The sequence below is a fragment of the Quercus suber genome, unplaced genomic scaffold (assembly GCF_002906115.3).
Source record: "Quercus suber isolate HL8 unplaced genomic scaffold, Cork oak 2.0 scaffold_10, whole genome shotgun sequence".
Taxonomy (NCBI): Eukaryota; Viridiplantae; Streptophyta; class Magnoliopsida; order Fagales; family Fagaceae; genus Quercus; species Quercus suber.
Genome location: NW_027069476.1, coordinates 456133 through 517080, shown reverse-complemented (window position 1 = coordinate 517080; position 60948 = coordinate 456133). Strand labels below are relative to the sequence as shown.

The window sequence follows — 60948 nt, the reverse complement described above, 5'->3', positions numbered from 1 at the left end:
AATTCACAGCTAATTTCAACCAATAATCCTGCGCACGGGACCAAATTATATCATACAAATGCAATTTCAACCTTGAAAAAGATTGAGCAACCAATTGAAAGACTAGGGATGATAGCTGACCCCGTGAAGATATGTCTATGTGCATCAAGAATTTAAAGTTAGAAGTGACAATGAAATTTGTACACGAGAGAGGCACGGGATGTGAATGAGAGGGAGAGTTTTCTTTGCTCTGTAACCTCAAATTTATACAATCAAAATCAAGTGAATCCGTGAGTCTAATAAAGTATGATTGACATTTTTTAGCTATAGACAAGACTCGTCTATGAATGAAGGCAGTGACTTATTACCATTTTTGGTTGTTATGGGCAGCAATTGCTATATATTTTGCGTGCTCAAGAGATTTCGACTTCTATGCTCTACATGGCTAACAACTGTTGCTCCATTGAAACAGAGCCTAAGACCCTGAATGAAGGACAACTTAACCGTGCCAGGGTAAATAACCTTACTTTCTCTCATTTGTTATTGAACCATTTATTGCATCTTAGTTTTTTATGCTTAGAAAGGGTAGTTATATGCATTACCTTAGCAATTGATTGCATGAGTAATTCTCATTTGGAATGCTGCTTTATTCACTTCATACTTATAGGAAGATGATTTGTTTTAAGTTGAGCTTAATGACTTCATTACCTTAGTCTAAAAGATAACCATTGATCAAATGGTGGGAAGAAGTCTATGAAAATTATTCAATATTTCAAGAGTGATGTTCTCTCATTTTACATGAATGGTAAATCCTACCATAAATTTAAACGTGTAGCTTCTCTCCAGTAGTTTTGAGCATTGAAAGGGGCATGCTATTGACAAGTGTCTTAAAATGAACACGTGTCAGTCTCGTGTCCTGTTTTAGGCTCATGTCCACAAGAGAGAAGCCTTACCTTAAATTTAATTAGTGAGATTTACCACTATGCAAGAGTGAATTACAAAATAATTAGTCAGAGTCTACATCCCTCGACCTAATTATAAGCTAAGAGGGGAAAAAAGTCACATCTATCCATGGCTTTATTGCATTAGAAAACCTAATGGCACAAGTGAGAAAAATGAGAATATACGCTAGAAAATTCTTAAGATTATTTGTTTCATCAAACAATCATCTTGTTTTCACGCTAGTCTTTTTTAAGTCTTAACATTTTCTGACGCAGGAAGTGGCTGCAGATGTTGTTCAAAAGATGGAACCAAATGAAGCGTCAACTATATTCAATGAGGCATGTGCTTCAATAACATACATATCTGAAATTTGAATAAACTACTTTACAATAAGAATTCTAATTTTCTGACCATACTAACATGCTGCTTCTAAAAATTCTATGCAGATACTAAGCCCTCAAATAAAGGATCAAGAGCGAGAAAAGGAGGAAAAAGAAATTCACGAGCCTGTTGAGAAGGGTGACATTATTGAAAGACCTTGCCAATGCTTGTGCACTACTGCCATTGTAGAATCCCCAGATCCAACGAGTCTTAAGGAGCCCCTCTCAGCTCCATTTTGAAACCATCTTATTGATGAGATGGTCTTGTAGTAATATGTGGTCTCTAGTTGTCATAATTCTTATGTATAAATTATAATCATATTATTGTGAGATGAAGTGGTTATAATTTGCAATAAAACTGTATCTTTGTGGGGTGTGAGAATTTTTCTAGGAGATCTACGTTGGGCACCTTACCAATGAATAAACCGGACCTCTAAGGGAGCTTGGATATCCCCGGGCAATGAATACTGATATAAAGGTGCTGCAACCAAATACTTTTTTTTTTTTTTTTAGGTTGCGTTTTGGCCTTCTATGAAAAATATATTTTTTTTTTTACTATTTAGCTTATTTTTGTTACTATTCATGTGTTCCATTCTACTTTTTGATATTATTCATGTGCTTCACTGTACTATTTCAACTAATTTTTAACTTTATCTATATTACCTTTAACAAAAGTCTTTTAGTTTTAACTAAATAAACTGTCCCTAAAAAGATACTAAGTGACGTGCTTGGATTTTGTGAAGGCAAGACCCTTTGAATCCGTCAGGGTCCAATAAGAGCACATCTTACTCACACATCAACTAAAAGCAACAATCCCTTACCGCATGTTAAATATATTATGGCTCAAGAGGGTCAGTATTCTTGCAAATACGATCACTTAATAGTTAATAGCAAGCATACTAGTTTATGTTAATTTAGTGCTCTATAGTATATAAACTTCGGAAAAGTTAACGGATCCCCAAAGAAACTTGTTTATAAAACAATTTTAGAAACTTTTGAAAAGAAAAAACAATTAATTTTTTTAATGGCTTTTTATTGCAAGCCTGTTTTTTGCATGTTATCCAACGCTAAATTACCTCGAAAGTAGGAACAAGCAGCACCAACGGTAATGATGCACCCAAAAAAAAAAAAAAAAAAAAAAATCAAATGTCAATAAATCCAACTTTGCCTTTCAACGGTAATGATGCACCCAAAAAAAAAAAAAAAAAAAAAAATCAAATGTCAATAAATCCAACTTTGCCTTGTTCTTCTTTTATTTTTAATTTTTTGACTTCCCCATAAAACAAAGTAAGATAATATATAAACTTATAAAGGTCCAGTTATCAGGTGTCTTTAGGGCATTTAATAATAACACATTTTAAGAAAGTTTTGATATCATTTTTATGGAAAATATAAAAACTGTAAAAAAAAAAAGAATTTGCTTTTATATTTTCTTATAAAAAACTTTTGAAAATATTTCATTAACTAATAGGTCCATGAGGTCATGAAACTTTACTATATTATACTTTAGCCCACAACTTCACATATTTAATATCTTGCCCACATATTATCACAAAATTACAATTTAGACTCATAATTTAACATAATTAAAAATTTATCCACATTCTTTCATGAAATTACACATTACATATTAAAAATTTTACTCTCATTATTTCACAAAATTTCACTTTAGACCTACAATTTTCACATTTTCAAAATTTTATCCTCATACTTTCACAAAATTACTCATTAGGCCCCTACAACTTCACATATTTACAATTTTACCACATTTTTAATGAAATTACTCTTTAAAGCTTAAGGTTTCATATATTTACAATTTTGCTTGCATATTGTCATTAATGTCACATATTTACAGTCTTGCCAGCACATTTTTTATAATTACACTTTTGGCCTCATGTAGATTCATAATTACACTTAGCCCCCTCCAATTTGACATATACACTTTGATTCTTCCAAAAATTACCAGATTGTCGTAGACCTCACCCAAATGACTATAATACCCCTACGACCATTAGCATTCGATGATGCAAAAAAAAAAAAATATGGCAGTTCATTTTACATCCAAATGACTATAATACCCCTAATACCCAAATAACCTCACCCACCAGCATTCGATGATGCAAAAAAAAAAAAAAACTTATTTTGCATCCTTAAACATGACTTTATCTATTTTACCCACTCATTTTACATACAACCCAATAAAATAATGAAAAGTATTCTTATCTTTCTCTTTCCTCCCATTATTTTTTTCTCTTCATACATAACCCCAAGACTAAATATATATATATATATATATTTTTTTTTACAACTTATGCATATATGCAACTTTACTATTCATAGGTGGCAAATTTTTTTAGGTATACAATAAAAAAAAAAAAAAAAAAAAAAAAAAAAAACTATTTTACATCCTCAAACACTATTTATCTATTTTACTAACTTATTTTACAACTCACCCTATATCTAGTTTTTATTTTTACATATAACCCAATAAAATAATATAAACTACCTAATAAAATAATAAAAAGTATTATTCTCTCTTTCTTTCCTCCACTCACTTTTTCTCTTCATACAACCACATTGAAATAATATATATATTTTTACAACCTATGAACAGTAAGGTTGCATATGTGCAAGTGCTTTAACAATTTTCTCTTTTTAAGGTGTTGTTATAAATTAAGGCTACAATTTGACTTATTAAATCAAGCCTGTTTGGTATAACAATTTCATTCCTAGTAAGTTTCTAGTAATATTGTTCAAGAGGTGTTTAAGCCACTCGTTAAGAAGGATTAAACCTACATTGAAAAATAGTAAAGAGTTTAAGGTTGAAAGCAGTTAGACTCCCTATAAAAGTAGCTCGACTACATTATTAAATTCTACCTTAACAAGTGTCATTCGATACACCTTAACATGATCTTATTTCTAATTAGTTTTTGTTAAGGCGCCTCATAGTAATTTGCTTTCTCTCATGGTACTTTAGTCTTAAGTTCTTGTGATTTTTAGGTGTAAGTTTATTGGTAATTTTTTTTTTTTTTTGAAAGGTATTGGTAATTTTATTATTGAAAGTAAAAACTTTTAATTGTATCTTTATAATTGTAAAGGCAAAGTAGCGTGCGTGAGTAAGTGATGGCAAAGCAGCTGACCAAAACAGAGTAGGAAGAGGGTGTTTTGGTCATTTCAGCCAAAACTCTTTCCAAGATCAAATTTGAATTTGGAAATAGGTTTTAGGGTTTCAAAATCAAAAAAGTTCTTTTCTTTCATTTTTTAAAAAACACATCGTTTTTGTTTTTGGTTCCATTTGGTATTACAACTACAAGCTCTGAGCTGAGCTCTGCTTCTATAACTTTTGGGAGGGAAAATTAGCTCAGCAAAAAAAGAAAGAAAGAAAAAACCCTAATCTCTCCCTCGCCAGGTACGCTCTCTATCTATCTATCTATCTATCTATAGTTTTTGTTTGGTTGCAGAGAAAAAACGAAGGAAAAGAAGAGAAAATTGAGTTTTGATTTTGTTGGGTCACGATTTTTGAGTTTTCTGAAGTTCCACTGTTTAGCTTAGTGAAGAAATTGGTTTTGGAGAAAAAAAGCTGTGAGAGTGTTAACTTAGGTACTCAATAGTTCGTAGGTTCTAGATGGTTCTCTTGCTTTTCTTCTTCTTTTTCTCGCAAACCAAACGATAGGGGATTGCTTTGAAGGTTTGTTTATTTATTTGTGTGATTGGTTTGTATTTTTTTTGCTGTGGTTGCTGAGAGAATTAGGAAAAATGTATGTAACTTGTAATTTGGATGATTAGATTTTATGTAAATTGCTGCTTAGGGTTTTTGGTTGATTTGAATACTGAATGAATTTTAGCTTCCTAAGCTGGATTAACTTTACTGCTTCTTCACCTTTTTAAAAAAAAAAAAAAAGCGTGTAGTCCTTGTTCAGTTGATTATATATTGTGTTGCTGAGAAATATAAATGGCTGACCCTAAATAATCTATTGAGGATCTATAGCTGACCCCAAAATTTCGAGACTCAAGCTTGGTTGTTGTTGTTGTTGTACGTTGCTGAGAAAGAAATGAAAAGGAATGCTAATTTAAATCATTGAATGAAGTAGTATTCATTTGTGAGCTCAGGAATAAATGGATTTTTTGTTTTGGTTTTTTGGGTTGTACTGTGCCCTGTGGAATGACCATACTCTAACTTGAGACTAGAACCTTTAAGTTGGTCTACTTGTTATTTTCATAGAAACTAAATGGAGGGGTAATTAGTTTTGTGCTGGTTTGCAGAGGCTGCATTTCATTCTAAAAATACTGTAAGATGAGCACCACAGTACAGAGAACTCCCAGATCTGGGAGGCAGTCGTTGTTTTTTCAGGATTTGGCATCTCCAGTTTCTGCCCGGAGAGGGAAGTTTTCAAGTCCAGGTCAGGCAGCAGCTGTGTCTGCTCTGTGGCGTGAGAATTTTGCAGGGTCGGATCTTCCACCTCCTCCTGTTTTCACATTGGAAGACCGGTCAGATTTTTCTCCTGAATCTGGGATTCCAGATTACCCGTTATCTCCAGAAGCCAAATCAGACCCTAGAACTCCTGTCCAGAGTTCTGGTCGGGACATCTCAACTCCAGGGAAAAACAAATCAGAGGCAAGCACTTCTTATGCCCTGATGGGCGCACAGCAAAACCAACAGGGTTCAGCGGGTTTGAATTGGTGGTCACCTGCAAAGAGTGGCAGTGAGCAAGAAGATAAAGGTAAGAGTTCGCCTGTTGAGGGTGTGGTTCAGCCTGGTGCTTTGATCACACTTCCACCCCCAAGGGAAGTTGCAAGACCGGAGGTACAGAGGAATTGCTTGCCCACAGGTGACCTCAATGAGGAAGAATGGGTTACTGTCTATGGGTATTGTTTTATCCTTTCTTTTGTTTCATACCTGTCTGTTACTTTTAATCTCTTTGCATCTTTTATGTTATTCAAAGCTCTGCAAACATTTCATATCAAGCCAAATCTTTAGAAAATGATGCTTTCCAGAAAGATAGTCTACAAATTGTCATTGTAGCCAACAACATAATTTACGCTGGTTGCCTCAATAATTAAAAGGTTGATGGAGTTGGGGCCTTGAAAATAATTTTATATTTGAGTCTGACATGCTAGAAATACTTTTTAGTTATATGGGTTACATACAATTTCTGTCTTAAAAAAGAACCATACAGATTGGTTACTAGTCCATATATATTTTTAACAGAGCACCATTACATGAAATTTCCATTAATCTATGGAACACATTTTTGTATGCTAAACCTTTTGTATAATTCATCTTTTATTGGTAAGTTTACACACGCAACCCACAAGCTTCCACTTCACCCTTTATTATAGGAGGAGGAGGGTGCTGTCTGAGCTAGAGCTCAATAGCTTTACAATTTATCTCTTCAAGAGTTAAAAACACATATTTAGCTCATTGGGTCTTACAACACATCATTCTCATGGTTAAAGTAAGCGAAAATACCATTTTGGCGTCATTGTTTGGTAGCAGTCAATTTGGTTCCTGTTATTTTCATCTTGCAGTCAATTTGGTCCCTACCATCAGCTCACTAACGGAAATTGATTGCAAGTAGAAAATAACAAGGACCAAATTGACAAGTACCAAATTGATAGTGATCCCAAAATGTAAGGACAAAAATTGTGTTTTTGCCTTAAAGTAATAACTACAATGATATGAAGTGATAATATAGTGATCTTATAGTATTCTTGTTTGGTACATTTGCTTTGTACTTCCTTTATGTTTAACAATATAAAAGAACAAGGACTTTAATGTTACTGGTTGTCCAGTGGGAAAATGAACACTTCCGTCGTGGATTTGTTGAAAACAAAACATGAGTTACTTTTTTATCAAATACAACAGACTAAATCGCCCACTTGATTTGATTCAATGATTTATAATACTAAAAATGTTGTTGATTGGTCTCTGGTTGAATTTTGTCCTGATTCTCTAATATTTTCACAATTCCTACAAGCTAGTTATTGGTATGCCTATAAAGTTGCAGAAATTTGTAGAGAGCATCTTTAAATGAAATAGCTATGCAATTATATTTATGTTCTTAGAGCTGGTTCCAGCTATAGACTTTGTTAAAATCCCTCACCTTAAAGTCATGGTGTTAATTATATTTAAAATGGAATTGAGATAAAGGATCCAAACTCTATGAAGTTAAGGATGAAGTAAAAGAAAATCAAGCACAGGGGGATTTATATTATGTAGCTTGAAGTTGAATAGAGTGGCTTAGGGGAATAGGCCATAGGGGTTCTTGGAATTTTAATCATGGTAGATCCAAAGAGAAAACTGTAATGAATGAGGGAAGAGAATGAGAAGAAGTAGGTGTGGTAACAAAATAAGGCTAGAAAAGAAAAAAAAAGGATATAACATTATTAATTGGATGTTGATCAATGAAAATTGGATTGGAATTGACCCTTTAGTGTGTGTTTTGATGAACTCATTGCATTGGCTTATGTTACTAAAAAATAAGTTGGATAAAAGTCCAAAGGCACCTAGAAAAAGTGAGGCTTTAAAAAGTTATACATAAGCTGGTACTGAAAATAGATTGGATTTTAAGTTAAAGCAAGTAGGCACAGTAGACTATATTGAGGGAGACGCCAGGGGTTCAGTAGAAATTGACAAGAACAAAATGAATAAGTCATCTAGGCAATATTGATATATATTAATTTATAGCTGGTTATATGGGAGAATTGAAGCATCTTTAAGGCTTCTACTTTGTTTCTACATGATAGACAAGAGACTCAAGTTTGAGCATGCCTTAAGGTTGTTTTCCGTCTCTCAAATGTGAAGTTCTACTGTTTGAAGCTTCTAGGTCTGCATCTGAGCGTCGTACTTGAGGCCTAAGCCCTTTAAAGCAATGTTTGTGATATTTCCTTAGTTATCAATTCTTTAATTATATAAAATGTGCTCATATAAACATTTATTTATTTTTTATTAGTCTTATATAAACACTAATTACATTGTTGGCCTATAATACTGTTCTTTTTTACTTCCAGGTTTTCCCCATCTGATACAAACTTAGTTTTGAGGGAGTTTGAAAAGTGTGGTGTGATTTTGAAACATGTTCCAGGTCCAAGAGAAGCTAACTGGATGCACATTCTATACCAGGTTCTCTTTAACTGTTGTTTCAAGTTTGATAAATTTGGTTTTCTTTCATATGACATCAACAATCTCTTCTTTCTGCCTTTTCGTTGGGCCTTTGATGTTACTATCACTTTGTCAAGTGAAAAGCACATTTTTCAAGTTTCGTAATAAGAATTTTATGACAAATGGGAAAATAAAATAACTCAGAAGGTGATAGAAATAATAATAATAATAAATTTTGATGAGGAGTAATAATTATAAAATGGCTGGCTGAGCATAACTAATTTTAGTAATTGTTTTCTGTTGACCCTAACCTTACAAAGGTGTCACCTGTTGTAAACTTTTCCTTTGCTTTGATTTGCTAAATGTGGAAAAACTGCTATCCATTCTTGTTGTGTTCAAAGCTGGCTTCTTGTTGGCTGGATGCTCCAGTTGCACGTGCGACAAGTGTATAATATTGATCCGTCCATTTTATATGCTCTTAACTCTAAGGTAGAAAATAGAAACTCTTGACCTGATCTAGCACTCAATGGCATGCAATCTTAAGCAGGATCATGTATGTTATGTTGATGTGATGATAAAACATGGTTTCGTAGATTCATGATTTGCATATAAACTATTTCTTAACTGGTCATGTCACTGTATGAAAAACAATTCTTGTAAATACATGAAGTCAATAATCTTATTCATGTAGTTAATTAGGAAAATTGTGTCCGTGTTTTTTACATAAAAAAAGTCTTAATTACATCTATAGTGTACGTACACTATCAAGATGAAATTACATATCTATATATAACTTCTGATATTGGCTTGAGGACATCTGTTGCACTTGAGGTATTATAATATGTGAAACATGATATGGACAACCTTGTGTAGTTTTTGATTAGAATTTTGAAGTACTTTATTGGTAACACAAGCAAAATTTGCCTTCCAAAGTGGTCCAAGCAAAGTTTATATATGATGTCATCTCTAACAATGATCTTGCCCTTTTGTTGGTCTTGTGGTTCAGTAATGCTTTCTAATCTGCTGTAGGGGTTATAATATCCACTCTTGTTTCTGGCCTCCCCCGACCCCCTCCCTCTCCTCAGGTTTGGAGTTTGGAAAAGTGTTACTGATTTGGTTGCCTTTTTGTTGGTGCAGAATCGATTTGATGCTCAGAAGGCTCTCAGCAAGAATGGCATGCAAATCAATGGGGTACTAATTGTAGGTGTTAAGCCATTGGATCCAATGCAACGCCAGGCTTTGAGTGAAAGGGTCAACAATCAGGGATTCATGACTTTACCTCCTCAACCGTCCACAAAATCCTCAGAACTGAACACATTGAAAGCCCCCTCTCGCCCCTATTATCTTCAAAATGGCAGTACCAATACTCGGCAGTCAGGAGGTGCCATTGCTTCCCCAACAAAATCTTTGGTGTCTAAAATCATGGATCTGATGTTTGGAGTTTAGGCTGGTCAACTGGTTTTATGCTATCTAGGTTATAAGCCAATATGCTACTTCCAAGGCAATTTACTATACAAATGAGAGTTTCAGCACTTGTAAGCTTGAATCAGGTTTTTCTTTTGCTATTTTTCTCCTGGTGGGAAATGCTTGATTTTTTCTTTATTGAAATTGTACAAGACTGAAAGTACCATTCACCCTGAATAGTTCATTTATGAAAGTATTTAAAGAGAAGAATTTGAATTTCCATGTTTAGTTGTTTTTTGTTGTGTTTTAATAAGCATTTCCATGTTTAGTTTAAATGGCCTGACTAGGACTTAAAAGTAGAAATTTTCTAATCCATAAAATTCATGGTGGATTAAAACATTAATAATGTAAATATGAAATATTCAAAGTGTAACATGTTATTCGATATAAATTATAAAGTATTTCATTTGGATTAAGTTGTTCGAAAGTTCAAATACATCATGGTTTTAAATGCTAAATGCAGCCCAAAACTCAAATCCATCATACTGGCTCGATAAGCATGATGTTTGTCAGGGTAGTGATTTTCACACATTGAATCATCTCTCTCTCTCTCTCTCTCCCCCTCTACATGCGCGCGTGCACGGACACACACATACTTGTATATCCTTCCAATAGGTGTTCAGGATCTTGCACTGAACTCCTGGTCTATTTTTGTTTTTCTCTTGCCTCGTGGCTGCCTTGAAGGATGCCTTTGGATGGCTTTCCTTCTTGGGATTTCATGAAATATATTAGATGTAATTTTGGTTGCTTTTATTCTTTCCCAATGAAGAAAAAGATAAAAGAGAAAAAGAAAAAGAAAAAGAAAAGCATCCCTGAAGCTGCAAGAAATATTGTCTTAACGATCAATTTGTCTAGTTTATGCACCCAATAATGTATATTGGGAGGGAAATGCATAAAAGACAACTTGAGACGACAATGTGAGTTTGACAATAATAGACCATGTTACACTCCATCTATGTAAGAATGATTGCTCAGGCCCTTTCTCGCAATCAAGCTTTGGTATTGTCTCAAGCTTACGCTTTCACAACAAATTGGTATAAGAGCTTTTACATGTGACTAAAGCCATGTTAGTTGTAACTTGTACATTTTGCTCATTGGAAATTAAATCCTGACTACGCCACTGTAGCTGGTTGGTGTGGTTAATCAGAAGACACACATGGACACGACAATTTTTTGTAGGTTAGCATTTAGAGTCCGTTTGAATATAACTGAAAATTGAAAAACACTATAGTAAAATAATTTTTAAATGTGTGAATAGTACTGTAAGACTCATTTTTAATGAAAAAGTTGCTGAAAAGTGATGTTTGTGAGTCCCGTGAACAGTGTATGGGACCCACTGATGTGCTGAAAAAGATGGAAAAAGTCAAACATTGCGGTTACTGTTCATGAACAATAGCCGTAACAATGAGGTTTGTCTCTCAAACGCGTGCCAAAAAAAAAAAAAAAAAAAAAAAAAAAAAAAAGAAAAACGCCAGACACAGACGCACTGGGTTTTTCAACAGAATCCAAACGTAACCTTAGTGTACATGAGTTTGTGTCTAATGAGTTGACACACTTTAATATGTTTAAATAATGAGTCAATTCTATGTTAACTTAACTCACAAATAACTTGAAATGACACGATTTATATAAATAAATGTCTTTTATCTAACAAAAATTTGAATAATAAATATGATTGGGGAAATGGAAGAATTTTGATGGTTATATTGATAAATTATTCATTGCAACTCGAAGCCTTCGTTTGGGAGTTCATAAGAGAATGAAATACAATGATCATAAGGGAAAGGAAAGAAAAGGAATAGAATGAAATGTATTTAATCAAGGGAAATGAATGAAAAATAATGGAATGAAATTAAATAATTTTTTTTTGAGTAAACAGAAATACTTATTAGAACACATACGAAAATAGTAATACTAGTGTTTTAAATCGAGTTTATAATATATTACATAATCAGAGTACAACTACAAAAGGGTCTAACCTTTGTAATTGTAGACTGGGGTTGGAATTAAGTAAACTTGATTGGATATTTTAAAATAAAGGAATGGAAATGAATGAAATTTAAGTAATCTTGTTTGAGAGTAATATAGAGGGAACGAAATAGATTAATTTTATAACAATATTTCTATTAGACCTATATTTTAAAATAAATGGTTAAATATATAGGGCTATTGGAGTTTTAGTAAAAAATTCATTAAATGTAATTCCATTCCCTCGCATTCCTTCCAATTTCGGAGAGAATGAAAATTTAAGTTTTAAGGGAATAGAGAAGAATAAGTATTCACTTCTACCCATTTCATTCCCTCACTTGAACTCCCAAATAAGGGAATGAACTTTCCATTAAAACCCCCAAATAAGGGAAGGGAGGAATATTTTAAAATGGACAAAATTTAGCTACAAAATTGGTTGTAGCCTTAGGCTACAAACTCACTCAATAAAATAAATATTACTGCATATTTTGAAAATCTAATGGTTGAATTACATGTTCTTTATGCTCTTAATACACATGTCAATTTTTGTGTCAATCAGATATTATTTACCATATAATCTATAATCTTATATTTTATACATAATTTTAAATTACAAAAATTTGCAATTTAAAAATTTATTGATGACATAGTTACTGATCTTTAATTTTCTTGAAATTTTGCAAACATGGAGGATATAAGAAGAAGATGTAATCCAATGGTGGATTTGTCAAAATTAACCTTCAATAAAAATATATTGAGTGAGTTTGTAGCCTAAGGCTACAATCGATTTTGTAGCTAAATTTTGTCATTTTAAAATTATCATTTTCATTCATTTCTATTCCATTCTATTTCCTCCTCCCAAACGAGGGCTAAAGCTCCTAACCCTCTTACCCAAAACAAAAAGGGAAAAAAAAAAAAAAAAAACTCTCTTTTTATTTTACATCTTCAAATATTATTTTATCTATTTTACCAACTTATTTTACAACTCATCCTACATCTAGTTTTTATTTTTACATACAATCCAATAAAATAATAAAAAGTAGTATTCTCTTTTTCTTTCCTCCACTCACTTTTTCTCTTCATACAACCACATTAAAATAATATATATATTTTTACAACTTATGAACAGTAAGGTTGCATATGTGCAAGTGCTTTAACAATTTTCTCTTTTTAAGGTGTTGTTATAAATTAAGGCTACAATTTGACTTATTAAATCAAGCCTATTTGGTATAACAATTTCATTACTAGCAAGTTTCTAGTAATATTGTTCAAGAGGTGTTTAAGCCACTTGTTAAGAAGGATTAAACCTACATTGAAAAATAGTAAAGAGTTTAAGGTTGAAAGTGGTTAGACTCCCTATAAAAGTAGCTCGACTACATTATTAAATTCTATCTTAACAAGTGTCATTCGATACACCTTAACATGATCTTATTTCTAATTAGTTTTTGTTAAGGCGCCTCATGGTAATTTGCTTTCTCTCATGGTACTTTAGTCTTAAGTTCTTGTGATTTTTAGGTGTAAGTTTATTGGTAATTTTTTTTTTTTTGAAAGGTATTGGTAATTTTATTATTGAAAGTAAAAACCTTTTAATTGTATCTTTATAATTGTAAAGGCAAAGTAGCGTGCGTGAGTAAGTGATGGCAAAGCAGCCGACCAAAACAGAGTAGGAAGAGGGTGTTTTGGTCATTTCAGCCAAAACTCTTTCCAAGATCAAATTTGAATTTGGAAATAGGTTTTAGGGTTTCAAAATCAAAAAAGTTCCTTTCTTTCATTTTTTAAAAAACACATCGTTTTTGTTTTTGGTTCCATTTGGTACTACAACTACAAGCTCTGAGCTGAGCTCTGCTTCTATAACTTTTGGGAGGGAAAATTAGCTCAGCAAAAAAAGAAAGAAAGAAAAAACCCTAATCTCTCTCTCGCCAGGTACGCTCTCTATCTATCTATCTATCTATCTATCTATAGTTTTTGTTTGGTTGCAGAGAAAAAACGAAGGAAAAGAAGAGAAAATTGAGTTTTGATTTTGTCGGGTCACGATTTTTGAGTTTTCTGAAGTTTCACTGTTTAGCTTAGTGAAGAAATTGGTTTAGGAGAAAAAAAGCTGTGAGAGTGTTAACTTAGGTACTCAATAGTTCGTAGGTTCTAGATGGTTCTCTTGCTTTTCTTCTTCTTTTTCTCGCAAACCAAACGAGAGGGGATTGCTTTGAAGGTCTGTTTCTTTATTTGTGTGATTGGTTTGTATTTTGTTTGCTGTGGTTGCTGAGAGAATTAGGAAAAATGTATGTAACTTGTAATTTGGATGATTAGATTTTATGTAAATTGCTGCTTAGGGTTTTTGGTTGATTTGAATACTGAATGAATTTTTGCTTCCTAAGCTGGATTAACTTTACTGCTTCTTCACCTTTTTTTTAAAAAAAAAGCGTGTAGTCCTTGTTCAGTTGATTATATATTGTGTTGCTGAGAAATATAAATGGCTGACCCTAAATAATCTATTGAGGATCTATAGCTGACCCCAAAATTTCGAGATTCAAGCTTGGTTGTTGTTGTCGTACGTTGCTGGGAAAGAAATGAAAAAGGAGTGCTAATTTAAATCATTGAATGAAGTAGTATTCATTTGTGAGCTCAGGAATAAATGGATTTTTTGTTTTGGTTTTTTGGGTTGTACTGTGCCCTGTGGAATGACCATACTCTAACTTGAGACTAGAACCTTTAAGTTGGTCTACTTGTTATTTTCATAGAAACTAAATGGAGGGGTAATTAGTTTTGTGCTGGTTTGCAGAGGCTGCATTTCATTCTAAAAATACTGTAAGATGAGCACCACAGTACAGAGAACTCCCAGATCTGGGAGGCAGTCGTTGTTTTTTCAGGATTTGGCATCTCCAGTTTCTGCCCGGAGAGGGAAGTTTTCAAGTCCAGGTCAGGCAGCAGCAGTATCTGCTCTGTGGCGTGAGAATTTTGCAGGGTCGGATCTTCCACCTCCTCCTGTTTTCACATTGGAAGACCGGTCAGATTTTTCTCCTGAATCTGGGATTCCAGATTACCCGTTATCTCCAGAAGCCAAATCAGACCCTAGAACTCCTGTCCAGAGTTCTGGTCGGGACATCTCAACTCCAGGGAAAAACAAATCAGAGGCAAGCACTTCTTATGCCCTGATGGGCGCACAGCAAAACCAACAGGGTTCAGTGGGTTTGAATTGGTGGTCACCTGCAAAGAGTGGCAGTGAGCAAGAAGATAAAGGTAAGAGTTCGCCTGTTGAGGGTGTGGTTCAGCCTGGTGCTTTGATCACACTTCCACCCCCAAGGGAAGTTGCAAGACCGGAGGTACAGAGGAATTGCTTGCCCACAGGTGACCTCAATGAGGAAGAATGGGTTACTGTCTATGGGTATTGTTTTATCCTTTCTTTTGTTTCATACCTGTCTGTTACTTTTAATCTCTTTGCATCTTTTTTGTTATTCAAAGCTCTGCAAACATTTCATATCAAGCCAAATCTTTAGAAAATGATGCTTTCCAGAAAGTCTACAAATTGTCATTGTAGCCAACAACATAATTTACGCTGGTTGCCTCAATAATTAAAAGGTTGATGGAGTTGGGGCCTTGAAAATAATTTTATATTTGAGTCTGACATGCTAGAAATACTTTTTAGTTATATGGGTTACATACAATTTCTGTCTTAAAAAAGAACTATACAGATTGGTTACTAGTCCGTATATATTTTTAACAGAGCACCATTACATGAAATTTCCATTAATCTTTGGAACACATTTTTGTATGCTAAACCTTTTGTATAATTCATCTTTTATTGGTAAGTTTACACACGCAACCCACAAGCTTCCACTTCACCCTTTATTATAGGAGGAGGAGGGTGCTGTCTGAGCTAGAGCTCAATAGCTTTACAATTTATCTCTTCAAGAGTTAAAAACCCATATTTAGCTCATTGGGTCTTACAACACATCATTCTCATGGTTAAAGTAAGCGAAAATACCATTTTGGCGTCATTGTTTGGTAGCAGTCAATTTGGTTCCTGTTATTTTCATCTTGCAGTCAATTTGGTCCCTACCATCAGCTCACTAATGGAAATTGATTGCAAGTAGAAAATAATAAGGACCAAATTGACAAGTACCAAATTGATAGTGATCCCAAAATGTAAGGACAAAAATTGTGTTTTTGCCTTAAAGTAATAACTACAATGATATGAAGTGATAATATAGTATTCTTGTTTGGTACATTTGCTTTGTACTTCCTTTATGTTTAACAATATAAAAGAACAAGGACTTTAATGTTACTGGTTGTCCAGTGGGAAAATGAACACTTCTGTCGTGGATTTGTTGAAAACAAAACATGAGTTACTTTTTTATCAAATACAACAGACTAAATCGCCCACTTGATTTGATTCAATGATTTATAATACTAAAAATGTTGTTGATTGGTCTCTGGTTGAATTTTGTCCTGATTCTCTAATATTTTCACAATTCCTACAAGCTAGTTATTGGTATGCCTATAAAGTTGCAGAAATTTGTAGAGAGCATCTTTAAATGAAATAGCTATGCAATTATATTTATGTTCTTAGAGCTGGTTCCAGCTATAGACTTTGTTAAAATCCCTCACCTTAAAGTCATGGTGTTAATTATATTTAAAATGGAATTGAGATAAAGGATCCAAACTCTATGAAGTTAAGGATGAAGTAAAAGAAAATCAAGCACAGGGGGATTTATATTATGTAGCTTGAAGTTGAATAGAGTGGCTTAGGGGAATAGGCCATAGGGGTTCTTGGAATTTTAATCATGGTAGATCCAAAGAGAAAACTGTAATGAATGAGGGAAGAGAATGAGAAGAAGTAGTTGTGGTAACAAAATAAGGCTAGAAAAGAAAAAAAAAGGATATAACATTATTAATTGGATGTTGATCAATGAAAATTGGATTGGAATTGACCCTTTAGTGTGTGTTTTGATGAACTCATTGCATTGGCTTATGTTACTAAAAAATAAGTTGGATAAAAGTCCATGGCACCTAGAAAAAGTGAGGCTTTAAAAAGTTATACATAAGCTGGTACTGAAAATAGATTGGATTTTAAGTTAAAGCAAGTAGGCACAGTAGACTATATTGAAGGAGACGCCAGGGGTTCAGTAGAAATTGACAAGAACAAAATGAATAAGTCATCTAGGCAATATTGATATATATTAATTTATAGCTGGTTATATGGGAGAATTGAAGCATCTTTAAGGCTTCTACTTTGTTTCTACATGATAGACAAGAGACTCAAGTTTGAGCATGCCTTAAGGTTGTTTTCTGCCTCTCAAATGTGAAGTTCTACTGTTTGAAGCTTCTAGGTCTGCATCTGAGCGTCGTACTTGAGGCTTAAGCCCTTTAAAGCAATGTTTGTGATATTTCCTTAGTTATCAATTCTTTAATTATATAAAATGTGCTCATATAAACATTTATTTATTTTTTATTAGTCTTATATAAACACTTATTACATTGTGGGCCTATAATACTGTTCTTTTTTACTTCCAGGTTTTCCCCATCTGATACAAACTTAGTTTTGAGGGAGTTTGAAAAGTGTGGTGTGATTTTGAAACATGTTCCAGGTCCAAGAGAAGCTAACTGGATGCACATTCTATACCAGGTTCTCTTTAACTGTTGTTTCAAGTTTGATAAATTTGGTTTTCTTTCATATGACATCAACAATCTCTTCTTTCTGCCTTTTCGTTGGGCCTTTGATGTTACTATCACTTTGTCAAGTGAAAAGCACATTTTTCAAGTTTCGTAATAAGAATTTTATGACAAATGGGAAAATAAAATAACTCAGAAGGTGATAGAAATAATAATAATAATAAATTTTGATGAGGAGTAATAATTATAAAATGGCTGGCTGAGCATAACTAATTTTAGTAATTGTTTTCTGTTGACCCTAACCTTACAAAGGTGTCACCTGTTGCAAACTTTTCCTTTGCTTTGATTTGCTAAATGTGGAAAAACCGCTATCCATTCTTGTTGTGTTCAAAGCTGGCTTCTTGTTGGCTGGATGCTCCAGTTGCACGTGCGACAAGTGTATAATATTGATCCTTCCATTTTATATGCTCTTAACTCTAAGGTAGAAAATAGAAACTCTTGACCTGATCTAGCACTCAATGGCATGCAATCTTAAGCAGGATCATGTATGTTATGTTGATGTGATGATAAAACATGGTTTCGTGGATTCATGATTTGCATATAAACTATTTCTTAACTGGTCATGTCACTGTATGAAAAACAATTCTTGTAAATACATGAAGTCAATAATCTTATTCATGTAGTTAATTAGGAAAATTGTGTCCGTGTTTTTTACATAAAAAAGTCTTAATTACATCTATAGTGTACATACACTATCAAGATGAAATTACATTTCTATATCTAACTTCTGATATTGGCTTGAGGACATCTGTTGCACTTGAGGTATTATAATATGTGAAACATGATATGGACAACCTTGTGTAGTGTTTGATTAGAATTTTGAAGTACTTTATTGGTAACACAAGCAAAATTTGCCTTCCAAAGTGGTCCAAGCAAAGTTTATATATGATGTCATCTCTAACAATGATCTTGCCCCTTTGTTGGTCTTGTGGTTCAGTAATGCTTTCTAATCTGCTGTAGGGGTTATAATATCCACTCTTGTTTCTGGCCTCCCCCGACCCCCTCCCTCTCCTCAGGTTTGGAGTTTGGAAAAGTGTTACTGATTTGGTTGCCTTTTTGTTGGTGCAGAATCGATTTGATGCTCAGAAGGCTCTCAGCAAGAATGGCATGCAAATCAATGGGGTACTAATTGTAGGTGTTAAGCCATTGGATCCAATGCAACGCCAGGCTTTGAGTGAAAGGGTCAACAATCAGGGATTCATGACTTTACCTCCTCAACCGTCCACAAAATTCTCAGAACTGAACACATTGAAAGCCCCCTCTCGCCCCTATTATCTTCAAAATGGCAGTACCAATACTCGGCAGTCAGGAGGTGCCATTGCTTCCCCAACAAAATCTTTGGTGTCTAAAATCATGGATCTGATGTTTGGAGTTTAGGCTGGTCAACTGGTTTTATGCTATCTAGGTTATAAGCCAATGTGCTACTTCCAAGGCAATTTACTATACAAATGAGAGTTTCAGCACTTGTAAGCTTGAATCAGGTTTTTCTTTTGCTATTTTTCTCCTGGTGGGAAATGCTTGATTTTTTCTTTATTGAAATTGTACAAGACTGAAAGTACCATTCACCCTGAATAGTTCATTTATGAAAGTATTTAAAGAGAAGAATTTGAATTTCCGTGTTTAGTTGTTTTTTGTTGTGTTTTAATAAGCATTTCCATGTTTAGTTTAAATGGCCTGACTAGGGCTTAAAAGTAGAAATTTTCTAATCCATAAAATTCATGGATGGATTAAAACACTAATAATGTAAATTTGAAATATTCAAAGTGTAACATGTTATTCGATATAAATTATAAAGTATTTCATTTGGATTAAGTTGTTCGAAAGTTCAAATACATCATGGTTTTAAATGCTAAATGCAGCCCAGAACTCAAATCCATCATACTGGCTCGATAAGCATGATGTTTGTCAGGCTAGTGATTTTCACACATTGAATCATCTCTCTCTCTCACTCTCCCCCTCTACATGCGCGCGCGCGCACACACACACACACATGTATATCCTTCGAATAGGTGTTCTGGATCTTGCACTGAACTCCTGGTCTATTTTGTTTTTCTCTTGCCTCGTGTGGCTGCCTTGAAGGATGCCTTCGGAATTTGGATGGCTTTCCTTCTTGGGATTTCATGAAATATATTAGATGTAATTTTGGTTGCTTTTATTCTTTCCCAATGAAGAAAAAGATAAAAGAGAAAAAGAAAAAGAAAAAGAAAAGCATCCCTGAAGCTGCAAGAAATATTGTCTTAACGATCAATTTGTCTAGTTTATGCACCCAATAATGTATATTGGGAGGGAAATGCATAAAAGACAACTTGAGACGACAGTGTGAGTTTGACAATAATAGACTATATTACACTCCATCTATGTAAGAATGATTGCTCAGGCCCTTTCTCGTAATCAAGCTTTGGTATTGTCTCAAGCTTACGCTTTCACAACAAATTGGTATAAGAGCTTTTACATGTGGCTAAAGACATGTTAGTTATAACTTGTACATTTTGCTCATTGGAAATTAAATCCTGACTACGCCACTGTAGCTGGTTGGTGTGGTTAATCAGAAGACACACATGGACACGACAATTTTTTGCAGGTTAGCATTTAAAGTCCGTTTGGATACAACTGAAAACTGAAAAATACTGTAGTAAAATAATTTTTAAATATGTAAATAGTACTGTGAGACTCATTTTTAATGAAAAAGTTGCTGAAAAGTGAGGTTTATGGGTTCCGTGAACAGTGCATGGGACCCACTGATGTGCTGAAAAGGATGGAAAAAGTCAAACATTGCGGCTACTGTTCATGAACAATAGCCGTAACAGTGAGGTTTGTATCTCAAACGCATGCCAAAAAAAGAAAAAAAGAAAAAGAAAAACGCCAGACACGTATGCGCTGGGTTTTTCAACAGAATCCAAACGTAACCTTAGTATACATGAGTTTGTGTCTAACGAGTTGACACACTTTAATATGTTTAATAAATGAGTCAATTCTATATTAACTCACAAATAACTTAAAATGACACGATTTATACAAATAAATGTCTTTTATCTAACAAAAATTTGAATAATAAATATGATTGGGGAAATGGAAGAATTTTGATGGTTATATTGATAAATTCTTCATTGCAACTCTAAGCCTTCGTTTGGGAGTTCATAAGAGAATGAAATAGAATGATCATAAGGGAAAGAAATAGAATAGAATGGAATGGAATGAAATGTATTTAATCAAGGGAAAGGAATGAAAAATAATGGAATGAAATTAAGTAAATTTTTTTTTGAGTAAATAGAAATACTAATTAGAACACATATAAAAATAGTAATACTAGTATTTTAAATCGAGTTTATAATATATTACATAATCATAGTACAACTACAAAAAAGTCTAACCTTTGTAATTGTAGACTAGGGTTGGAATTAAGTAAACTTGATTGGATATTTTAAAATAAAGGAATGAAAATGAATGGAATGTAAGTAATCCTGTTTGAGAGTAATATAGAGGGAACGAAATAGATTCATTTTATAACAATATTTCTATTAGACCTATATTTTAAAATAAATGGTTGAATATATAGGGCTATTGGAGTTTTAGTAAAAAATTCATTAAATGTAATTCCATTCCCTCGCATTCCTTCTAATTTCGGAGGGAATGAAAATTTAAGTTTTAATGGAATAGAGAAGAATGAGTATTCACTTCTACTCATTCCTTCACTTACTTGAACTCCAAAATAAGGGAATGAATTTTCCATTCTTTTCATTAAAACCCCCAAATAAGGGAAGGAAGGAATATTTTAAAATGGATAAAGTTTAGTTACAAAATTGGTTGTAACCTTAGGCTACAAACTCACTCAATAAAATAAATATTATTACATATTTTGAAAATCTAACGTTGAATTACATGTTCTTTACGCTCTTAATATACATGTCAATTTTTGTGTCAATCGGATATTATTTACTATATAATCTATAATCTTATATTTTATGCATAATTTTAAATTACAAAAACTTGCAATTTAAAAATTTATTGATGGCATAGTTACTGATCTTTAATTTTCTTGAAATTTTGCAAATATGGAGGATATAAAAAGAAGATGTAATCCAATGGTGAATTTATCAAAATTAACCTCCAATAAAAAATATATTGAGTGAGTTTGTAGCTTAAGGCTATAATCAATTTTGTAGCTAAATTTTGTCTTTTTAAAATTATCATTTTCATTCATTTCTATTCCATTCTATTCCCTCCTCCCAAACGAGGGCTAAAGCTCCTAACCCTCTTACCCAAAACAAAGAGGGGATAAAAAAAAACTCTCTTTTTACTTTATTTTCTTAGACTATGTATTAAATGGATTGAAATTGATCATGTTGTGTCAATTCACTTAATAACCAAATTGTGTTATAGTTGAGGGGCTTTAACACGACAATTAAATGGATCAAATTTAGGTTGTGCTAAGTATTTGAATACTCTGCCTCGATATGACACAAACATGACCTGTTAACAAGAATTGTCACTCCACAATTAGTAATGGATAGAACATATTGTATCTTACTTCTAGTTATGGTTGTTTGGGTATAATTTAATTTTATTGACTTATTTTGGAGGCGTGGGCAACGTAAACTAACCTTAATGGTTTTGTCTTGAGGTAATTCGAAACCCAATTTGGTTTCCACTTGTATATGTGTCTTTATAGTTTATATGTATGATCTCCTTTGGTTGCGATAAAGGTATTTTTGTCAAGCAAAAGCATCTGCACAGTCTGGCTCGTCAGGGTGGACGTCCCCTCCAATGGGACCCATGGATCAAAGACCCGTTGGGTTGAGTTCTTGGCATCCTGACGAGTCAATTGTCCACTCTTCCCAAAGGTCCGGTCAGGCAACTACTTATGTGATCGACGGGCACATTTGTACTTCCTCATTCGCATATCGACGGGTGGAGCTAGACGCATACCAACGGATGGAGTTAGATGCATACAGACAATTGAATTAGCTGGGTCCTAAGGCCTTTTTGTATCCTCCACTCATGAGTCCCTACTTGGAAATAACTTGCACACCAAGTTCATATGTTATCTATATGAGAAGAAAAGCCCTAAGATCTTGGGGCTTTAACTCCAGATCTCTACAAGGAAAGCTTCTACATTCAAGGAATCTTGGTCAACTCTACATTACTATATAAGCACTAAGCTTCATCTTCCTTAAGGTACATGAAAATTCCTAGCTCTAATACTATTGAGTTCATAGAGATTCTACTGTCACTGACTTAACCCTTGGAGGGTCTTTGGCCCAGTGCTCTTTGTTGGTTTTTTGTTCTCTTGTTCTTCAGGTACCTTAATTGGTGCGCATGTAGACAGTCAACTCACTGACGATTTTTGTGCATCATCAAGTTGCTTTATTATATTTTATTATTTTTAAAGTATAGCAAATTGGCTAAAAGAAGAAGAAGAAGGAAATCCATTAATCCAGAATAGAAATTGTTTGTGGACCATGTTAGATAGATTGTCAGGGTGGTGAAAGTTCCAATTATAAAGCATTCAAGCTCAATTAAATAATTTAAGGTAAATTACAGTTGTCACCCTTCAGGTTTGAACTAATACCAAATAGGTCCAAAATATTTAAAAAATAACCAATTTGGTTCCTAAACCATATGCTCTTAGAAATGGAAATGTTGTATTTAACATATGAATCAAAGACCAAATCTGTTAGGTTTGAAATTTTTTGGACTTGTTTGGCTTTATCCCAAACCTCAAAGGTGCTAATTGTAATTTATCCAATAATTTATAACCAAAACGGCAAAACCCAACATTGGGTATTTGGGTTGTAGTTCATGATTCACCAGTTCACCTAAAAATCAAGTGTTGCATCTTGTTTCATTATATATATATATATATATAGTTTGTAACTTTAGCATTTTCCTATAACGATAATTTAGATAGGGCTTATCACTAATTATGTTAGAAGAGGGAACCGATTTCACTAAATAGATTTCGGGTTGAGTAAAACGTGTGATGTAATGATAGGGAAAACATAAATTTCACAATATAAAGAGTTTATAAGTTGATATGTCACTAATAACTAAAACATAATTTGAAGGGTAAGATTCTATTTTGGTTTTTAAACTTTACCAAAAATTCGTTTTTCATCCTTAAATTTTAAGAAGTTCATTTTTTGTCCTTAAATTATTGAAAATTTATATTTCGTTCACAAACTATTGAAAATGTTTTATTTATGTTCTTAAACTTTACTAAAAGTTTGTTTTTTCATCCCTAAATTATTGAAAATGTTATTTTTTTATCTTTATTTTTGTCTCTAAACTATATATATTAAAAAAACTTTTTACAAAGTTTAAGAATATAAAAAAAAAACTTTTTAAAGTTTAGGGATGAAAAAAAACCTTTTGTTAGAGTTTAGGAAGAAAAGTAATATTTTATCCTAATTTAAATATTCATTTTTTCTTCAATAAGGAGATTTCATTGAAAGAACAAACGAGTAAAGGACACCAAACACAACAGACAATTCACGGGAGGTTTCGGGGGCAATAAAATTCTCACTAAATTAAGGTAGAAGACAAGCCTTTATATTATCCTTGATTAAATTGGCTATTTCACACTGAACTTCACCTTGACTAGCCTCAACAGCTGTTTTGTCCGTGCAAAAGATAATTGAGATCGATAACGATTTAAAGTTAATAAAAAGGGGAACGGATGTGTAAACAATAAGGACAAACACTTCTTTTGATTGCTGTAAATTTTAGTGTTGACATGAAGTGGAACCTAACAATTTATAAAATGTAAATTATACAACATGTATGATTTTTTTTTTTTTCGGGGGCAATAAAATTCTCACTAAATTAAGGTAGAAGACAAGCCTTTATATTATCCTTGATTAAATTGGCTATTTCACACTGAACTTCACCTTGACTAGCCTCAACAGCTGTTTTGTCCGTGCAAAAGATAATTGAGATCGATAACGATTTAAAGTTAATAAAAAGGGGAACGGATGTGTAAACAATAAGGACAAACACTTCTTTTGATTGCTGTAAATTTTAGTGTTGACATGAAGTGGAACCTAACAATTTATAAAATGTAAATTATACAACATGTATGATTTTTTTTTTTTTTTAACTTGTGCAAAGGTTAATTAAACACATTTTTTGTTTGCTTGTTTGGTTGTTACACAAAGGTGTTGACAATGTTAGTGTTTCACTTTTAGAAAAAGTACATGAAACTTTGGTTCAACTTTAAAACATGGAACTTAATTTTGAAATTTTGAATGTAACACTTAACATCCACATGACGTTATCTTAAGAATTAAATTAAACGTCCTTTAAAAATAAACAAGAAGTTGCTAATGTGATTGTCTATATACATAAAAAAGAAGAAGTTGCTAATGTGATTGCATGTACCACATAAATCAATATCACAAGGGAGTTTTGTGTTTGAAATGGAGGAAGAGGAGAGGGTAACTCCAGTTACTCCATCCAAACATAGGGGAAGTCATTTGGGCAGTTGAGGTATCACTATTGCAGAGCAAGTAAATTCCTAGATAAATGTACAGGAACTGAACTAAGTGTGTGTTTAGCTCCAAATTAAAAAGTTAGCTTATTTTACTATTCAGCTTATTTTTGGTACTATTCATGAGGCCCACTAAATTTTTTGGTATTATTCATAAGTCCCATTGTACTATTTCAGCTAATTTTTACCTTTATCCACAGTACTTTCAGTAAAAAGTTTTCAGTTTTAGTAAAATAAGCAGATCCCAAACAGACTTTATACCAAACAAAGCAATTCCATTTTCATTGCATTGTTAACTCACAGGCTCTGTCCCAGTTCTCTCCACATAACTCCTCTCGTTTGGGTAGTCAACTAGGTAAGTAAGTAACAGCGAGTAGTTCTTTTTCTTTTTTTGACTGAAATGATAGAACTATGAGGAGTTCTAATCCTATATAAATTGCCATAATTTTTGTCACAATTATCTCACGTGTTAGACTTTAATTGACTTTTTGTCACTTTTACATGAATTCACAATTTTTTCTTTATCATTCACAATCTATCATGTGGACAGTTATGAATTATGATATAAGTTATACCATTTTATGTGATGTTAGAATTTTTCAGGTATCCACGCCCTCCATAGGCTCCATTTGTTGGTACATGTATTCGTCATTTTAGCCTTTCCATTGTTATCTTATTTGCGGTAGAAACATCATGCATTGGATTATTAATTATTATTTAATTGTTGAATATTCTATGTTATTTAGGACCCTAAGTCCTTTCTCCTCTTTAAGAAAATAACATTTTTTTTTAAGTATAAACAGTTATAATATAGCTAACTGATTCATAAAAGGAAAAAAAAAAAAAAACAGTTAGTATTGTAGTAAGTCCATGTAATTAAGTTTAAATATATGGATCCGAGTCCCGACAATAGTAAATTTGTGCATGGGACTTGAACTGAACACATCACGTGAATTAAAATTAAATTATACTTATTACGTGCTGTCAGTCTGTCACTGCTGTGTTTATTATCTCATCTCACGTCCGGATTATAAAAGAATATTGGACCGGAGCCAAACCCTTAAATGAGGGTTGCAAAATTTCTTTTTTCATTTCAAGACAATATATAAATGTAGAAATTATATATATTTGAAAGCGAATTTTTTTATATAATATTAATAAGTTACACACACGTTAATTAGATGGGTGGAAGTGTACGGAACTCATCTACCATCTATTCTTTTTTAAATTAGAGGGCATATATCTATAGATGTTTATAAAAAATCCACCTTAACATAAATATGTATTTTAGTAAAGAATGATTTATTTACTAATAAGCTCATGTCCTTACTCTTTAATAATTTGGAAAAAAGAAAAGAAGAAGAAACAAAAATAAGGACACAAATTTTTTTACAACTTGTTAAAGTGAAAACTTTTAGTTACAATAATATTGCTTTTATTTGGGTTTATTACTAGCACTCTTTTTTATGTATCAATTATAATAAATCATATTAATAATTATAAAAAGAACGTGTTATTACATTTCTTAGAAAAAAAAAAAACACAAATTAATTGAAGTAGTAGTCTAGTAGATGTAAAGTAGAATAAAAGTGGAATTTCATTAGGAACTCATGGGTAAATATCAAAATAGAAACCGAGAAATTGCCTAATTAAAATAGAAAATTGTTTCAACCCCAAATTTCAATTTTATGGTTAAGTCAATTTTATGTCACCCTAACAATTAGACTCAAATGTAAGTAATTAGCCAATTAAACTATACATGGATGATAAGCATTGCATGGATAAGCATAATAAGCAAATTAAATGAGTAATAAACAGAAGCAAACCCAAGATAACACCGAATTTATTATCGAAGAGGAAAACCTGAGAACTGAGTTGAAAACCTCTCCACAGCTAGCCATCAAAACAATCCACTAAGAATAAAAAGTTGCAATGCATATTGACCCACACAATAATCAAGTAGTGCTGTTATCTTGTACTCGAGCTCTCTAAGCTCTTGCTTGTAACTAACAATTTGCTGAGTCCTTTCTCTATCTTAATTACCAGATCTACAACCAAGCACTGGTTACATCTTCAAGTCACCATAGTTTAAATTGGCAAGCTCTAATGGTTCCCAAAACACCAATTCACTCACAACACTCAAGCTAGTGATGACTGTGTTTGGGATAATAATCTCTTAAAGATATGACTATGGTGAGAGGGAGATTTGAGAGAATAGATGGTGTTTGGCTCTCACAATAATGGGTACAGTTCTCTCAACTCTTAGGTGGGTTCTTAGGGTTGAATTTGTGGGAAATATATATTGATTATTTGAAGTGGGAAAGGGTTGGTATAACATGTGATCTAAATAACATAATTTCTATAGTTCTGGCTAATTCGTGGGTGTGAAATTCTTGCAAATTTGATCCTCAATTGATTTTTGAATGTTTCACGGGTGCGAAAACGTGTCTTCAGCTGCACTAACTTAGACTCACATACCCAACACAAATACAAAAGTACCTACAAATACAAAGTGGATAAGCTTGAATTAAAATCAAATTGACACAATAAAATTAACACAAAATACAACTTTAAAAAAAACCTAATGGATATAATCAAGTATATCATATATATATATATATATATATATTGTGAGCGGGCAAAAATCAGTTTCAACTCAAGTTAGATGGAGAGTTAATATAGGACAGCTCAATACAATTAATTTGTAAATAATGGGTTTCCGAGGTCAACCTTAGTATGCCTCTATGGTTTGGCTTTTTAAGTTAATGGAAAAAAATATAAAGTAACTCATAAGGGAGAAGTAGATTTTTATATTAACTCTTCCTCGGGTTAGTTTGAGAAGCGCTAGTTCATATAATGTTCAAATCTCAGTTACAGGGTAGTGTTACACAGAGTGTTTTTTTTTTTTTTTTATTTATTTATTTAAATTATTTATTTATTTTTTATATATATTTTTTATTATTTTTTTTTAATGGATATCTGAATTGCATCCTAGCCCTCTGTTGACGCCCGGCCTCGATCGGGGTGGAAAATCGTCGTTGTTGGGCCTTCGTTTGACCACCCGCTGTGGCGACACTCCCACGTGTGTGGGGCTCGTTGGAGGCCCCTCTCGATTGGTTGTGTGCGCTTGGTATGGTTTGCACGGAGCTTCGGGTGCTCTCTCTCTCGATGGAGAAAGGTATTTGTCTACCTTTGGTAGTTGGCAGGAATCTTAACAAATTTTAAGGGAATTATCAAAGGTAAGTGAAGTCGCCACCAATCATTGGGTTTTTCTAAGGTGTGATTGGTCACCTATTTCTAGTTGATTTTATTACCAATCCTAGGGTAAGGAAAAAAAAAAAGTCTTCTTTCCTAATTTACTGTAGATGGTAAAAAATCTTGATTCTTGAGTCCAGAAGTTTGGTTACCTACTGTAGATGGTAAAAAATTTTAATTCTTGAGTCCAGAAGTTTGGTTACGTGTGGAGAAAGTGTTAGGCACCCCACAATGTCTGTCTAAGGACAGTTCTTTGTTTTGATGAAATCTTAATTTTTGGAGATTGGTAGTAAAAAAACATGGTTTTGGCATTGGCTTTCGGGACTTTGCATGCATGGGGGGTTTTGAGGTTTGGGTTTTGAATGGGTGTGGTCCCAATCTATGCTTTCCTAAGGCATTCGGGCAAAGTACCAGATTTCCATAGCTAAAATCCAACGACATGTCACCTTACTTTCGTGGCGGAAATTAGGCATCACTTTGCCTTAGGTGACATGGACTGTGACAATCACACTGGGAGGGGCGAGCAGGTATATATATACATATATCATGCACAATGCAAGCACACTGAGTAAGAAAGTAAATGTCTACATCCCTAGAGCATGGCCTAAAATATAGGCGCAGGAAAGTAAATATGGGTTGCCATACTCTAGAGATGAGGACGAATGGTGCACGACATGATATACCTAATACAATCTATCTAAGAGAGAAATGAGGGAGGAGGAAGGAAGGGGGTTTAAAAGAGTACATAACCAAATGGGAGAGGCTAGACCCCTAAAACTATTGAACATTGCTGCTTGGCTTATATCAACATGCTAGCGTGTTCTCCCCTTTTGCTTGCACCTGGGAGATTGTGCCCTAGCTCCATGTGGTGTCTTCGCTCCATATGTATATATGCAAAGGCAAAGATAGGAAACCAGTAGACAAGCAATGGAAGGAAAAGATGCAAAAAGCATATGAAAGAAGCATAAAGCAAATAAGCATGGTAGACATGGCAGGCAAAGAAATAAAAAAGTAAGAAAACAAACGAGAAGACAAATAAGCAAGAAAGCAAATAAAAGGTGGTGTTCGCGAGGGACAAATGTAGGTTTGGATCAAATGTCCATAACTTCATAGTGTTGAAGCATGGATGACACGCTAGCAAGCAAGACTTATGCATGAACATGTAAGCAAGCGTGCAAAGACGCATAGAAAGCCAACGGGTGGCACAAACAAGCATGACAAGCATATCATCGGACGGAGCAGAAAAGGAGAAAGGTGTGCACAAAGCAACCGGCATCATGGTGATACATCCCAAATGGTTACATCCAAACAAGGCTTCACGGGTGTCAAGTGTAACCACACAACCACAAACCCGTTAAGGGCATCAAGCTTGGCAAAGCCTAGAACTAGAGAGGCTAACACAAGCATAAAGCATAGAAGCAAGCAAGCCCAGACATGCACATAGGGGCGATCCAAACCCTTTGATATGGGCCAAGGTGTATGGACTATGACAAAGACTACAGGGTCTAGATTGGGTTCGAACCAATAGGCCAAAACGCAAGAAAGAGAAACAAAAGCGACAAAAGGGCTACAATAGCACATGTCATGACAAACATAGCCTAGGTCTAGGCACACAAATATGGCATGGAGCACACGAGCACATGGGAGATAGCATAAAGCATGTAGAGAACATAGATCCAAGCACATAGGCATGTGAAAACATAGATCTAGACATATAGGCATAGAAACATGCATGTAAACATGTAGAAGCCTAGCACATAGACATGGAAGAACATGGATCCAAGCATATAAGCATGTGAAGACAAGGATCTAACCATATAGCATGGAAATAAACACATAGATACATAGATCCAAGCAAGGCATGACCAACAACATTATACAAGCATGTGAGCATGTAACCCTAACAGTATCCTAGAACAAAAAGAGGAACAAAGCATAGGAAAACATGGCATATAACATAAAGGATGTAGATCTAAACATATAAGCATGTAAGGATGTAGATCTAAGAATGAAACATGGCATAAAGCATAAAAAGCAAGGAGATTTAGGCTAGAAGCACCAATAAAGTAAGCAACATGCTAAAGAAAGTAATAAATCATGTGATTCAAGCAAAAAGAACAAGATAAATGCTAGAAAAAGATTTAGAAGGTTAGAGGTGTGGATAGTAGCTAAAAAGCTATATCCACACCCTTAAACCCCAAATCCAAGGTGTAGAACTCAGGAGAGGAAGATGGAGGGTATGAACACTACCTTGTATTTTAGTGAAGAGAGAAGAATCAAGAGGTTTTGATGTGTGTGTGTGTGTGTGTTTTTTTTTTTGGTGTTTGAGAGAGAGGAAAAATGCTCAGAATTCATCTAGGTAGAGAGCAGGACCCAACGAGACTCTTTTTTTTTTTTTTTTTTTTTTGGGTTTGGAGGGTGCTTAGGGCCTTTTATAGCCCCAGCATGCTTTTTGAGGCGTTAGCCCTTCAAGGGCCGCCACCTTCAAATGGCCAGAGATTGGGATGATCTTGACACCCCTGAAAAGATCTTGACTTCCTGTTTCTGAAAAGGTATGGAATTTGAGAATCCAACAGTTAGATTAAAAGTTATGGCCCTCGAAAGTTAGTAGTGCATCGATTAGTGCGTTATCCTAGTTTTCGTGATATTTTGGTCGTTTTAACTCTGATTTCAACCCATGAATAGTTGTTGGACTGAAAATTTGATAATCTTTGCAATGGCATTAGTTTCAACCTATTCTGACAACCGAATCAAAGTTAGGGTTTTCAGGGACCATTTGGGGTCAACTTTGGGTCAAAGTAGGTCAAACTTGCCAAAAATCTTCGAGAAGGTCAGGTTTGATGTAAAACTATGAAAAGTGTCGTTTTGTGAGGGTTTTGACCTCGTTTGACATTCGGTTAACCCTAAGTTGGCTAGGGGCATTTTGGTCATTTTGTCTAAAAGAGGCATTTTGAGTGCTCTGGTGTTCGAACGGGTTGCGCTACGTATTTCTAGATGTTCTCATAGCCATGGAGAGAAAATAATATTTTTGAATTTTTTGAGGTCCGGCACGTAAATCGAGGGTGAACAAAATACGGTGTCAACACCCTCCATTTGCACAGCCACTGATCTTCCTTCGGATATTTGTCTCATCAGGGTTTTACTGGAGGTGGTAGAATGTGCTATAAGTTGTGAGGGCATTGTTTGAGGGTCATTCTGCTATTAATACAGTTAGTTGAGTTGGTGTAGTGCATTTAATGCAGAAGTGATGGATTTGTTGTAGGCTTATAGCTACATCACTGTGTTTGAAATGAAAAAGATATTAAAATTTAATTGATGAATTTAATATGATAATAAATGTGATAATGTCATTTTAATAAAATAACAAATGTGTATTTAAATTATAGTGCATTTATAACCAATTTCAAGTTTGGGGTGTGGGGGACAAGAGTTGGGAGGGATTCAAGTTTTCAGGGAGAGTTTCATACACTTATATATTTAGATTAAATTAGAATAGAATTTTTAAAATGCATAAAAAAATTGAAAAATTTATATTGTATTAAAATTTATATTATCATTGGGTTGGAAATAATTAATACAAGCTATAGAAAACTGAAAAAGACAAAAAGTGACTTGATGGAGCCGAACTTTCACACACAGCTCTTTAAAACCAGTAAAAACCCACACACACTGCTTGAGCTCTAACAAAATATTTTTAGTCTTTACTTTTACTCTCAGAGAGAGTCTGTGTTAAGCTAAGTAAAGAAAATGGTGAGTGAGCGGAGGACAGGGAGGCGGAGAGGGCGGAGGCAAAGGTTGGAGCCGCGGATATGGAGAGTAGTGGCACAATGAGTGGTCCTCTGGTGGGGATGATGATCACGAGCTCGAGGCCACTTGATCATCATGATCTTTATCAAAATCAAAATAATAATAATAACAGTAAGAGAAAGTGTGGCTCGGACGTGGGTCACGTGGTGTTGAGGCTGTTGTGCATGTTCACCTCTCTCGCAGCTCTCTCTTTCATGGTCACAGCTAGCCAGTCTAACTCTGTCTCCATCTATGGCTTCCAGTTTCCTATTCACTCCAAGTGGTCTTTCTCTCACTCTTTCGAGTAAGCCTCTCTCTCCATTCCTCAACTCTCACTTTACCCATCTGCCTTCTGTTCTGGTCCTTTGCTATTGTTTGGTAGCCGAGAAACGTGAGGAAAATGAGGAACAATGGATTCTTGTGGTGACTACTTGAGCTTTTTCTTTTTACTATTTTTTTTGGTGGGTCCCAAGTTGCATTTATTTTGAATTTTGCTATATTTTCTTTTCCTCTTTTTCAAAAGTTAAGAAAAGAAAGGAAAGTTTTAGATTGGTTTTTGAATTTGATGCAAAAGCAACATTTCATTTTGCGCTGTTTCAGATTTCAGAATAATGCACAGAGTGATTGGTTTGGTGGTGGGTTTGTTATGTTTTCTTTTGTTGGGTCCAAAATGATGAGAATCGAAAATTTTGAATTCATTTTCTTACCACCAAACGGAGCATTAGCAAGGTTCATGTTAATTACTAGTTCACTATTAGGTGGTTGTTGTTTTTTTTTTTTTTTTTTTTTTTTTTTTTTTTTTTTTTTTCACTTTTTACCAAAAACTTGACCGGAGAAAGCGGGTCACTGTCTTGGTTGGTTTGTCGGGTTGTAAGAATTCAGTTGAAAACCATGTTGACGTAATTGCCCTTGGGTTTGGCGCTGCTTATGTAACAACAAATTTTGGGAATTCTCTCTTTTTCAGCTTCATTGCATCTGACTGAATAGAATCATACCCGTGAATCTTTTTTATTTTTTTTATTTTTTTTATGTTTTTATTTTTGTCTCTTGTAGACCTTTAAACAAAATGATAACACTTTAGGAACGTAGTTTGAAATGAAATTTTGTCCTCTGTTCTAGGAGAAGGTAATCTGTGCACTTGCGTGCACATCATCTCTCTCATAACATGTTGGTCTCACAAAGTGTGAGGTTGGTCTACATATTCGCGAATGTATATGGCATATGCATGAGATAATTATTGTTGCTTTAGAATTTAGATCCTTTTCGGTGCCTAATGGAGTGGAAGTATTGGTTCTCATCATTTACTAGTTTAGGAATACAAATCTTTTATACCACTTTTCGTGTTTCACTAATTATACCTTGTTACGTGTTTATTTGTTTATTTATTTATTTTTCCATTTTAAACTTTGACTATTTTATAAGAGAAGTTAAATAAATACATGACAAGTTGTGATTAGTGGAACATAAGGTGGGACAAAAAAAGTGGTACAAAAAAAGTGGTACATAAGATATTTGTATTTCGGTTCTATGGTTTATCTCTATGTGGTCTTGATGTATGGTAGATATAGTAGATGAACCAATGAATTTTGTACTGGAATTTACTATGTAGCTGGGTTTTAAAAATGAATAGCCTTTAAATGGTACTATTTGAGGCTGGCATGTATAAAACTATAAATTGAATCTTGTTCTCCTCTAGGTATTGAGTTAGGTACGGTTCAACTAATAATTGTCTCAATTATAGCTGTGCAGTTTTAAATTGATATTGGTTTGAAGGCATAATGAGTTTAGAAGTGTAATGTGTATGATCAAAAGTTGATAAACTCTATGGCTCTGTGCTGGGCAGGTTTCTAGTTGGGATTTCAGCTGCAGTAGCTGCTCACTCCTTACTACAACTACTCATTAGCGCATCTCGGCTGCTGAGGAATTCTCCAGTTATTCCCTCAAGAAATCATGCATGGCTTATTTTTGCTGGGGATCAGGTAAATTTATTTTCTTTATAGCAGTCTCTCATGAACTAGCAGTTAAAATAAGAGCAAAATGCACTTTTTTCCCATGGTGTAGAAAATGACACATTACTATAACGAGCATAATTAGCTATTTTATCAATTATTCTTGGTAATACTATTTATTTATCCTCATCTTACTATAGTTGTACATGTTTAATATTGTAGAAAAACTAATATAATAGACATGCACTCTTTTCTGTTATATATATTGTTTAAACACCTGTGGATTAGAGTTATATTTATGAAAGATAGTTATATCCCATGGATTCTAGAAAAATGGGTTGAAGAGGTCCAGAAAAGCTCAAACAAAGAGCCATCATCATTTTTCTTTATGTTATAGCAGTGATTAAATACTTTGATTTATTGATGTTTTTATTGGTTCTCTGATACTTTCAACTGCATATTAACTGCTTTTCGTAAATGTCCTTAAAATAAATTTCTTCTTGTTCCCACTTCCAAGGTATATGAATCATGCACAGGACGTGACCTATGTTATTGTAATAGGCAGGATCATGAATGTTTTTTGTTGCCAGGCTGGTGAATTTGTATGCATTATGATATCTAGAAAATTTACAAGCCTATTTCTGACAGAGCAGCATGGCTGAAAAGTAACATTAAATCATTAATTTTGATATACAGATTCTTAAGTTTTTTATTGAAATACCAAACAGTGATTGTTACCTGGTAGCTAAAACAGCACCATTGTTATTTAATGGCATAATTTCCTATTTAAGAATATGAAACATTAGATAGTTAGGCTTTGTTTGGAATGGAAGGAGATGGGGGGAGAGGAGTTAAATGCCAAAATTTGATTGGTACAATGTGTGATGTATTTACCCATGTACAAGATAGACATACTTGAAAGTTGAAATAAGTGTAACATAGAACATATTCTGTCAAAATACAGTACTTAGACAAAACTTCAGAGCATATGATTAAATACATCATACATGTAAACATTTATAATGCTATCTATCTTCTAGCTGTTATTATTAAACTTCGACCTTTTACCTCGCTAGTGAAAATTAAATAATGCTATACTTGTTATCCCACTTCATATAGCTGCAGAAAACTGTCATAGGTAAATTCTTGAGCTTGTTTAGTGACAGACAAGCATACTTCTATTAAATTTTTTCATGGTTTTGTTGTATTATAACAGTATTAAAATGCACCTCATTTCATGTTTACTGTAGCTTAAGGGCCTGATTGTTTTAATTTGCAGGTCTTTGCCTATGCCATGATTAGTGCAGGGTCCGCTGCGTCTGGGGTCACTAACTTGAATCGCACAGGGATTCGACATACAGCTCTACCCAATTTTTGCAAGTATTTACATAGCTTCTGTGATCATGTTGCCATCTCAATAGCCTTCACTTTTTTCAGCTGCATCTTGCTTGCCATGTCTGCTGTCCAGGATGTAATATGGCTTTCCAAGAACTGAATCACCTTGCTTTCCCACAAACTAGTTATTTCATCCTCTATAAAAATGACTTACAGGACATTATCTGCATCGTCCTTTCATTACAAATGATCAATAGTTGGTGTTCTCTCTTTGTAATTCAGGGCACTTATTGCTCTTTTGTAAGAAACGAGATGGTTTTTGTCAATTGTAATGGGAATGCGCTACTGTTGATTGTTTTATAGCGCCAGCTTGGGATGACTCTTGTTTGTAGAAGCTCTAATAAATATGTCAATGTTTAGGTGTGCAATGTGAGATAACCAAACATCATACTCAGCCAGTTAGCTTTTGAGTTTTGACTATTCTTAACCAAATTTCTTCTGGCAGAAGAAAATGTGAAAAAGAAAAACAAGTTAACCGAATTAGCATTTGAGCACATATATAGTAACAATCATTCTACTTCACATAAAATTATCACTGATTGCTATGCATCATGAAATTCTAGGACATGTCCTGCAATAGAATTCTTAGTTCTTTGTTAATATCTGAGGCATTTATGCTTTTATAAATAAGGGGTTTAATATTATTAAAAAAGAAAAAGGGTTTAGGGTAATTAAGTTTGGTACAGTAATTTGAAAGTGGATCTTTTGAAAATGTTGTGGTGTCTAACTCACCATTGAGTCTAAATCTTTTGTACCACTTTTTGTGTACTACTTTATGTTCCATAAATTACTACCTGCCATATTTTCATTTTACTTTCCTTATAGAATAACTGAAGTTTAAAATGAAAAGTAAAACAAAAACATAGCAAGTAGTGATTGGTGGAACATAAAGTGGTATAGAAGATTTGGACGTGGGTTTCTCATGGGGTATCAAATATATTTTATGGAAACAATTAATTAAGTGAAATCGAATTAAATAATGTTTAGCCATGCATGACATGAGTTTTTGAGCGTTCAAAATTTCATAAATACTACTCCCTCGCTCCAGTGTTACATGGAAAAAAATTAAACCAAATATATTTAAATATATAATACATATTTAATTAATAAAAATTCACACAGCGGTGACCAATTTTATTAATATAGTTTTGAATTATTTACATATAAATTTTTAGTTATACCATTCAATGCAAGCACACAATACTACTTAACTATTTATATAATACATACATATAAGGACGGACCCAGGATTTTAAGCTAGCAAAGGCCGGAGTATAAAGAAAGAAAAGAAAAAAGAAAAAAAACTCCAAATAGACATCCATATAATATTAAAAAATTATAAATACACAAAATCATTTTTTCTAAATACATTAAGTTACAATCATGTACCAACAAAGACAAAGACAAAGATAAAATCAAAATAATATATATTTTTTAATATTAGGTTGGCTAGGATTTTTTTTTTTTTTTGAAGTTAGAGCATTCACAATGGTGATGCTAAAATTTTTAGCTTTTAACACTTTAAAAAACTACTTTATTTATTTTACCACCTCACTTTACAATATACCCAATATCAAATATTTTTTTATTTTTTATTTTTTTTTATCACTTCATTTAAAATAATATAAATAACTCATGAAAATAATAAAGGAATAGAGAGAATTTGAGTTTTTTAATTGAAGGAAGAAATATAATCTTAATAAAATATTGTATTTTATTTTTAACAACTTGCTATAGTCAACTGCTATTTATACCAGTTTACTGCAGTTGCAAAAAATTTAGTTCTAGTTTCGCCAATAACACATGATTTTTTTTGTTCTTTGGTGGTGTAAGGACCTGATTTGAGTCCCTAGCTCAAAATGTGGATGGACTTAGGCCCAAAAAGTCCAAAACAATTAATTTGTAGAGAGTGGGTTGGAAAGACTGGGTTTTAATGAATCAAACAAACACTAAAATAGATTCAGATCACAAAAGGACGAAAATAAACAAGTTTCAACTGAAGAAAATTGTCCTCGACAAAGTCCGAGAAGACTGATTCTTATATATGATTCTTAAGTTTGATTACAAATTTGGTTCCTAATTGCTATAGTGTTTCTCTATTGATTTCTCGATCCTCTTCTCTTATTGCCACTTCTTTCTTTTATACTCCCTTCTCCTCTCATCTTTGTCCTCCACGTGCATGCTAGATGACTGGTTTTGGTACTTGTCCCATTAGCACATTCCATAAGTCTTTGTGTAGTAGCTATAAGATTGATAACCACTATTTAGGTATCACCTCCACATTAATGCGGCTAGAGAGTTAGCTGCAGTGCATTTAATGTGCTGGTAATAGCTTTTTCCCTTAGATATTTTAGGACTTCCCCCTGTCCTATGTTTTTGCAATGCCTATCCATACCAATAGAATTTCCTAGAATGTTCTCTTGGACTGCAGACCATCTCTTCTGACTTCGGCCTTGATTAGCCGAGGGGGTGTTCATCCTCGGCCCACCCTCCTGGGCCATTATGACAAAAACTAACTTCTTCATTTACTAACACGGACTCCTTTGGCAAAGTTTATTCCTCTTCGGACGACCCCTTATTCTTAGATTGGGCCTTAGGCCCAATATCTACATAAATAGTGAGCTCCTGGCACAATACCCCTATAATAGCCCCTCGAGATTCTTCTTTCTGGCTCTTCGACAAGAAAGGAGGGTTTCGACGTCACCCTAGCCAGTCCATGCTCACCACACATCACCTCTGCCTGTGTAGATGCCTTTTCAACTATACAAGACACGCTCCTGATGCTTTGGCATACGAGAGGTGCTCTTCATTAAAATTTTACGGCTACCTGTCCCCCACATTCTACGGCGCAATGCAGATCCAATGGCTGAGGATTCTGCTGGGACTTGGGCGGGAACTTTCCCGCTTTGCAGCTTTCTCTTTGATATAAATATCACTTAAATCAATCACTTACCTTACTTTAGCATTCACTTAGCTCTAGCGCACATACATTGAACCTGCTAAACCTTCCAACTTACTCGTGCTTTTACAAATGCCAAAAGCTCTAAGGATACTCTTCTTTCTTCTATAAGTTTTCATAAATCCTTTTCACTTTATTTTTCCACACACTTTTCTTTTCTTAGTGTCCTTTCCTCCTCAGCTCTTCTTCCGTTCCATTTTTTTCTTAGTGTGTCCAGTTTTCCTTTAGGAATGGGTAGATTCAAAAGCTTGGTAGGCTCTGAGGAGGGAATAGAGAGCTTTAGAGCTCTGTATAGGATCTCTCCAGGGATAGGTATTAGGTACTGTAAAGAGGGGCAATGGTATAAAGACAGGTAAGAGGGAGAGGTAGTGATACCGATGATTGCCTTTATAGAGGGTGGGATAAGAATCCCTATGGGCACCGTAACTAGGGATTATCTTAGGACCCATAGATTAGCTCTTACCCAGTGAGCCCCTAATATGTTTAGGATCTTAGGCTCTGTAGATGCCCTTAATGAGAGGATGAGCTTAGGGCTGACCCACTACGACTTCAACTGGGTCTATAACCTTCACCTTTAAAAGGGGCAGCGATACTACCTAAAATCAAGGTACCCCGAGGTTAGGCTTATCCAATGCCTCCCCAAATCCAACAAGGGGTTGAATAAAGATTTTTTAATCTTGTTAGGGGAGTGGCACGATGGTCTCCCCTGCCCGACGAGAGAGGGGCAACCAGGTGGGGCTTTACGTTTACGAGAATTGTTTTGTTTTGTTTTTAAAATTACCCCCTTTCCTTTGATTAGTACTATTTCTGATTCTGATGGCTTTTCTTATGTTTCTTTGATGATTTTGCAGATAGACACTCTGTCGAGCTAAATTTCAACCTGGTCAACAAGGATAGCCTAGACAAAATCCTTCGGGCTAAGGTGTTTGTGAACAAGGACGGTCAGTTATGAGCATCTCACCTGATCCTAGGATACATGCCGATCTCGTCCAGCTTCCAAGTGCCCAAGTGTGTCATAAAAGCCAAAGACCCCCGCCTTCATTGGATTAGTGTAGCCATCTCGAGTTTTCTCCTTCCCAAAGGCACTCTAGTCCTAAATGCGCTCTCTCTACTCAACGCATTCTAGAAGGCGTCCCCAAGGTAGCCTTTCCATTTCAACAAACAACTGGTGAAGCTACTTCCTCCCAACCTACCAACAAAGAAGAAGACGAGGCGGAAGAAGAAAAGCAAAAAGAGATAGTAGATGTCTCGGACTCAGATGACCTCTATAAGGCTTTTAATCAGCCCTTGTCTCTTGAGCCATCAACTGGTGACCTCGGCTAGCTTTCCCAACCACAATCTAGTCCCCTCAAAGGAGTTACACCCTTATCAGACAAGATAGGGATCCAAAGGAAGCAGAGGTCAACTCTCTAGGAGTTGTTGGAGTCTCAGTCGGGGAGAGATGCACATGGAAAGGCTTCTCAGACTAGGCTCCTCACTCCTCCACCCACCTAACCCTTCCGAGCTGATCAAGTTGACCAAACACAGAAGAGGGAGGAGAAGGGGAAGGAAGTGGTGGAAGTTGGGAAGAACCAACCTCCACAAGAGATCGAGCCCTAGAGGGGGGCCAAGTAGCCCCGGATGATGCAGACGAGGTCAGCCACTGAGGGAGAAAAAAGGGTTGACCACCGTGCTATAGCCCTCGTTTAGGCCCCATGCATGGAGCTGGATGGAGCTCCCCTTCTTAATGATACCTCCATCTGAGACTTTTAGCGGGGCACAGCTAGGTACGTAGTACATGCGGTGGAGCAATCCTTGCTACTACCCAAGGATATGGCTGACCTCAGATCTATGAGGCAGCATGAAGTCTTCCTCGGACTGAAAAGGGACTTAGCCATAGTAAGTAAAAGAAAAATTTTAAGTTAAGTTTTAAGTCAAGTTTAAAAAAAAAAAAAAAACTGTACTCCTTTTCTTTTCCAGGCCACCCAAGCCACTTTTAAGGCTGAGGAGATGGTGAACTACTCCTATCGAAAAATGAAGGAGGAAGACGAGAGGAGGATAGTAGCCGTGGATGCCTTCCACGTAGCTGAAAAAAGCGTCTAAGATATGAAGGCTAAGCTGATTGAGGAGGTGAGAGAGAGAAAGAGCGCTGAAATGGCTTGGACAGCGCTGAAAAACAAGCAAAAGGCCAAAGGGTGTTGCTTTGCAAAGTTGAGGATTAATTGGCCGTCTCCAAGAAGCAAATCATTACTCTAAAGAGAAAATTAGAGGAGGTCCAAAAGGCCAAGGACTAGGCAGAGAAAGCTAAGGAAGAGGCAAAAAAAGCTCGGGAGGAGGCAGAGTAACATGGGTATGATGTTAGGGTGGTTGAGACCGAGGACGCCCTTAGGGCCGAGGTCCTAGGGGTATGTAAGACTTATTGCCTCCAGGTATGGAATGAGGCTCTCAACCAACCTGGGGTTAAGGCTTCTTCTGTACTCAGGAAGGCAGAAAGTGTCTATTATCCTCTAGCCATCCACCCCTCTCCCTTCAGCAGCTCTAAGGTAGACACTCCTTTAGAGGTGGCCGTTCCAGAGAAGAGCAGCTTCGAGAAGGCCCTTCCCTTCTCTGGTAGCCCTTCGAAGGTGGCTGAGCAGCCGGGGGTAAATGAAAAAGAGGCCGGGGTGACCAAGGGAGTGGCCCCTGATGCCACCAAGCCCCCAACTGGTCCCCAGGATTCCACTAAAGATAATGAGGCACCTAGGATGGAGATTGTCCTTGCAACTCTTCCAATTCCTGCTAAGGGTGACCCCAAAGGTACTGACTAAGGATCCTTGGAGGCTGCAACCCAGCAATCCAAAGCCCCATCTCATGGAAAAATTGTAATAAAAAAGAAGTAGATTTAAGATAGTTCTCTCTCTCTCTCTCTCTCGGCAACTTATGTTTTGGTTCTTATAACTTGTAACCAAGTTGCCTTTTTGTATTCAATCTGCCTTTCTTTAAGGCTATTATTAATGAAATATATGAATATTTTTCTTATTTCTGTGATTCTTACACAAGTACTGATATAATTTCTATCTTGTTTAACACTTAATAAATGTAATAATGGGGTGAAAACCTTTCTCATAAATCTGCATAAGTAATAGAAAAGTTATCCCATCCTACATGATCAACAGTAAAACAAGTGAAATCTACTAAGTTCACCATCTCGGCGAAGCAGAATTCTAATTTTAAGAAGATACACAGTAATGCAGCATACATATAGATTTGAAATTACTCTGTGCCTTACTCATTAATAAGTTTATAGGGTCAAAGAGATAATCAATTTTTAAATAGACATAGGTATGCCTGTAAATGCTTTAAGTGATGCTTATAAGCATCTAGTTGAGACTCTTATTATAGTGAAAATCATTGCTGTTTGAAGTGTTTATATCTGACATTAAAGTAATCAATAAGGAATACTAATTTACCTTAAATGTGTAGTCCAAAAAGTTCGCAATAACTAAGGTTTTGCCTTGACACTAAGCAATTTGATAGAAAATATTAATTTACTCAAAGCATGTGGTCTGAGGAGTCAGGCATAGCTAAGGTTTTGTTTGATACTTGGAATAGTGATTAAAATATATTAATTTATCTAAGGTATATGGTCTGAGGAGCCAGACATGACCAAGGTTCTGTTTGATATTTAGATAGATGTCAAGGAGTATTAATTTACCCAAAGCATGTGGTCTAAGGAGCTAAGCATGGCTAATGTTTTGTTTAGTACTTAGAAAGATATCGTAGAGTGTTAATTTCCCTAAAACATGTGGTCTGAGGAGCTAGGCATGACTAAGGTTTTGTTTAATCATTAAGGAAGATGTCATTAAGTATTAATTTTCTCAAAGCATGTGGCCCGAGGAGCTAGACATGTCTAAGGTGCTGTTTAATACTTAGAAAGATGCCGTAGAGTGTTAATTTCCCCAAAGCATATGGTCTGAGGAACTAGGCATGACTAAGGTTTTGTTTAATCGCTAAGAAAGATGCCATAGAGTGTTAATTTCCCCAAAGCATGTGGTCTGAGGATCCAGGCATGACTAAGATTCTATTTATTCACAGAGGAAGATGTTATTAAGTATTAATTTTCCCAAAACATGTGGTCTGAGGAGCCATGCATGTATAAGGTGTTGTTTAATACTTAAAAAGATGTCGTAGAGTGTTAATTTTTTCAAAGCATGTGGTCCGAGGATCCAGGCATGACTAAAGTTCTGTTTAATCATTGAGGAAAATGTCATTAAGTATTAATTTTCCCAAAACATGTGGTCCGAGGAGCCAGGCATGTCTAAGGTGCTGTTTAATACTTAGAAAGATACTGTAGAGTGTTAATTTCCCCAAAGCATATAGTCCGAGGAGCCAGGCATGACTAAGATTCTGTTTAATCACTGAGGAAGATGTTGCATGACTAAGATTCTGTTTAATCACTGAGAAAGATGTCATTAAGTATTAATTTTCTCAAAGCATATGGTTCGAGGAGCCAGACATGTCTAAGGTGTTGTTTAATACTTAGATAAATAATGGAACACACAATCATATAATATAATGAATCAAAACATAGTAAAAGAAGCTTTTATTAATAATAATACATTCTCAGGTTGTTTACATTCCAGAGACGAAGTACAATATTTTCATCTAGATCTTCTAGATAATATGCGCCTATTTTTGCCACTATAGTGATGCGATACGGTCCTTCATAGTTAGGCACCAGCTTTCCCTAAGCTGGGTTCTTAGCAGTACCTAAAACTTTTCTTAACACCAAATCTCCTGGTGCTAGTGGTCTTAGATTCACATTGGCATCATACCCCTGCTTGAGCTTGTGTTGATAATAGGCCAATTGGATCATTTCATTTTCTCTTCGTTCCTCAATTAAGTCTAGGCTCTTCTCTAACAACTCATCATTGTTGCTTGGAGTGAAAGAACTCGTCCTTAGTGTTGGGAATCCAGTCTCCAAAGGAATAATGGCATCTGCCCCATACGTCATTGAAAATGGCATCTCTCCCGTTGACCTGCGAGACGTAGTCTGATATGTCCAAAGAATGTGTAATAACTCTTCCACCCATTTTTCCTTCGCATTATCCAACCTCTTCTTAAGTCGATTCACTATGACTTTATTGACAGCCTTGACCAGTCCATTCCCTTAAGGGTAAGCTGGGGTGGAATATCTATTCGTAATCCCCATGTCATAACAGTATCTCCGGAAGGCCTCGCTATCAAATTGTGGGTTGTTATCTGAGATGAGGGTGTGAGTGATGCCAAATCAAGTAACAATATTTTTCCAAACAAATTTTTTAGCATCTATGTCCCTGATGTTAGCCAATGGTTCAGTTTCAACCCACTTGGTGAAGTAATCTGTGCTGACTAGTAGATACCTCTTATTTCCTATTGCTTTAGGGAAATGACCTACAATATCCAGGCCCCATTGAGCAAATAGCCAATGGCTGGACAGAGGATTTAGGGCTCCTTCCGGTTAGTGAATGTTTGGTGCAAATCTGTGACGCTGGTCACATTTCTTAACATATTCCTATGCTTCCTTTTGCATACCTGGCTACCAGTACCCCTGAGTGAGGGCTCGGTGAGACAAAGATCTTCCTTCTATATGGCTGATGGAATTTAGACCCCTTAAACACACAGATTGCGTAGCCTAGATTAATTAGCCAAGTTGTTACTTAGTCAAATTAAGCAATTCTAGGTTAAAACAATCCAAACAATCATATCAAGATATAAAGCAGCGGAAAATAAATAACACAAGATATGATCACCCAGGAAACCACACGGTAAAAACCTGGGGAGGATTTGACCCACCGATCCTCAAGGCTAACCTGAATTCACTATGAAAGAATTGAAGTTCGTACAAAAGGACTACAAGCTCCCCGCTCGACTTCCTATTTTTTTTTTTTTTTCACTTTTTACCAAAAACTTGACCGGAGGTCATTGTCTTGGTTGGTTTGTCGGGTTGTAAGAATTCGGTTGAAAACCATGTTGACGTAATTGCCCTTGGGTTCGGCTCTTCTTATGTAACAACAAATTTTGGGAATTCTCTCTTTTCAGCTTCATTGCATCTGACTGAATAGAATCATACCCGTGAATCATTTTTTTTTCTTTTTATTTTTTATGTTTTTATTTTTTGTCTCTTGTAGACCTTTAAACAAAATGATAACACTTTAGGAACGTAGTTTGAAATGAAATTTTGTCCTCTGTTCTAGGACTAGGAGAAGGTAATCTGTGCACTGGCGTGCACATCATCTCTCTCATAACATGTTGGTCTCACAAAGTGTGGGGTCGGTCTACATATTTGCGAATGTATATGGCATACTGCATATGCATGAGATAATTATTGTTGCTTCAGAATTTAGATCCTTTTCGGTGCCTAATGGAGTGGAACCATCATCATTTTCTAGTTTAGATTCACAAATCTTCTATACCACTTTTTGTGTTTCACTAATTATACCTTATTATGTGTTTATTTATTTATTTATTTATTTTTCTATTTTAAACTTTGACTATTTTATAAGGGAAGTTAAACAATACATGGCAAGTTGTGATTAGTTGAACATAAAGTAGAACAAAAAAAGTGGGACAGAGGATATTTGTATTTCGGTTCTATGGTTTATCTCTATGTGGTCTTGATGTATGGTAGATATAATAGATGAACCAATGAATTTTGTACTGGAATTTACTATATAGCTGGGTTTTAAAAATGAATAGCCTTTAAATGGTACTATTTGAGGCTGGCATGTATAAAACTATAAATTGAATCTTGTTCTCCTCTAGGTATTGAGTTAGGTACGGTTCAACTAAATATTATGTCTCAATTATAGTTGTGCAGTTTTAAATTGATATTGGTTTGAAGGCATAATGAGTTTAGAAGTGTAATGTGTATGATCAAAAGTTGATAAACTCTATGGCTCTGTGCTGGGCAGGTTTCTAGTTGGGATTTCAGCTGCAGTAGCTGCTCACTCCTTGCTACAACTACTCATTAGCGCATCTCGGCTGCTGAGGAATTCTCCAGTTATTCCCTCAAGAAATCATGCATGGCTTATTTTTGCTGGGGATCAGGTAAATTTATTATCTTTATGGCAGTTTCTCATGAACTAGCAGTTAAAATAAGAGCAAAATGCACTTTTTTCCCCTGGTGTAGAAAATGACACATTACTATAATGAGCATAATTAGCTATTTTATCAATTATTCTTGGTAATATCATTTATTTATCCTCATCCTACTATAGTTGTACATGTTTAATATTGTAGAAAAACTAATATAATTGACATGCACTCTTTTCTGTTATATATGTTGTTTAAACACCTGTGGATTAGAGTTATATTTATGAAAGATAGTTATATCCCATGGATTCTAGAAAAATGGGTTGAAGAGGTCCAGAAAAGCTCAAACGAAGAGCCATCATCATCTTTCTTTATGTTATAGCAGTGATTAAATACTTTGATTTATTGATGTTTTTATTGGTTTTCTGATACTTTCAACTGCATATTAACTGCTTTTGGTAAATGACCTTAAAATAAATTTCTTCTTGTTCCAACTTCCAAGATATATGAATCATGCACAGGATGTGACCTATGTTATTGTAATAGGCAGGATCATGAATGTTTTTTGTTGCCAGGCTGGTGAATTTGTATGCATTATGATATCTAGAAAATTTACAAGCCTATTTCTGACAGAGCAGTGTGGCTGAAAAGTAACATTAAATCATTAATTTTGATATACAGATTCTTAAATTTTTTACTGAAATACCAAACAGTGATTGTTACCTGGTAGCTAAAACAGCACCATTGTTATTTAATGTCATAATCTCCTATTTAAGAATATGAAACATTAGATAGTTAGGCTTTGTTTGGAATGGAAGGAGATGGGGGGAGAGAGGATTGGAGAGGAGTTAAATGCCAAAATTTGATTGGTACAATGTGTGATGTATTTACCCATGTACAAGATAGACATACTTGAAAGTTGAAATAAGTGTAACATAGAACATATTCTGTCAAAATACAGTACTTAGACAAAACTTCAGAGCATATGATTAAATACATCATACATGTAAACATTTATAATGCTATCTATCTTCTAGCTGTTATTATTAAACTTGTTGGACCTTTTACCTCGCTAGTGAAAATTAAATAATGGTATACTAGTTATCCCACTTCATATAGCTGCAGAAAACTGTCATAGGTAAATTCTTGAGCTTGTTTAGTGACAAGCATACTTCTATTAAATTTTTTCATGGTTTTGTTCTATTATAACAGTATTAAAATGCACCTCATTTCATGTTTACTACTGCTTAAGGGCCTGATTGTTTTAATTTGCAGGTCTTTGCCTATGCCATGATTAGTGCAGGGTCTGCTGCGTCTGGGGTCACTAACTTGAATCGCACAGGGATTCGACATACAGCTCTACCCAATTTTTGCAAGTATTTACATAGCTTCTGTGATCATGTTGCCATCTCTATAGCCTTCACTTTTTTCAGCTGCATCTTGCTTGCCATGTCTGCTGTCCAGGATGTAATATGGCTTTCCAATAACTGAATCACCTTGCTTTCCCACAAACTAGTTATGCCATCCTCTATAAAAATGACTTACAGGACATTATCTGCATCGTCCTTTCTTTACAAATGATCAATAGTTGGTGTTCTCTCTTTGTAATTCAGGGCACTTATTGCTCTTTTGTAAGAAACGAGATGGTTTTTGTCAATTGTAATGGGAATGCGCTACTGTTGATTGTTTTATAACGCCAGCTTGGGATGACTCTTGTTTGTTCAAGCTCTAATAATATGTCAATGTTTAGGTGTGCAATGTGAGATAATCAAACATCATACTCAGCCAGTTAAGTTTTAAGTTTTGACTATTCTTAACCAAGTTATCTTGTACTGTCCTTTCATTTCTTCTGGCAGAAGAAAATGTGAAAAAGAAAAACAAGTTAACCGAATTAGCATTTGAGCACATGTATAGTAACATTTTACTTCACATAAAATTATCACAGATTGCCATGCATAATGAAATTCTAGGACATGTCCTGCAATAGAATTCTGAGTTCTTTGTTAATATCTGAGGCATTTATGCTTTTATAAATAAGGGGTTTAATATTATTAAAAAAGAAAAAGGGTTTAGGGTGATTAAGTTTGGTACAGTAATTTGAAAGTGGTTCTTTTGAAAATGTTGTGGTGTCTAACTCACCATTGAATTTAAATCATCTATACTACTTTTTTTGTACCATTTTATATTCTACCAATTACTATTTGCCATGTTTTCATTTTATATTCCTTATAGAATAACTGAAGTTTAAAATGAAAAGTAAAACAAAAACATAGCAAGTTGTGATTTGTGGAACATAAAGTGGTACAGAAGATTTGGACTCGGGTTTCTAATGGGGTATCAAATATATTTTATGGAAAACAATTAATTAAGTGCAATCGAATTAAATAATGTTTTGCCATGCATGACATGAGTTTTTGAGTGTTCGAAATTTCATAAATACTACTCCCTCACTCCAGTGTTACATGGAAAAAATTAAACCAAATATATTTAAATATATAATACATGTTTAATTAATAAAAATTCACACGGTGGTGACCAATTTTATTAATATAGTTTTGAATTATTTACATATAAATTTTTAATTATACCATTCAATGCAAGCACACAATACTACTTAACTATTTATATAATACATACATATAAGGACAGACCCAAGATTTTAAGCTAGTGAGGACCAGAGTATAAAGAAAGAAAAAAAAAAAAAACTCCAANGAAGTAAAAAAAATAACAAAAAAGAAAAGAAAGGAAAGTGAACTTGAGAGCTGAGACTGAGAGCCAGAGGCGAGACAGAGAGATCAGAGATAGAGAGGAGAGACAGAGAGACCCACCCTGACCCCGTGACGCTAACACTGCCACCGCCACTGACGCCCACGCCAGTCGCTGTGATGATTGTGAGAGCGAGACGCTGAGACCCATCTTGAATCCTTGATCAGTTGATCTTGCTACCAATCACGCCGGCGAGACCCACTTGCCGCTGCCCACTTCAAACCCACTTGCCGCCGTCACCGGTTGCTCAAGACCCACTTGTCACCGCCACTCACAGGTATTTGCTCTTATCTTTTCCTTCAAAACTTCATAAATATAAAATGTTTGTGATATGATCTGAGAATCTGAGATTCACAGAAACTGTGCTTGTTTGTGTTTTTACTGATGAACTGAACTGATGTAATATTGGTGATTGACTGATTGTGAATTGAACCTGTGCTGCGGCTACTACTTGTGGTGTTTTTTTTTTTTTTGGCTTTTTGGCTGTGACTCTATGACTCTGTGTTTGTGACTCTCTATATAGATAAGAGAGAGAGAGAGAGAGAGAGAGAGAGAGAAGAGAGAGAGAGAGAGAGAGAGAGAGAGAGAGTAGAGTTTGTAGTTGTAGGGATTAGTTTTTTCTTTGTTGACCGGTAGTTGGGCATAATAGGGACAACCAGACAAGTGGAGTTGGGGGTTGGGCAATGGACAAAACAAAAGGTAAAGTTAAAGACAACTTTACCTTCTTCTTCTTTTTCTGTAAGGTCAATTAGTGTCAGCAGTGGCCAGTGGGATTCATTGGGTTAGTGGGTCAGTGTTAGAAAGAGGGAGACAATCAGACAACACAAAGACATAAATAAAGGCAGACCAAAGACAAAAAGAAAAAAATAAATCATATATTATAGAAAACTAGCATATAACCCGCACAATGTGCGGGATACTTTTTTTTGCGAATAATTATTTGCGAGGGGAAAAAAATTTTTTTTTTTTTTTTTTTTTTTAGAATGTAGTATAGAAAAACATGAAAGCACAATTGGTTGTAATTAGGGATCAAAATCAAAAACTAATATTTAGAATATTTATTCTAAATACAATAAATTCTATTCTAGTAATAGCACAATACAATTTAATTGAGTGTTGAAATTTACCAACTTTAGTCTTTAATCGTGTAAACATTCTATTAGGACAATTCAAATAGTAGTATACATCAATTCAAGTCAAAATTTCATAAAAACTTCCAAAGGTCTGTGCATCTATATTTTCTAAATGTTGATGGATTTTTTTTGTTTCCTGCAATGATTGACACTTTAAGTAATTAGCACCTCAAGAAATAACATAATCAGTGCACATTGGCCATTCCTTTGGAGCAACTAAATCAAACATAAGTATAAATGAAACTCTAGTGGAAAATGGATTCAATTGTTACCATCCACTCATTTTCCTGTTTTTCCCAGAGTAATTTTGTAAATTAAAAATTTTAAAATAGCACTCAAAATGTCAAAACTAAAATCGGAATTTTAAACTAATTTAGCATCATGGGTTTAATATTTTTTAAACCTTAATATCCTTAAAAGATATTTCTTCAATAATTTATAAAAAAAAAAAGTAAAATACTTGTATGACATATACAATTATACATATGCAATTTTATATTTTCCAGTATAGTTTCAGAACAATAAAGAATTGTGCCTAAAAAGACCTATTAGTTCCATATCATCTAATAGTTCCAGTATAAATATTTAAATCATATTTTAGGTGAATTTTGTTCCATATCATCTATTAGCTCCAAAACTGTACTGATGATGCAGTTACTTTTTTTTTTTTTTTAAATTATCTGTTTCATACGGTAACTTTTCTAACTGTGTTCTTGATTAAATAAATATTTTGTGCAGACATACTATGATATTACTTCAGATAGTTATCTTGATTTCAAGAAGATTCAAATCGGAAGTGTAGAGGCAAACATTTTTGTGGACATAAACCTGATATCTGAAGCTATCTTTTCTTCATGTTATGTAGCGATTCTATGTTCTCTTAACATGGCTAATTACCTGAACATTTTAATTTAGTTAAAAGGCATCTCTCCTTTGTTCTTTTTTAATGAGTCGTTCCATACTTTTTTTTTCCTTTTTTTTTTTTGGGGGGGGATAAGTAATGAGTTGTAGTGTACTTAGCCAGCCTTGATTAATAACAAAAACAACCTTAACAGTTCCAGACAATAATTGGGAACGAAATATTGCAGAATACCATTTACTTAGCTTTAAATAAATATGATTGTCAACCATTGTATTCACATACATTCTGTTAGTGTATACTTGACAGACAGATTTTTAAGCTTCATTGAAAAGTATCTGTAAATCAATCAAAACTTTGATATCCCTTAAGTATTAGTTACTGCACACTATCTTTGAATGTATTTTACAGTGAAACTCAAAAGTATAAGAGGTGTCCTCCAACCAAACATGGTCTACTAAATGAAATACATGTATTTCAGTCAATTTAATAGCAATCACATTCATTGTTTTGTAAATGAAAATTCACCCACCAGCAACCATAAAGTCACAGCAACAAAATATATTACACTTTCAGATTTCAAAGTTTTACAATCTCAATCACTCTTCAAAAACAACAGCTCTAGTAGAATGGAAAACAGTTTCCAATAGGGATAATGCTTCTCTTTTTTTAGCGCTCTGCATCCCCTTGAATAGTAAGGGGTAAGTCATTGGTTCAAATCCAATAATAATTAAAACCGGCTGAAACCCCTGTTTTTGCTAGCATGACAGCAAGTACAGGTTGGCAGTAAAGAGTCAACTGAATGACCAAAGCATTGGTAAGTCCTTTGTTGTACTGGAGATTACTAAGCAAAGAATACCCACTGCACCAAAACCATACACAGCCCACAAAATTTAGTTTAGAATTCAGAAAGTTGCATGTCAGAAATTACAATATAGCTCTGAAAAGCAGTAAAAACAAAGTCCCTTTTTTTTTGGCATCAACCAAGTAGTGCCTCAGTTACTGAACTGAACCCAGATCAGTATGTACCATAATATTTAAGAAAATGACAGGAAACTCACAAATAATCATGTGATAACAAAAACGAACCCCTCATTTTAATTACTCAGCAACTTTCAGATTATAAAACATCAAAAAATTACACTACAAATTATAACAAAAACAAAACAAAAGCTCTCTTCTTTTACAATGAAACATCCCTCTTCACCCATGTATCATAGCCACAACAACTGAACCAAACTCACCACTATTTCAAATTAAGAGAATGAAAACTAAATGAGAGAGAGATGAACCTTGGTGAGAATGATATCAAAAAGATCCATCCATGTTTTTGAACCCCCAATCATTGTTTGGTGCCTGAAATTTTCCAGAGTTGGTATCAGTTTTCCAAAATAGAAGCAGAAAGTGAGGCATTCAATTTTGCAAGAAAGAAGTGGGATTGATTATCTGTAGCCTACAGTAAATTCAAGTAGCTTAATTATCATTAGACTTCTTAAAGTTACCTGCCTCTAATGTTAATATTAGCCTTGTATCGTTCCTAATTGTTACATAAATACACAGACACTCATTTATATTTATATATACGCAGAGGAGAACCACTCATTGTAATTTTGTATACAACTCTGTTTATATATTGATGAGACTGTCTATTAACATCTCAAGTTAATCTTTATTGCTTTTAAAAATCATATATAAAATTTTGTCTCAGTTCCATATTGCTTGAATTTCTATTTTTTTGTCTTTCCATTGTCTTATTGTTATTTAGCTTAGAAGCAAATAGTTGCATTGGTAACTTTTTGTGTTGTATGAGTGTTAGTGTGTTACTGGTACTAAGATTTTCTCAAAATTAGTGCTCTTCTTCTTACTACTAAATCTGAGATCTCTTAATGAATCTGAGATCTTTTAGATAATCTAAAAAAATTCTATTATTAGTAATGTTAGTGTATACACAAATTACAGTTTCATGTGAAGAGTATATATCCATTATCTATACCTCTAAGGAAAGAAACATTACAAATCTTTTACATATGTGGATTACATTTTTTTTTAAAAACTACATATATTCAAGAAAGTTTTCTTCTCTATATTCAACTATTGAAGCTTATAATATTAAGTTCCAGCAGGTATGGAAAATGTTTTATTATTTTTTTTGTATCCATTTTTTAAATATTATTTTCTGTTTAAAAAAACTTTAAACTTACCTATTAGTCAATCGAAATCATAGCAATATTGATCAGATCATGGTTGTTTGCTATGTTAACTGCATCCCACATTCATTGATATCTGCTTCAAAGTTTTGCACTTCATTGTGATTTGAATCTGTAATATTAGAACATTTTAAACATTAGTAAAGTTTACATATAACAATGGAGGAAAACCTACTTTCTACAATATAAGTGATAATCTAGTTTACATTATAAACAAATTGAAATAATTTTAATAAACAGTAAGTGTTACCTTTTGGCAAATTATCAAATATTTCTTTGTAGACAATATTTTTCGTATGAAAACGATCACCATAATCATTTTCTACAATGAGTATTCTAAGGCCATCTTTACTTGTAACTCTGGATACGGCTACATATAACAAAGCTTGTCAGTAAAAGAACTACAACTACAAAGAATTAATGTTTTCAAGCAAATCTGTCATTCATACTTTATATGTTCTACCTTTTAAAAAAATTTCCCTGCTAATAATACCATTACCAACTCTCACATGTTTTAGAAAGCTAATCAGTTAATTGTGAACATGTACCAACTATTAGTATAACGATTAGTCCAATCATTACACAACCAAATATCTAAAAATGGTATCAAAAGCTTATCGTTAAAATAATTAGAAAGACGCATTCATTATCAAGTCGTCAACTTCCACAGCCATTTATATATGGTCATGTGATTGATAATGGATCATTAGTATGAAGGAAACTGCATTTTAAATTATAATTAGTCATGAATGAGTTAGTTTCAGGACAATGTTGAAAATAGATTTTGTTTTTGGCAACTTATGAAGTGTAATTCATGAACTTAAGGCCCTGACCTTTAATCTAAGAATTTCCCAAAAGCATAAAAACTGCTGCAAACCAACTAAGCCAAGAAATCAATTACAACTAAAACCTTACACACAAAAATTAAACACTTGTGGTCAATTGGATTTTGTGAATCCAACAAAAGGCCAAAATTTATATCAAGATAGGGAAAAGAAAAGATTGAATCAAAGGATTATGTACCAGTTGTCAAAGAGAAATTTCCTCAAACACATGACATGCAACATTTTTCAGAGTTCTCCAATCATACTATTCTTTCTCATCTTTCTAACTCCCTCAAACCAATTCCAAATTTTAAACCTTAATCAAAACCAAATCTAGGCTAGATGCCTAAATCAAAACTAAGCAGTCCATATCAAATTTTTTGTGCATAAGAAAATACATTTATCGACGTGGTAACGGCAGTATTACGGAGGCTCCAAGCATTCAGATTTTTTATGAAAACACAAACTAAACCAAAATCTGCCAAGCTTAAATTAAATTTAATCAATACTACAGTAGCACAAAAGGACTCAAGAAATTGCAAAAATAAATGACGAATTAGGGTAAAAGATAGGCAAGCCTTCTGCTTGAAACGCTAAGTCAATGGGGAAAAAAATGCCTATCTTCTACCAAACCCATATATCTTTGAAAACCCTAGAAACAGAAATTGAATAGAAAACCAAAAAAAGGGAGAAAAATATATACCTTCTGAATTTTCAGTTGTTGAACAACAGAGACGGAATTGTTGAACAATCAGAGATGGGATTGCAAAGCACGAACAGAGGTTTCCAATGTTGCTAGTCCGATCTGTGTATAGGGAGATGTAACAAAGAATCAAAAGTGTAAGTGAGTCCGAAACCCATCTATCTTTGGAAACCCTAGAAGCGAAAACTGAATGGAAATGCCTACCTTCTGACTTGTCGATTGTTGAGAAGCGGAGACGGGACTGCAGAGCACGATCTGTGTGTATGCTTTGATAAGTAAGAATGAAATGGTAAAAATTGAGTTTCACCGAATCCGATCTGAGTGTATATGAAGGAGCAGCGAAGGATCGATAGTTTGAGGGAGTCTGTTTTTTTGATCGGGAAATTTGGTTTGGGTTTAAGGGCTTGTGTTTTTCTCCTTTTTTTTTTCTTTTTTTTTTCTCTTCTGATAAGCGACTTTGTTTTTTTTATAAAGGTCTAAGTTTGTTTCTGAAACCGAGTCTCTTCGATCGCACCGTGCGATTTTTTTAAAGGGTAAGTTATACACGTGTCAGCGTTTTAAGGGGGCTTTTTTACTTACGTGTCAGCACCTTATTAAAAGCTTCTGCTATTATATATAGTATTAGATTGTCACACAAATTTAAGAAAATAATGGTGATTCTTATTTTATTTGTAGATCATGAAAAAATCAACTACAATGCTTGATTTTTTCAAAAGAAAAGGTTCAACTTCAAATTCTTCCGAAGTCAATGTGGAATTGCCAACAACTAATGTTGCTATTCCAATTCCGGAAAATGTGGATGTTCCAATTCCAGAAAATGTGAATGTTCCAATTCTGGAAAATGTCGATGTTCTAATCTCTCAAACACAATTTCAAAGAATTGACCTTGATTCTTTGGATTATGATCCCAGAACACGCAAACAAATATGGGAATATCATGTTAATCAATGTGATGAAATTCAACGGGCTTACATTTAAAAAGGTCCGCACCAACCTCCTCTAGGGACATTCAAAAAAAGTGGAAAGCGCAATCGTAGCTTTCAAGCTTCTTGGTTTAAAAATAATTCAAAATGGCTTGAATATTCTCCTACAACAGATGCAGCTTATTGTCTACCTTGCTTTGTCTTTCATAATCCAAATGGGGTTGTGGGACAACAAAATGCATTCATTGTTGGTGGATTTAGATCTTGGAAAAAGGTTGGGGGCAAAGATTGTTATTTTCAAGGTCATATAGGAAAAAAATCCTAACTCAGCTCATAGAGTTACCAAGCAAATGTGTAAGGATTTGATGAACCAATCGCAGCATTTGCAAAGGGTAGTTAATCATTTCACTACTGAACAAATTGCAAATAATCGGTTGCAACTGAAGGCCTCAATTTTTATTGTTTGGTATCTTGCCTTTCAAGCTATATCTTTTAGAGGTAATGATGAAAGTTTTAGTTCATTAAACCGTGGGAACTTTTTTGAATCATTGGGTATTGTGAATTTTTTTAATGAGAAGATTGCTGAAATAATAGAAAAAGCTCCCAAAAATGCAACCTACACATCACCTAGGATTCAAAAGGAAATTTTACATGTTTTCTCAGCCAAAGTGAAGAAGGCCATTCGGGAAGAAATTGGTAATGCAAAGTTTTGCATAATGGTTGATGAAGCTCGTGATGAGTCCATGAAAGAGCAAATGGCTGTAGTCTTTAGATATGTTGATGTAGATGGCTTTGTGAAAGAACGTTTTTTTGGGCTTATTCATGTTGTTGACACTGGGCTTTGACTCTAAAGAAGGGGATATATTCATTGTTATCTCAACATTGCTTAGATATACAAAATATTCGAGGGCAAGGATATGATGGAGCAAGAAACATGCGAGGTATGTGGAGTGGATTACAAGCTTTGATTTTGAATGATTGCCCATATGCTTACTACATCCATTGTTGTGCACATCGCTTACAATTGGCATTAGTAAAAGCATCAAAACAAGTTGTTCCCATTAGTCATTTTTTTCTTACATTGCTTTTTCTGATTAGAATTGTTAATGCTTCATGCAAGCGCAATGAGCAATTGAAAGTTGCCAGTGCTAATGAAATAGCACGTTTAATTGATCTTGAAGAGCTTGAAACTAGAAGTGGACTTAATCAAATTAGCACTTTACAACGACCTGTAGAAACACGTTGGAGTTCACATTTTAGATCAGTTTCTAGCTTATTAAGGATGTTTACTTCAACTGCTAAAGTTTTGCAAAATATAATTGATGATGCAATTGATGAAGAACATCGGGCAGAAGAAAAGTCAGCTTATGATGGTTTAACTTCATTTGAATTTGTCTTCATCTTGCATCTTGAGAAGGAAACTATGGAGATCACTGATAAACTTTGTCAAGCTTTGCAAAGCCAATCTCAAGACATTTTAAATGTCATGCATTTAGTTTCATCTACTAAAGCACTTATCCAAAAATTTAGAGATGATGGATGGGATGGCTTACTCACCACTGTGATATCATTTTGTGAGAAGCATTGCATTGATGTCCTAGATATGAATGCTCATTATATTGCGAGGCAAGGTCGAGCTCGTAATCAACAAGATAACGTTACAAATAAGCATCATTATCGAGTAAATATTTTTTATGCTACAATAGATTCTTAATTACATGAACTAAATTATTGGTTTAATGAAGATGCAATGGAGTTACTTAGGCTCAGCTCAGCTTTAGAACCTCAAGAGGCATTAAAATCTTTCAGAAGTAGTGATCTTTGTTTGTTGGTAATGAATTTCTATCCACAAGATTTCATAGATTATGACAAACAAGTGTTAGAGAAGGAGTTTTATCATTTTGAGCATAATGTAGTCCAGGATCCAGAGTTCAAAAAATTGAAAAGTTTATCTGAGTTGTCTCAATGATTAGTGAGAATTGGAAATTTAGAATATTACAAACTTTTTTATAGAATGGTGAGACTTGTGCTTACTCTTCCAGTTTCTACTGCTACTACAAAGCGAGTATTTTCAGCTATGAAAGTTGTCAAAACTAACCTTCGAAACAAAATGGAAAATGATTTTTTGACGGACTCTTTGATGTTATACATTGAAAAGGATATAGCTTCGACATTTAGTTTGGATTCAATCGTAGATGATTTTGAAGATTTGAAAGAGCGTTGAGTTCCCTTTTCATAGATGATTGTATAAAGAAACAATAGTGTTTCGTGTATTTTGTTTTTGTTAGTAGATGATTGTATCTTAATATATTAAGAAACAATGATTTTTGGGTATTTGTCTTGGTTGTTAGTTTATTAATACTATATGGATGTGTATTTGAAAAAAAAAATTCGCTTATCTCCGACCCCCCCAACTTAAAATCCTGCGTCCGTCCCTGGTGACATACCTCTTCTTCTCCTGCCGGACCGCCGGTTTCTGGCTAGATCTAGTGTTAGAATAGTTAAAGTTAGGGTTTCCATAGTTTCTCCGGCAATAAAAAACCACCAGCTTCTTTAATTTCTCTTTTCTTCTTTATTTTTTTGCTGGAGATTTTTTGTTTGCTTTTAGTGAGCACTGTGGGAAAGCAGAAAGCATAGCTTTTGAAGGGCTGAGATGAGAACAAGTTTACAACTAATGGACTTCTTTGTTTTCCTTTTTGTTCTCTCAAAAGGAGTACCTCCACTATCTTCATGGTTATTTTTATTATTTTATATGGCTTTAGTACTAGTGAGCCAGTGACTATTGGATTTATTTGGATTTCCCACGATGAGCTGTGCTTTCTACTCCAATTGGATTTATTGGAGTAGAAAGCACAACTCATCTCTTTATTCTTCAGCGGAGGGCACAAATCCTAGAATTCAAAAGATCTGAAATCTGAAGCCGTGGGTTTTCTTGCAGGAAAAAGAGGAAGGAAGAAGAAAAAAAAATGAAGAATTTTTAGTTTTAACGCCGTTTGTTGGGGCTGTTAAACTGGACAGATGTCAAAATTTTAAGTGAGGAACTTAATGTACTGTACCTAAGGTACTGTACCTAAGTTTTGCTCTATGATTTATATAGAATTTTGGAATCTTGTATATATCCAACTAATTCATCACAAGTGATTTGCTAGACCATTTGCATTTTAATTGAGTTTGTTTGGAATAAAATTGCATTTATTTATTATCAAACAATGGGTCCCATAGATGGACTGAAATGGACTAAAATTAGAAAGCATTTGCATTTGCATTTGCTAAATGCATTTAGGTTGGTGGGAACAAATGAGTTAAGGGGTACATTTCTGAACATTCATTCTTGGAAATGGAAAAAAAGCTGTGCAACTTTTGTCTTGGTAGGAGTGAACAAACGGCATGATAATGGTGTTTATGTGTTAAGGAATAAATTGGTTGCTTTTTAATTGTCTTGGATGTGTTTGGTATTACCCCAAACCTTAGGGTAGTTATCTGGAATTTACCCTTTATTTTATTGTTATATTTAAATATTATTAAATAATATTTATTTAATTAAGACTATTTTCATTATTTCATTATTATCTTCTAAATCTTTTTAATGTATTTCTTATTCATTTGTTATATTTTCACTCAAATTTTTAATTGTGTCTTATTTAATATTTGTGGGGATAAAAGCTCAGATTCATATATTAGGCCTTGGGCCCTATTTGAAGATGTGGATACGTCTGAGGATGAATAAATGATTGGGAAAGGCCCTGGAGTGGAGAATCACGAAAGGAAAGGATAGAGAAATATAGTTTGAGGAGTGTATTCTTCTCAAATATGAGGAATATCAATCAAGCAAATACCTGGGCGGTTTAGGTGACCTACCAGGAAGTTCCAACAATAAGGATGAACTCCAAGCACAAATAAAGATGATAAAAATGGAGAAATATCTAAAGAAAAAGTTGCTACCACCGCATTAAATGCACTGTAATAACTTTTCTGGCCGCATTTATGTGGAGAATACCCTTGAACAGTGCAGTCTCAGCTGTCACCACTCATGGAGAGCTAAAGAAGATACCTTATGGGACATATACTCAAGTGAATGCTTAGATGAAGAACAAGTGTACGATCGAGATGGTCTGAAAGAAAACTATATAAATGTAAAAGACCTTTCATGAGGGGGGGATCAAAAGAAAAATAGAAGGAAGAAGAAGGAAGAATTACTTTTAAAAACAACAATTTATCTCCTCGGATATAAGTTTATTCAAGCTTCAAGTGTGTTTTTGTGCTTGTTAATCTTTTAAATCTTTATTAACTGTTGTTTAATTCACAAACAACCCAGTTCTTTCACCCACTCTCTACAAATTCATTGTATTGGGCTCGTTGGGTTCATATCCCACATCTTTTGGGTTTGGGCTACAAATCTTGACCCTACAATATTAATAACAATTTTATCTATAGATGCCTTCTAGATTCAATTTGTTTTTCTAGTTTTTTCTTCTTCTTTTTTTAATTTTTTTTCATATCTAAATAGATATTTTTTGGTAGCCATTTATAATTAACAAAATATTTATAAATAAATGACACATGATTTATAATTGAACTAAAATAAAATTTAAACTGTAGAACAATAGATCTAATTTATCTAAATCAAGATTGCAACTTTACTAAATAATATGGTCATTTTATACTCTAAACTTGTACAAATAAAATTTTATTTCATATAACTGAATAAATTAGCACTAATAAAAAAAGTAAATTATTTTTAAAGGATAACTAATGAAAATATACTTAAACAATACAAATTAAATAAATTACTAGAAGTATTAATATATATTATTAGAAATTGGAAAATCAAACTTAAATAAAATATAATAATAAAAATCTAAATAAAGTAACAATCACATCGGAGCCACGTGATGATGGCTAGATGGTATGAACCCTTTAAACTTTATCTTCTTCTTTTTTTAATAAAAACATACTAGTTTATAATGGGGCTTTTTTAATATACAGTGCATTCTATTAGCCATTAAAAGGGGCTTTAAATTTTTTTTTCTTAATTTGGGTAAAAAGGTAAAGAAGTCTTAATCAAAATATAACATAAATATATTGTGTAGGGTCTATATTTGTAGCCCAAACCTAAGGGGTATAGGATATGGGCCCAACAAGCCCAATTCAATGAATTTGTAGAAAGGAGGTGAAAGAGCTGAGTTGGTAGTGAACTAAACAACATCTAACAAAGATTCAACAGGTAAACAAGTGTAAGAACCAACTTAAAACTTGAATAGATTGTTGTCCGAGGAGACAAACTTGTGTTTATATAATTCTTAGAGCTACAGTAAACCTTTCTTCTCTCTTTTTCTTTTGATTTTTTGGTCCTTTTGCTGTAAGAGGATTTTTACACTTATATAGTTTTTTTCTAGACTATCTAATCGTCCACTTTTTCTTCATCTAAACGTTCACTTGGTATATGTCCTGTCAGGTATCTTCGTCGGTTCTCCATGAGTGGTGGTAGTTGAGACTGCACTGTTCAGGGGTCTTCTCCACATTAATGTGACTAGAAAAGTTGCTGCAGTGCATTTAATGCAGTGGTAGCAGCTTTTCCTTTAGATATTTCTTTGTTCTTATCATCTTTATACGTGCCTGAGATTCATCCTTATCATTGGAATTGCCAGGAAAATCACTCAAATCTCTCAAGTACTTGCTTGATCGATATACTTCATATCCGAGGACACACTGTTCGAACTATATTCTTTGATCATTTTCAAGCACATTTATCCCACATGAGATCCTTCTCAATCATTTACTCCTCTTCGAACACACCTCAGTCTTCAAATAGGGCCCTAGGCCCAAGACATAAATTTGGGCTTCTACCCCCACATATTGTATTAGTTAAAAGATGGGGCATTCTTTTATTTGAAGGCCTTAAGCAAATGCCTTTGTCATCTATATGCTAAAGCTAGCACTAGACCTTGTCCTTGCATAAGAGACTTGAATCTAAATTTTATTTACACAAAAAACCAATTGGTTCATTGTCTTAATTATAATTGATAAAAAGTAAATTCCATGAAATGGATACCATGAGTTCAAGTCTGTTATTTCTAAAATAAATTTTTTAATAAAAAGAATCACTAAAAAAAATTTTACCACCCATCATCATTTTACTTTAGTAAAAGTATATGTTTTGTCCCTGAAT

General features: G+C 34.2%; 5 protein-coding genes and 2 long non-coding RNA genes across 9 annotated transcripts; 6 read left to right on the top strand and 1 right to left on the bottom strand.

Annotated features, from left to right (window-relative positions):
* Positions 1-308: 308 nt before the first annotated feature.
* On the top strand, positions 309-1880 carry LOC112010410 (uncharacterized). The gene is made up of 3 exons (XM_024042751.2): positions 309-492; positions 1197-1259; positions 1368-1880. The coding sequence occupies exons 1-3, from the start codon at positions 412-414 to the stop codon at positions 1539-1541; spliced, it is 318 nt and encodes a 105-aa protein (XP_023898519.1). The 5' UTR covers positions 309-411; the 3' UTR covers positions 1542-1880.
* A 2650-nt stretch (positions 1881-4530) lies between these two features.
* Positions 4531-10089, top strand: LOC136069250 (nuclear pore complex protein NUP35-like). Its single transcript, XM_065777556.1, has 4 exons — positions 4531-4710; positions 5565-6167; positions 8313-8424; positions 9541-10089. Exons 2-4 carry the CDS (start codon positions 5596-5598, stop codon positions 9847-9849), a joined length of 993 nt encoding a protein of 330 aa, XP_065633628.1. The 5' UTR covers positions 4531-4710; positions 5565-5595; the 3' UTR covers positions 9850-10089.
* A 3485-nt stretch (positions 10090-13574) lies between these two features.
* LOC112010429 (nuclear pore complex protein NUP35) lies at positions 13575-19117 on the top strand. Its single transcript, XM_024042770.2, has 4 exons — positions 13575-13758; positions 14612-15214; positions 17344-17455; positions 18571-19117. The coding sequence occupies exons 2-4, from the start codon at positions 14643-14645 to the stop codon at positions 18877-18879; spliced, it is 993 nt and encodes a 330-aa protein (XP_023898538.2). The 5' UTR covers positions 13575-13758; positions 14612-14642; the 3' UTR covers positions 18880-19117.
* Positions 19118-31864: 12747 nt separating this feature from the next.
* LOC112010427 (CASP-like protein 3A1) lies at positions 31865-47058 on the top strand. Of its 3 annotated transcripts, none has more exons than XM_065777548.1 (3): positions 31865-32333; positions 45244-45379; positions 46640-47058. In XM_065777548.1, the coding sequence occupies exons 1-3, from the start codon at positions 32053-32055 to the stop codon at positions 46853-46855; spliced, it is 633 nt and encodes a 210-aa protein (XP_065633620.1). In that variant the 5' UTR covers positions 31865-32052; the 3' UTR covers positions 46856-47058. The 3 variants fall into 3 exon arrangements, with proteins under 3 accessions (XP_065633620.1, XP_023898536.2, XP_065633625.1); XM_024042768.2 differs by lacking the exons at positions 45244-45379; positions 46640-47058 and adding exons at positions 33873-34008; positions 35258-35741 and having other exon boundaries at positions 31887-32333; XM_065777553.1 differs by lacking the exons at positions 31865-32333; positions 45244-45379; positions 46640-47058 and adding exons at positions 33131-33217; positions 33873-34008; positions 35258-35741.
* Positions 47059-48108: 1050 nt separating this feature from the next.
* LOC136069239 (uncharacterized) lies at positions 48109-50331 on the top strand. Its single transcript, XR_010630473.1, has 2 exons — positions 48109-48407; positions 50002-50331. It is a non-coding gene; the product is annotated as an uncharacterized LOC136069239 (long non-coding RNA).
* A 224-nt stretch (positions 50332-50555) lies between these two features.
* LOC112020061 (uncharacterized) lies at positions 50556-54312 on the bottom strand. The gene is made up of 6 exons (XR_002883755.2): positions 54061-54312; positions 53857-53958; positions 52580-52699; positions 52324-52441; positions 51415-51478; positions 50556-50984 (listed from the first exon to the last, which is right to left on the bottom strand). It is a non-coding gene; the product is annotated as an uncharacterized LOC112020061 (long non-coding RNA).
* A 1401-nt stretch (positions 54313-55713) lies between these two features.
* On the top strand, positions 55714-57003 carry LOC111993331 (uncharacterized). Its single transcript, XM_065778020.1, has 3 exons — positions 55714-56419; positions 56525-56725; positions 56822-57003. The coding sequence occupies exons 1-3, from the start codon at positions 55714-55716 to the stop codon at positions 57001-57003; spliced, it is 1089 nt and encodes a 362-aa protein (XP_065634092.1).
* The last annotated feature ends 3945 nt before the right edge of the window (positions 57004-60948 follow it).

Bases quoted from the DNA above. Each gene is read 5' to 3' on its own strand.
- LOC112010410 (XM_024042751.2), top strand. From the start codon at position 412: ATGCTCTACATGGCTAACAACTGTTGCTCCATTGAAACAGAGCCTAAG. The intron at 493-1,196 runs GTAAATAACCTT...TTTCTGACGCAG, and splicing joins GACAACTTAACCGTGCCAGG to GAAGTGGCTGCAGATGTTGT. The intron at 1,260-1,367 runs GCATGTGCTTCA...AATTCTATGCAG, and splicing joins CGTCAACTATATTCAATGAG to ATACTAAGCCCTCAAATAAA.
- LOC136069250 (XM_065777556.1), top strand. From the start codon at position 5,596: ATGAGCACCACAGTACAGAGAACTCCCAGATCTGGGAGGCAGTCGTTG. The intron at 6,168-8,312 runs GTATTGTTTTAT...TTTTACTTCCAG, and splicing joins GAATGGGTTACTGTCTATGG to GTTTTCCCCATCTGATACAA. The intron at 8,425-9,540 runs GTTCTCTTTAAC...TTGTTGGTGCAG, and splicing joins GGATGCACATTCTATACCAG to AATCGATTTGATGCTCAGAA.
- LOC112010429 (XM_024042770.2), top strand. From the start codon at position 14,643: ATGAGCACCACAGTACAGAGAACTCCCAGATCTGGGAGGCAGTCGTTG. The intron at 15,215-17,343 runs GTATTGTTTTAT...TTTTACTTCCAG, and splicing joins GAATGGGTTACTGTCTATGG to GTTTTCCCCATCTGATACAA. The intron at 17,456-18,570 runs GTTCTCTTTAAC...TTGTTGGTGCAG, and splicing joins GGATGCACATTCTATACCAG to AATCGATTTGATGCTCAGAA.
- LOC112010427 (XM_065777548.1), top strand. From the start codon at position 32,053: ATGGAGAGTAGTGGCACAATGAGTGGTCCTCTGGTGGGGATGATGATC. The intron at 32,334-45,243 runs GTAAGCCTCTCT...TGTGCTGGGCAG, and splicing joins TCTTTCTCTCACTCTTTCGA to GTTTCTAGTTGGGATTTCAG. The intron at 45,380-46,639 runs GTAAATTTATTA...TTTAATTTGCAG, and splicing joins TTATTTTTGCTGGGGATCAG to GTCTTTGCCTATGCCATGAT.
- LOC111993331 (XM_065778020.1), top strand. From the start codon at position 55,714: ATGCGAGGTATGTGGAGTGGATTACAAGCTTTGATTTTGAATGATTGC. The intron at 56,420-56,524 runs GTAATCAACAAG...GGTTTAATGAAG, and splicing joins TGCGAGGCAAGGTCGAGCTC to ATGCAATGGAGTTACTTAGG. The intron at 56,726-56,821 runs GTTTATCTGAGT...TTACTCTTCCAG, and splicing joins AGAGTTCAAAAAATTGAAAA to TTTCTACTGCTACTACAAAG.